We start from the raw sequence: 72,089 nt of genomic DNA on the forward strand, positions 1-72,089 counted from the left end.
TCACAGATGGAGCAAGCCCCCAGTGCATCATGTGAAGGTTAACTTCGACGGTGTTGATGAAAATACAGGTGTAGGGGGCTGGGGTTATGTGGTTCGTGATTAGGCTGGCGAATTTATCGCTGCTGGTGCGAGTAAGTCTATGAACCTGAAAAGTGCTTTGCAGTATGAATCTGTAGCCTGCCTTGCTGCCATTGATGGGGCGATCAGGATTGGGGCAAATCGAATCATCTTCAGAGTCTGATTCCTCAACCCTTGTACATGCTTTAAAGAGCAACGAATATGACAAGGCAACCATTGGTGTGTTGGTGAAGGAAGCTAGAAGCCCATGCATTCTAAACTTTGATTCCTATGCTTTTTCTTCCAGCCGGCGCACTTGTAACTCTATTGCCCATGAGCTTGCCAAGCTGGGCGTTTAGTTTGAGTCTTATGACTCCTCCTGGGAGGCCTCTGCCCCCAATTGCATTGTAAAACTGTTAGCCAGTGACATTGTTGTGCGTGAAGTTTAATGGAATTTCCATTTTCCCGTCAAAAAAATGAATACTTTCTTCTAACCATCCTGGCCTGACAAAGCTTGCATAATAAACTTTATTTATGTCAATGTATACTTTGTTCTAACCATCTTGGCCTAACAAAGCTTGCATAATACCTTGCCGCTGGTCTAGCCATGCTAAGTTTTCAGGTGAAAGAAGTGGTGGACTATCTAGGTGTTATTGATCGTAAGTGAACCAATATCTTTTTGTTATTTCGGTTTAAACGTCAAGTTCCTTATCATCAATGTTGCTCTCTAGAATGATCGAGGTTTAACCTTGGGAATGGTGGTGAGTGGTTTTTACACACATTTTTATCCTTGTTTAAATTGTAAATCTCAAATATCTAGGCGTTATTGATCGTAACTGAACCAATATCTTTTTGTTATTTCGATTTAAATGTCGAGTTCCTTATCATCAATGTTGCTCTCGAGAATGATCGAGGTTTAACCTTGGAAATGGTGATGAGTGGTTTTACACTCATTTTTTCCTTGTTCAAATTGGACATCTCAGATATCCAGGCGTTATTGATCATAAGTGAACCATTATATTTTTGTTATTTTGGTTTAAACATCGAGTTCCTTATCATCAATGTTGCTCTCGAGAACGATCAAGGTTTAACCTTGGGAATGGTGATGAATGGTTTTTACGCTCATTCTTATCCTTGTTTAAATTGGACATCTGAGATATTTTCTACGATTATCACTTCGACTTGCCCACTAATCAATAATAATTGAAATTGAAATGACATAAAAGTAGAGTATTATCCTCTGAAATTGTGATGCAAAATGCACACATCAGCTCCTCTAAGCTTAGACCTTGCTTACGATCTAGGCATTATTGATCGTAAGTGAACCAAAATCTTCTCATTATTTCGGTTTAAACGTCGAGTTCAATGTTGCTTGCTCGAGAACCATCGAGGTTTAACCTTGGGGGTGTTGATGACTGTCTTTTACACTCATTTTTTCCTTGCTTAAACCGTACATCTCAGATATTTTTGTGTGACTATCACTTCAACTTGCTTGCTGGTCACTAATAATTGAAATGGCATAAAATTAGAGTATTTATCCTCTGAAAATGTGATGCAAAATGCACGTATCAGCTCCCGCAAATTTAGACCTTGCTTGTCCTCAAGCAAAAGTGAGAGGTCGGTAATAAAATAATACGGTCATGCAACAATCATACTTTGCGAAAGTATATTACACATAATAACACAACACTCAAATAGAAGCACATGCGGAGGTCATGAGAATTTTACCAAGCACTAGATACTGTAAGTTTGGATGTTATGCAAGATGTTTGACCATACTTAGATCATGTAATGTTTTTTTTCATCTTAGTTCTTCAAGAAAGGTTTATGATAGAGCTTTAAATAAGAAGTGACATATGCTCAACTATCTTTTTATATTTTTTCAATAAGGAATATCATTCAAGTGAGTACATTTTTAGATAGCAAAATTATAGCCATGCATGAGAAGATCAAAGTTTATAGCAAATTTATTTGCTTTGGCTAATCACATGAATCTTAAGGTTTATTTCAACTTCAGTAAAGATGCTACACATATGGTCATAGTAACCATCAAGCATGGGTCTTACTCCCACAAGCAAAGCTTACCCTAAAAGAATAGGTTTCAAGGAAGGATTGAATCAACATAGAAGTAAAAAAGGCCCTTCGCGGAGGGAAGCATATGGATTGCCAAGCGCTTAATGTTGGACATTCAAGAGTTTAGTCCGTTGAAACGACGATTTCCACATTTCCCCTTGTGATGGTGCCCCCCATTAAGTTCGCGGAACATTATCATTCCTGCACAACAAAAACTCAAACAGAGAAGTTTTTAGTTGTGTGTTGCCTGTGACGATGAAAATTTGCGTGGAGTGACCTTATTCAGTCACATAGGTAGGTACAGTGAATACTTGTGGGACTGACTTGGCTCATGTTATGTATGCACAAACATAATTCATGCTTAGTACATATAGTTTTGGCTAGAAAGGCTCAATCTATGATCACATATACACGTTCACTTAGTTGTTTTCCATGCCTAACTATAATAGATAGTTCATTGAAGTTTGCAAATTGAAGATTAGTTATTGATCCAAAGATTTTGGAGATAATATATTTGCATATGCACATCCTTTCTTTTTGTACTGAGTTTCATGAATCCATTATAAGACCAGGTAAAATTTTATTCATCAAGTAAGCATCCATATTTCAATTCTTAGTGTCAGCAAAGTCTGTCCTCCCACAACATATATTCTATGAGGTGTGTGGCAATGCTAGAACGTATAATAACAAAAGCAAAAGGAAAACTTGAGCCCTCTCTTTATTACATATAACCTCGCACCACTAGATACATCAACAATCACTCTGAAGGAGCGATAGCTCACTTTGCAACCTAACTTCAAAAGATCGATAATCCACTAAAACAATAACCATAATGCATAACATAAAGTTGTGAGGTGAGATACCTGACAACCTCTCCCAAGGTTTGATAGAAGCAAGGAAGGAGGGATGCCTATTACCAATTTGTAATTCTTTGGCAGATGATGATTGTTGTCATCTGGCAAACTATACAAGGCTGACTCAACCATCTTTCTGAACATGCACTCATACTCATGAAGTTGTTTCTGCATCTCACATATCTCACTCTAGGAAAACCAAAGCAACTCCTTCAAAGATCCCACTTCCCAATGAAGTTGCAAGTTCTCTTCTCCACCTCCTCAACCATAGCCTTGATTTTTGTTGTCACAATATGATGTGCATCAAGATTTTCAAATATCACACCTTCATACTTGGCAACAGTTTCCTCCGGGGCCTCCAACCTTGCTTTGAGATCTCCCTCTTTCTTTGGGACTTCCACGTCCCTGGTATGCAGTTATCCTCCTCCATGGTAGACCTGGGTTGAGCCTATACGGAGAGGAAGTAGGGGCTGATGAGCTTCACAAGGAAATTCTCTTCCTCCTCTTACTTCTTGTCCTTGGAAGTGGCCCTCCCAGCAGAGGTTCCCGAAGAAGCCATGGTTATAGGTTGAACCATGGGAGAAACCCAAACATAATCAACTCCTGAAACGAATAGAGAAGAAACTCGTGATATGGAGATCAGAAAAATAACCAAAAAAAGTATAGTAGGTTAAGGGGTCACCTCGCCAAAAATTAGCAGGAGGGGGATTCCGAGGGGCCTAGGCGCCCCTGTAAGGCGGGTGCCTAGGGCCCATAGCCACATGTCCCTTATCTGGCCAATTTTATTGGATTTTTGTTTGAGAAACTTCAGAAATAATTTTATTGGATTTTCTAGGGAGATTTTTGCGTACCTTTCCTTACCTTTGTAATTTTGGGATTTGAAAGGTTCTGCTGTTATTTTTCAGTTAATTATTTGGGGTTGATTAGGTGCACTACATTTACCTCCACATCAACCGGATCACCAACAATATAATGGTTCAACCTTTGACCATTGACAACCCTCAGTTTCTTGCAATACTCACCTTCCAACCTGATAGCCCCTGAGTGATAAACCTCTGCTATGGCACGAGGACCAGTCCATTTGGAATTTTGGATAGGAGTTTACCTGCAAAATTTCTGAAACAAGAATTGTATAATAGTACACGACCTCCTACTTTGAACTCCCTATGTTGGATTCTCCTATCGTGTCAGAACTTAACTTTTTCTTTAAATAATTTGGTACTTTCATAAGCTTCGTTCTGCACTCATCTAAGGCATTTATATCCAAAAAACATTTCTCTCCGGCTGGCTTGAATTCATTGTTTAATTGCCCAATAAGCTTTGTGCTCTACTTACAAACAAACATGACAAGTTTTACTATAAACCATTTTATACACAAACATACCATAGGATTCTTATAAGCTGTTCTATATGCCCCAGAGTGCATCATTTAGTTTCTTTGACCAATCCTTCCTTGATCTATTAATGGTCTTTTGTAAGGTTGACTTTATTTCCATGTTAGTTAGTTCTACTTGACCACTAGACCGAGAGTGATAAGGAGAAGTAGCTCTATGGTTAACATCATATTTAGCCAAAACTTTTCTAGAAGGACCATGAATAAAGTGAGAACAACCATCTGTCATTATGTCTCTAAGGACTCCAAACCTAGGGAATATAACATCTTTAAGCATTTTAATGGAAGTTTTATGATCAACACCTTTTGTAGCATAGCTTCTTGATACGTCTCCGTCGTATCTACTTTTCCAAACACTTTTGCCCTTGTTTTGGACTCTAACTTGCATGATTTGAATGGAACTAACCAGGACTGACGCTGTTTTCAGCAGAATTGCCATGGTGTTATTTTTGTGCAGAAACAAAAGTTCCCGGAATGACCTGAAACTTCACGGAGATTATTTTTGGAAATAATAAAAAATATTGGCGAAAGAATCAAGGCCAGGGGGCCCACACCCTGTCCACGAGGGTGGGAGGCGCGCCTGCCCCCGCAGAGTGCGCCCCCTGCCTCGTGGGCCCCCTGGAGCTCCACCGACCTCAACTCCAACTCTATATATTCGTGTTCGGGGAGAAAAAAAACAGAGAGAAGGATTCATCGCGTTTTACGATACGAAGCCGCCGCCAAGCCCTAATCTCTCCCGGGAGGGCTGATCTGGAGTCCGTTCGGGGCTCCGAAGAGGGGAATCCGTCGCCATCGTCATCATCAACCATCCTCCATCACCAATTTCATGATGCTCACCGCCGTGCGTGAGTAATTCCATCGTAGGCTTGCTGGACGGTGATGGGTTGGATGAGATTTATCATGTAATCGAGTTAGTTTTGTTAGGGTTTGATCCCTAGTATCCACTATGTTCTAAGATTGATGTTGTTATGACTTTCTATGCTTAATGCTTGTCACTAGGGCCCGAGTGCCATGATTTCAGATCTGAACCTATTATGTTTTCATGAATATATGTGAGTTCTTGATCCTATCTTGCAAGTCTATAGTCACCTACTATGTGTTATGATCCGGCAACCCCGAAGTGACAATAATCGGGACCACTCCCAGTGATGACCGTAGTTTGAGGAGTTCATGTATTCACTATGTGTTAATGCTTTGGTCCGGTACTCTATTAAAAGGAGGCCTTAATATCCCTTAGTTTCCAATAGGACCCCACTGCCACGGGAGGGTAGGACAAAAGATGTCATGCAAGTTCTTTTCCATAAGCACGTATGACTATATTCGGAATACATGCCTACATTACATTGATGAATTGGAGCTAATTCTGTGTCACCCTATGTTATGATTGTTACATGATGAACCGCATCCGGCATAATTCTCCATCACCGATCCAATGCCTACGAGCTTTTCCCATATTGTTCTCCGCTTCTTTACTTTTTCGTTGCTACTGTTACCATTACTACAAAACCCAAAAATATTACTTTTGGTACTATTACCGTTACTATCATACTACTTTGCTACTAAATACTTCGCTACAGATACTAAGTTATCCAGGTGTGGTTGAATTGACAACTCAACTGCTAATACTTGAGAATATTCTTTGGCTCCCCTTGTGTTGAATCAATAAATTTGGGTTGAATACTCTACCCTCGAAAACTGTTGCGACCCCCTATACTTGTGGGTTATCAAGACTATTTTCTGGCGCCGTTGCCGGGGAGCATAGCTCTATTCTTTGAGTCACTTGGGATTTATATCTGCTGGTCACTATGAAGAACTTGAAAGACGAGAAAACAAATTTTTTTCCCTCAACTACGAGGGGAGGTAAGGAACTACCATCTAGCTCTGCACTTGATTCACCTTCTGTTTTGAGTAAGCTTGCGACACCTAAACCTGCTTCTGCTATTAATTCTGATATGTCGCATGTTATTGATGATGCCACTTCTGCTATGCATGATACTTATGATGAAACTACTTCTATGCTTGATACTACTATGCCACTTGGTGAATTTCTTGATGAACAACTTGCTAGGGCTAGAGAGAATGAACTTATTGAAACTGATAATATTGATGAAAGTGATGATGAAGATTCTCCCCTTAAATATGAATTGCCTGTTGTGCCTAAGGGTTATGTTATGGATGAAGAAACTGCTAAAGACTTTCTTGCTTGCAAGGAGTGATCTTAAGAAATTATTAGCTAAACTTAAATAAAAAAATTTGAATGCTAGAATGAAATATGATCCTGCTTATGCTACTTCACCTATCTTTGTTACTGATAAGGATTATGAATTCTCTGTTGATCCTGATATAATTACTTTGGTTGAATCTGATCCTTTTTATGGCTATGAATCTGAAACTGTTGTGGCACATCTTACTAAATTAAATGATATAGCCACCCTGTTCACTAATGATGAGAAAACTCACTACTATTATATCCTTAAGATATTTCCGTTCTCATTAAAGGGTGATGCTAAGATATGGTTTAATTCTCTTGATCCTGGTTGTGTGCGTAGTCCCCAGGATATGATTTATTACTTCTCTGCTAAATATTTCCCTGCTCATAAGAAACAAGCTGCTTTAAGGGAAATATATAATTTTGTGCAAATTGAATAAGAGAGTCTCCCACAAGCTCGGGGGAGGCTTCTCCAATTACTTAATGCTTTGCCTGATCACCCTCTCAAGAAAAATGAAATACTTGATATCTTTTATAGTGGACTAACCGATGCTTCCAGAGACCACCTGGATAGTTGTGTTGGTTGTGTTTTCAGGGAAAGAACAGTTAATCAAGCTGAAATTCTATTGAATAATATGTTGACTAATGAAAATAATTGGGTACTTCCTGAGCCAACTCCTAAGCCAACTCCAAAGAAAAGGGGTATTCTATTTCTCAGTCCCGAAGATATGCAAGAGGCAAATAAATCTATGAAAGAAAAGGGTATTAAAGCTGAAGATGTTAAGAATTTACCTCCTATTGAAGAAATATATGGTCTTAATTCATCACCTATTAAAGAAACACATGGTCTTGATAACCCGACACATGTAGTAAAGGTAAATTCTCTCTATAGATTTGATGAAGGTGATAATTTTATTGTCAAACAAGAAAACTTCAATGCTTATGTTGGTAGAAAATTGAAACACAATTCTTATATGCTTGAACACTTGAGTGATTATATGTCTAGAGTTAAAGGTGAACTTAAACTCATTAGTAAACATGCTTCTATGGTTACCACTCAAGTAGAACAAGTACTTAAAGCTCAGAATGATTTGCTCAATGAATTAAATAGTAAGAATAATGACTTTACTGTTAGACTTGCAACTAGAGGAGGTAAAGTGACTCAGTAACCTTTGTATCCTGAAGGTCACCCTAAGAGAATTGAGTAGGATTCTCAAAGAACTAATGTAGATGCACCTAGTCCTTCTAAAAAGAAGAAAAAGAAAAATGATAGGACTTTGCATGCTTCTAGTGAACCTGATGTAGACACACCTGAGAATCCCAATGATATTTCTATCTCTGATGCTGAAACACAATCTGGAAATGAACATGAACCTAGTGATAATGTTAATGATGATGTTCATGTTGATGCTCAACCTAGCAATAATAATGATGTAGAAATTGAACCTGCTGTTGATCTTGATAACCTACAATCAAAGAATCAACGTTATGATAAGAGTGACTTTGTTTCTAGGAAGCACGGTAAAGAAAGAGAGCCATGGGTTCAGAAACCCATGCCTTTTCCTCCCAAACCATCCAAGAAAAAGGATGATGAGGATTTTGAGCGCTTTGCTGAAATGATTAGACCTATCTTTTTGCGTATGCGTTTGACTGATATGCTCAAAATGAATCCTTATGCTAAGTATATGAAGGATATTGTTACAAATAAAAGAAAGATACCGGAAGCTGAAATTTCCACCATGCTTGCTAATTATACTTTTAAGGGTGGAATACCAAAGAAGTTAGGAGATCCAGGAGTACCCACTATACCATGCTCCATTAAAAGAAACTATGTTAAAACTGCTTTATGTGATCTTGGAGCCGGTGTTAGTGTTATGCCTCTCTCTTTATATCGTAGACTTGATTTGAATAAGTTGACACCTACTGAAATATCTTTGCAAATGGCTGATAAATCAACTGCTATACCTGTCGGTATTTGTGAGGATGTGCCTATTGTGGTTGTGAACGTTACTATTTTAACAGACTTTGTTATTCTTGATATTCCCGAGGACGATAGTATGTCTATTATTCTTGGAAGACCCTTTTTTAATACTGCAGGGGCTTTTATTGATTGCAACAAAGGCAATGTCACTTTTCATGTTAATGGTAATGAGCATACGGTACACTTTCCGAGGAAACAACCTCAAGTCCACAGTATCAATTCTATTGGAAAAATTCCATCGATTATTTTTGGAGGTTTTGAATTTCCTCTTCCTACTGTCAAGAAGAAATATGATATTCTTATTATTGGGGACATCCATATCCCTGTTGAGGTAACATAGTGTTATTTGAAATTTCTCCGATTTCATGCAATTCGGAATGAGTTTGTTAACAAGACCTGATCAACCTTGTTCGTGGATTCCTTTTGATGAGCATGAGATGGATGAAGTTAGAAAGCACAACCTTCTGTACCCTCCTTTTACTTTCTGTTAATTAGATTAAATAAAGCAAAAATAGTATTTTCTGTCTGCTTTCTGATTTATCCGTGCAATAAAAAAATACCTCAAAAATAAAAGTTCTCCAAATGCCCCGAAATTGAAATATAATTTTTTTCTGGAATATTTGAGAATATCTGGCACTGAGAACACAGCAGGGGGAGCAAGCACCTGGCCACGAGGGTCCAGGGCGCGCCCACCCCCGTGGGCGCGCCCCCTGCCTCGTGGGCCCATGGTGGCTCCCCTCCACTTATTCCAGCCACCACACACTCCTTCCTCCCAAAAAAATCACCAACCAGCTCAAGCACGAGTTCTAGCTCATTTTGCTGCGATTTTCGATCTCCTTGCTCAAAGCACCTCTCACAAATCTGCTTTGGGGGATTGTTCCTTGGTATGTGACTCCTCCAATGGTCCAATTAGTTTTTGTTCTAGTGCTTTATTCATTGCAAATTTGTGCTGCCTAGGTGACCCTGTTCTTGAGCTTGCATGTCAAATTTATATGGTCCCAAGTAGTTCTAATGCATGATATAGTCTCTAGGCACTTGTGGGAGTAGTTGCTATCAATTTTGTTGAGCTTGGTTCACTTTTATTTGAAGTTACTAAAAATTTCAGAAATTTTCAGAAAATAATGAAGAGATTTTTGAGGGGTTCTTCGAGCCGAAGCTCGAAGGATAAGCAAAGTGAAGAAGAAGAGAGGCCGAAGTATAATCTCCCTCGCGCCGCGGAAGTTCGGCCATGTGAATGGCCTTGTGATAATTTCTTGAGAGCAGCCGGGATTTATGATGATTTTTATGAATTGGCTCAGAATGCTGGCCTCACCGACTTCCTCCGCGACCAACACGAACAATATCTCTTACTCACTAATATCTTTGTGCAAAATTTTCATTTCCATTCTAGGAGGTCTCCACCTTCGGTGGATTTTTATTTATATGATGAGTATAAGGAGATGACCCTTCGTGAATTTTGTGAGGTTTGCAAGTTGCCTTTTCCAGGCAGCGTAGAGGAACCACATCGTGACGATGTGGATGGGTTTATTGATACAATTGCTGTACGGGAAACTAGGAAAGTTTCCGATGCAAGAATCACTAGCATACATTTTCCTGTTTTACGTTACTTTGCATTATTTGCTAGTAGATGCTTAATTGGTCGCGGAAACTGTGGCAACCTAAGTGCCCCTGATATTGTTATTCTATGCCATGCCTTGTTTCGTGATGACTCGTTCAGTATGGGCGCTATTGTTGCAAAGCGGTTAAATCTTAACCATACTAAGGGCCCCATCTTTGGAGGCATCTTTGCCTCGCGCATCGCTGCATACTTTAACATACCTATTAGGCATTATGAGAAGGAAGAAAAATTGTTGCCTACTGTTCTTCTAGATTACAAGAGTATGATTGCACATGATTTCTTTGTTAAGAATAGGAAAAAGGAGCTTAACTATAGATTTTTATTTGATAAAAATCACCCTGAGACTATTACCTTGCCTGCTCCTTCCTTGTTTGATTTAACTGCAAGCGAGTACCTTGTTCCGTTGGAGGCTATTCATGCCTACCGGAACCCCACATCAGCTACAGAACCAGATCCGGAACCACAATTTGTTCCCCCACGCCAGTCTGTTTACCAGTGGAATCCGGAGGAGGTTGCCAACCAGTGGCAACCCGAGGCTTCATCTCAGTACGACCCCAACTATAACTTTGGATATCCGCCAGGCCAGCCGTGGCAATAGACCAACTTAGGCCAAAAGCCTAAGCTTGGGGGAGTACGTATCTCTCACCGACATTGCATTCATGTTTACACACTCATTGCTAGTTGTCGGTGCTCATACTTTTTCACTGTAATATCCATGCTAGTTTATTTCCTTTTTATGCTTTCTTCTTGTGTGTTTGAAAAACCTTAAGAAAAAACAAAAAAAATTAGTTGTAGCTTTTAGCTAGTTTACTTTTCTTGCTATAGTAGTAGTAATTAAAAGAAAACCCAAAAAGATTTCCCGTTCTTCTTTTGCTTGTTGGGAGCTTTCCCGTGTAAATAGTTTTATTTCTTTTATTTTCTTTGGGGGTCGATAGGAGAAGACCATAATAAAATTGTTGGAGTGTCTCTTATATGCATTATTGTTGATTTAACCAAGAGCCCATATTGCCTTGTCTTCTCTTGTTTATTGAATGCTCGCAGATTCCAGCTTAGTCCAATGCACGCGCACTACTATTATTATTATTCACATCGTTCGGTTGTGCAAGTGAAAGGCAATAATGACGATATATGATGGACTGATTGAGATAAGAGAAGCTGGTATGAACTCGACCTCTCTTGTTTTTGTAAATATGATTAGTCCATCGTTCCTGATTCAGCCTATTATGAATAAACATATTTGCAATGACAATTAGAGATTATAGTTACTTATGCCATGCTTAATTAGCTAGGAGTTTAGAATGGTTTACCTTGCGTGCCAACATGCTATTAAAATGGTTGTGATGTGGTATGATAGGGTGGTATCCTCCTTTGAATGATTCGAGTGACTTGACTTGGCACATGTTCACGCATGTAGTTGAAACAAAATCAACATAGCCTTCATGATATTTATGTTCATGGTGGATTATATCCTACTCATGCTTGCACTCAATGTTTATTAATTTTAATGCATGTTCATGACTGTTGTCGCTCTCTAGTTGGTCGCTTGCCAGTCTTTTGCTAGCCTTCACTTGTACTAAGTGGGAATACTGCTCGTGCATCCAATCCCTTAAACCCCAAAGTTATTCCATATGAGTCCACCATACCTTCCTATATATGCGGTATCTACCTACCGTTCCAAGTAAATTTGTATGTGCCAAACTCTAAATCTTCAAATGAAATTCTGTTTTGTATGCTCGAATAGCTCATGTATCAACTAGGGTTGTCTGTATCTTCCATGCTAGGCGGGTTATTATCAAGAGGAGTGGACTCCGCTCCTCACTCACGAGAAAATGGCTGGTCACCGGGATGCCCAGTCCCATGCTTTATGCAAACCAAATCAAAATAATTGCAAACAAAACTCCCCCGGGACTCTTGTTAGTTGGAGGCACTCGTTGTTTCGAGCAAGCCATGGATTGATGCTTGTTGGTGGAGGGGGAGTATAAAATTTACCATTCTGTTTGGGAACCGCCTATAATGTGTGTAGCATGGAAGATATCGCCATCTCTCGGTTGTTATGTTGACAATGAAAGTATGCCGCTCAAAATATTATTTATCTCTATTTCAAAATCGAGCTCTGGCACCTCTACAAATCCCTGCTTCCCTCTGCAAAGGGCCTATCTATTTACTTTTATGTTGAGTCATCACCCTCTTATTAAAAAGCACCAGCTGGAGAGCACCGCTGTCATTTGCATCCATTACTATTAGTTTATATTGGGTATCACTATGATTGGATCTCTTTTACCATGAATTACAATGTTTAGTCAGTCCTTGATCTTTAAAGGTGCTCTGCATTTATGTTTTGCGGTCTCAGAAAGGGCTGGCGAGATACCATCTTGTTATATCATATCATGATTGTTTTGAGAAAGTGTTGTCATCCGAGATTTATTATTATTGCTCGCTAGTTGATTATGCCATTGACATGAGTAAACATGAGACCTAAATGTTATTGTGAATATGGTTAGTTCATAATCTTTGCTGAAAACTTGAATGCTGGCTTTACATATTTACAACAACAAGAGCAAACAGAGTTTGTAAAAGTTTTTCTTTATCACTTTCAGTTTATCAACTGAATTGCTTGAGGACAAGCAAAGGTTTAAGCTTGGGGAGTTGATACGTCTCCGTCGTATCTACTTTTCCAAACACTTTTGCCCTTGTTTTGGACTCTAACTTGCATGATTTGAATGGAACTAACCCGGACTGACGCTGTTTTCAGCAGAATTGCCATGGTGTTATCTTTGTGTAGAAACAAAAGTTCTCGGAATGACCTGAAACTTCACGGAGGTTATTTTTGGAAATAATAAAAAATATTGGTGAAAGAATCAAGGCCAGGGGCCCCACTCCCTGTCCACGAGGGTGGCAGGCGCGCCCCCCTGCCTCGTGGGCCCCCTGGAGCTCCACCGACCTCAACTCCAACTCTATATATTCGTGTTCGGGGAGAAAAAAATCAGAGAGAAGGATTCATCGTGTTTTACGATACGAAGCCGCCGCCAAGCCCTAATCTCTCTCGTGAGGGCTGATCTGGAGTCCGTTCGGGGCTCCGAAGAGGGGAATCCGTCGCCATCGTCATCATCAACCATCCTCCATCACCAATTTCATGATGCTCACCGCCGTGCGTGAGTAATTCCATCGTAGGCTTGCTGGACGGTGATGGGTTGGATGAGATTTATCATGTAATCGAGTTAGTTTTGTTAGGGTTTGATCCCTAGTATCCACTATGTTCTGAGATTGATGTTGTTATGACTTTCTATGCTTAATGCTTGTCACTAGGGCCCGAGTGCCATGATTTCAGATCTGAACCTATTATGTTTTCATGCATATATGTGAGTTCTTGATCCTATCTTGCAAGTCTATAGTCACCTACTATGTGTTATGATCCGGCAACCCCGAAGTGACAATAATCGGGACCACTCCCGGTGATGACCGTAGTTTGAGGAGTTCATGTATTCACTATGTGTTAATGCTTTGGTCCAGTACTCTATTAAAAGGAGGCCTTAATATCCCTTAGTTTCCAATATGACCCCACTGCCACGGGAGGGTAGGACAAAAGCTGTCATGCAAGTTCTTTTCCATAAGCACGTATGAATATATTCGGAATACATGCCTATATTACATTCATGAATTGGAGCTAGTTCTGTGTCACCCTATGTTATGATTGTTACATGATGAACCGCATCCGGCATAATTCTCCATCACCGATCCAATGCCTACGAGCTTTTCCCATATTGTTCTCCACTTCTTTACTTTTCCGTTGCTACTGTTACCATTACTACAAAACCCAAAAATATTACTTTTGCTACTATTACCGTTACTATCATACTACTTTGCTACTAAATACTTTGCTGCAGATACTAAGTTATCCAGGTGTGGTTGAATTGACAACTCAACTTCTAATACTTGAGAATATTCTTTGGCTCCCCTTGTGTCGAATCAATAAATTTGGGTTGAATACTCTACCCTCAAAAACTGTTGCGATCCCCTATACTTGTGGGTTATCACTTCTACCCACTTAGTCACATAATCAACAACCATCAAAATATGAGTGTGCCCATGAGAAATAGGAAAAGGTCACATATAATAAAAAACCCAAACATCAAATGGTTCCACTACAAAAGAGTATCATAGACATTTCTTGACGTCTACCAATACTGCATACCCACTAACATTCATCACAAGATAGAATAAACTTTCGTGCATCTTTAAATAAAGTGGGCCAGTAAAAACGAGATTGTAGTACCTTATGTGTAGTTCTGTCTCCAGCATGGTGTCCTCCATATTGACTGGAGTGACACTTCCTCAATATACTCTCGTATTCACTTTCAGGTATACAACTCCTAACAATACTGTCTAGTCCATCCCAAAAATATTGTCTCAAGTCATAAAATAATTATGTTTTGTTGATAGCTAGAGTTAGGAGGAATATACATTGCAATAATGTAATTAGCATAATAAAAAAACCAAGGTTAACAACATAAGTTTTAATTGCAGCAAGTTGCTCATCCAAAAAACTATCATTGATAGGGGTGTGTGTGTGTGTGAGAGAGAGAGAGGGAGATAGAGATAGAAGGGAAAGACAGTAGTGTGAGAGAGAAGAGAGTATTTGCTTGGCTCCCAGCCCATCCTCTATGATCATGTTATGTAAGATCACACACGTTGTCATAATGTGCCACAAATCCTTTTGGTGTGAGAATCATGCAGGAACACGAACAATGTCAAAGCGAGCTTGTAAAACCCCAAATGCCCGCTCGACATCCTTTCTACATGCTTCTTACGCCTCACAAAGTGAACATTCTTGTTACCCTGGGGGTTTGGTATTGTCTTCACAAAAGTAGAATATGCCGGATATATGCCATCAACAAGATAATATCCCATGTTGTATGGACACCCACTGACTTCGGGATTCACCGGTGGTGCATCTCCAATAGAAAGCCTTGAAAACAGATGATATCTTTGCAAAGAATTTAGGTCATCGTGAGATCTGATAACCCACAAGTATAGGGGATCGCAACAGTTTTCGAGGGTAGAGTATTCAACCCAAATTTATTGATTCGACACAAGGGGAGCCAAAGAATATTCTCAAGTATTAGCAGTTGAGTTGTCAATTCAACCACACCTGGATAACTTAGTATCTGCAGCAAAGTGTTTAGTAGCAAAGTAGTATGGAAGCAACGGTAACAGTAGCAAAAGTAATATTTTTGGGTTTTGTAGTGATTGTAACAGTAGCAACGGAAAAGTAAATAAGCGAAGAACAATATGTGAAAAGCTCGTAGGCATTGGATCGGTGATGGAGAATTATGCCGGATGCGGTTCATCATGTAACAATCATAACATAGGGTGACACAGAACTAGCTCCAATTCATCAATGTAATGTAGGCATGTATTCCGAATATAGTCATACGTGCTTATGGAAAAGAACTTGCATGACATCTTTTGTCCTACCCTCCCGTGGCAGCGGGGTCCTAATGGAAACTAAGGGATATTAAGGCCTCCTTTTAATAGAGTACCGGACCAAAGCATTAACACATAGTGAATACATGAACTCCTCAAACTACGGTCATCACCAGGAGTGGTCCCGATTATTGTCACTTCGGGGTTGCCAGATCATAACACATAGTAGGTGACTATAGACTTGCAAGATAGGATCAAGAACTCACATATATTCATGAAAACATAATAGGTTCAGATCTGAAATCATGGCACTTGGGCCCTAGTGACAAGCATTAAGCATAGCAAAGTCATAGCAACATCAATCTCAGAACACAGTGGATACTAGGGATCAAACCCTAACAAAACTAACTCGATTACATGATAAATCTTATCCAACCCATCACCGTCCAGCAAGCCTACAATGGAATTACTCACGCACGGTGGTGAGCATCATGAAATTGGTGATGGAGGATGGTTGATGATGACGACGGCGACGGATTCCCCTCTCCGGAGCCCCGAACGGACTCCAGATCAGCCCTCCCGAGAGGTTTTAGGGCTTCTTCTAAACCTTTGGTATAGGTTCAAATCCTATTGGACGCAATCCTGAAAAGTCGGAAGCGATAATGGTTTTGTGAAATCTGGCGGCTCCATATCGTAAAACGCGATGAATCCTTCTCTCTGATTTTTTTCTCCCCGAAAGTGAATATATGGAGTTGGAGTTGAGGTCGGTGGAGCGTCAGGGGGCCCACGAGGCAGGGGGCGCGCCCGGGGGGGCAGGCGCGCCCGCCACCCTCGTGGACAGGGTGTGGGCCCCCTGACATGGATTCTTTGTCCAGTATTTTTAATATTTTCCAAAAATATGTTCCGTGGAGTTTCAGGTCATTCCGAGAACTTTTGTTTCTGCACATAAATAACACCATGGAAAGTCTGCTGAAAACAGGTCAGTCCGGGTTAGTTCCATTCAAACCATGCAAGTTAGAGTCCAAAACAAGGGCAAAAGTGTTTGGAAAAGTAGATACGATGGAGACGTATCAACTCCCCCAAGCTTAAACCTTTGCTTGTCCTCAAGCAATTCAGTTGATAAACTGAAAGTGATAAAGAAAAACTTTTACAAACTCTGTTTGCTCTTGTTGTTGTAAATATGTAAAGCCAGCATTCAAGTTTTCAGCAATGATTATGACTAACCACATTCACAATAACTCTTAGTTCTCATGTTTACTCATGTCAATTGCATAATCAACTAGCGAGCGCTAATAATAAATCTCGGATGACAACACTTTCTCAAAACAATCATGATATGATATAATAAGATGGTACCTCGCTAGCCCTTTCTGAGACCGCAAAACATAAATGCAGAGCACCTTTAAAGATCAAGGACTGACTAGACATTGTAATTCATGGTAAAAGAGATCCAGTCATAGTCATACCCAATATAAATTAATAGTAATGGATGCAAATGACAGCAGTGCTCTCCAGCTGGTGCTTTTAATAAGAGGGTGATGACTCGACATAAAAGTAAATAGATAGGCCCTTCGCAGAGGGAAGCAGGGATTTGCAGAGGTGCCAGAGCTCGATTTTGAAATAGAGATAAATAATATTTTGAGCGGCATACTTTCATTGTCAACATAACAACCAAGAGATGGCAATATCTTCCATTCTACACACATTATAGGCGGTTCCCAAACAGAATGGTAAAGTTTATACTCCCCCTCCACCAACAACATCAATCCATGGCTTGCTCGAAACAACGAGTGCCTCCAACTAGCAACAGTCCCAGGGGGAGTTTTGTTTGCAATTATTTTTGATTTAGTTTGCATAAAGCATGGGACTGGGCATCCCGGTGACCAGCCATTTTCTCGTGAGTGAGGAGCGGAGTCCACTCCTCTTGAGAATAACCTGCCTAGCATGGAAGATACGGACAACCCTAGTTGATACATGAGCTATTCGAGCATATAAAACAGAATTTCATTTGAAGGTTTAGAGTTTGGCACATACAAATTTACTTGGAACGACAGGTAGATACCGCATATAGGAAGGTATGGTGGACTCATATGGAATAACTTTGGGGTTTAAGGGATTGGATGCACAAGCAGTATTCCCGCTTAGTACAAGTGAAGGCTAGCAAAAGACTGGGAAGCGACCAACTAGAGAGCGACAACAGTCATGAACATGCATTAAAATTAATGAACATTGAGTGCAAGCATGAGTAGGATATAATCCACCAAGAACATAAATATCGTGAAGGCTATGTTGATTTGTTTCAACTACACGTGTGAACATGTGCCAAGTCGAGTCACTTAAATCATTCAAAGGAGGATACCACCCCACTATACCACATCACAACCATTTTAATAGCATGTTGGCACGCAAGGTAAACCATTATAACTCATAGCGAATCAAGCATGGCATAAGCAACTATGATCTCTAATTGTCATTGCAAACATGTTTATTCATAATAGGCTGAATCAAGAACGATGAACTAATCATATTCACAAAAACAAGAGTGGCTGAGTTCATACCAGCTTCTCTCATCTCAGCCAGTCCATCATATATCGTCATAATTGCCTTTCACTTGCACGACCGAACGATGCAAAATAATAAGAGTGCACGTGCATTGGACTAAGCTGGAATCTGCGAGCATTCAATAAACATGAGAAGACAAGGCAATATGGACTCTTGGTTAAATCAACAATAATGCATATAAGAGCCACCTCAACAATTTAATCATGGTCTTCTCCTATCGACCCCCCAAAGAAAAGAAAAGAAATAAAACTATTTACATGGGAAAGCTCCCAACAAGCAAAAGAAGAAAGGGAAATATTTTTGGGTTTTCTTTTTAATTATTACTACTACAACAAGAAAAGTAAACTAGCTAAAAGCTACACTAATTTTTTGGTTTTTCTTAAGGTTTATTAAACACACAAGAAGAAAGCAAGAAAAAAAGGAAAATAAACTAGCATGGATATTACAGAGAAAGAGTATGAGCACCGACATCTAGCAATGAGTGTGTGTGAACATAAATGTAATGTCGGTGAGAAATACGTACTCCCCCAAGCTTAGGCTTTTGGCCTAAGTTGGTTTATTGCCATGGATGGCCTGGCAGATATCCATAGTTGTAGCCGGGGTCGTATTGCGATGCTGCAGTTATTGCCTCCTGGGCTGCAGCGTGGCGGCGAGCTGCCTCTGCCCTCCTCTCTGGTAATAAAATGTCTTCCTTTTGCCTGATAATCAAAGAAGGCAGGAGCAGGGAGAGTAATACGGACAACACGACGTCTGTCAAAGATTAGTCGGTACTGGAGAGGTTGTTCGTTTCTCTCATAAACTGATGACGAACCATAGCCTCATAATCTAAATAAGCGGGAGGCAACTCAATATCATCCTCACGTATGTCTACACCAAGAAAATTAGCTAAACGAGTTGCATAAATTCCACCAAAGAAATCTCCATTAAATCTATTATGATGCAACCTACGTGCAACAATGGCTCCCAAATTATAAGATTTGTCTCCTAACACAGCACTCCTAAGAATACTGAGGTCAGGGACACACATGTGTCATGCTTCATCCTTACCATTTATGCACCTACCTGTGAAGAGAGCAAAATAATGTATAGCAGGAAAATGAATGCTCCCTATGGTAGCTTGTGTTATGTCTCTAGATTCCCCCACAGTTATACTAGCAAGATTCTCTAAATTCAGATTTGCGGGGTTCACTAGTACTACCCCATTGTGGAAGTTTGCAAGCAGTGGTAAAATCCTCTAGGTCCATAGTGTAAGATTTTTCATAGAGATCAAACATGACAGTTTGAGAATTGCGTGAAGATGAAAATTCAAACCTCCTCACAAAGGAACTAGTGAGATAGTGGTACTGGCTGCACTTTTCTCCCTCGAAGCTCACAAGATCAGCGTTACGCAAATACGCGTTAAATTCTTCCTGGATTCCCGCTCGATCCATAAAGCCTTCTGAAGGCCATTTACAAGGCTGCACTGGAGCGTTCCTTGGTGGCTCATCATCGGCATCGTGCATTCCGAGCCTGGGTCCTTGCTTCCTTGAAGGACCACCTTGGTAAATTTTCCTAAGCATATTTCTTCCTCTGAAAAATTTCTGAAATTTTTAGCAACTTCAAATAAAAGTGAACCAAGCTCAACAAAATTGATAGCAACTACTCCTACAAGTGCCTAGAGACTATATCATGCATTAGAACTACTTGGAACCATATAAATTTGACATGCAAGCTCAAGAACATGGTCACCTAGGCAGCACAATTTTGCAATGAATAAGGCACTAGAACAAAAACTAATTGGACCAATGGAGGAGTCACATACCAAGGAACAATCTCCCCAAGAAATTTTGAGAGAGGTGCTTTGAGCAAGGAGATCGAAAATCGCAGCAAAATGAGCTAAAACTCGTGCTTGAGCTGGATGGTGATTTTTTTGGGAGGAAGAAGAAGTGTGTGGGTGCAGGATTAAGTGGAGGGGAGCCACCATGGGCCCACGAGGCAGGGGGCGCGCCCTGGACCCTCGTGGCCAGGTGCTTGCTCCCCCTGCTGTGTTCTCAGTGCCAGATACTCTCAAATATTCCAGAAAAAATCATATTCCATTTTCAGGGCATTTGGAGAACTTTTATTTTCGGGGTATTTTTATATTGCACGGATAAATCAGAAAACAGACAGAAAAAATACTATTTTTACTTTATTTCAACTAAAAAAACAGAAAGTAAAAGGAGGGTACAGAAGGTTGTGCTTCTAGTTTCATCCATCTCATGCTCATCAAAAGGAATACACTAACAAGGTTGATCAAGTCTTGTTAACAAACTCATTCCGACTAACATGGAACCGGAGAAATTTCGAATAACACTATGTTACCTCAACGGGGATATGCACATCCCCTATAATAAGAATATCATATTTCTTCTTGACAGTAGGAAGAGGAAATTCAAAACCTCCAAAAATAATCGATGGAATTTTTCCAATAGAGTTGATACTATGAACTTGAGGTTGTTTCCTCGGAAAGTGTACCGTATGCTCATTACCATTAACATGAAAGGTGACATTGCCTTTGTTGCAATCAATAATAGCCCCTGCAGTATTCAAAAAAGGTCTTCCAAGAATAATAGACATACTATCGTCCTCGGGAATATCAAGAATAACAAAGTCCGTTAAAATAGTAACGTTTGCAACTACAACAGGCACATCCTCACAAATACCGACAGGTATAGCAGTTGATTTATCAGCCATTTGCAAAGATATTTCAGTAGGTGTCAACTTATTCAAATCAGGTCTACGATATAAAGAGAGAGGCATAACACTAACACCGGCTCCAAGATCACATAAAGCAGTTTTAACATAATTTCTTTTAATGGAGCATGGTATAGTGGGTACTCCTGGATCTCCAAGTTTCTTTGGTATTCCACCCTTAAAAGTATAATTAGCAAGCATGGTGGAAATTTCAGCTTCCGGTTGGTATTCCACCCTTAAAAGTATAATTAGCAAGCATGGTGGAAATTTCAGCTTCCGGTATCTTTCTTTTATTTGTGATAATATCCTTCATATACTTAGCATAAGGATTTTGAGCATATCAGTTAATCGCATACGTAAAAAGATAGGTCTAATCATTTCAGCAAAGCGCTCAAATCCTCATCATCCTTTTTCTTGGATGGTTTGGGAGGAAAATGCATGGGTTTCTGAACCCATGGTTCTCTTTCTTTACCGTGTTTCCTAGCAACAAAGTCTCTCTTATCATAACGTTGATTCTTTGATTGTGGGTTATCAAGATCAACAACAGGTTCTATTTCTATATCATTGTCATTACTAGGTTGAGCATCATCATCTACATTATCATTAACATTATCACTAGGTTCATGTTCATTACCAGATTGTGTTTCAGCATCATAAATAGAAATATCATTTGGATTCTCAAGTGTTTCAGCAATAGGTTCACTAGAAGCATGCAAAGTCCTATCATTTTTCTTTTTCTTCTTTTTAGAAGGACTAGGTGCATCTATATTATTTCTCTGAGAATCTTGCTCAATTCTCTTAGGATGGCCTTCAGGATACAGAGGTTCCTGAGTCATTTTACCAGTTCTAGTAGCCACTCTAACAGCATAATCATTATTCTTACTATTCAATTCATTGAGCAAATCATTTTGATCTTTAAGTACTTGTTCTACTTGAGTGGTAACCATAGAAGCATGTTTAGTAATGAGTTTAAGTTCACCTTTAACTCTAGACATATAATCACCCAAGTGTTCAAGCGTATCGGAATTGTATTTCAATTGTCTACCAAAATAAGCATTGAAGTTTTCTTGTTTGACAATAAAATTATCAAACTCTTCTACGCATTGTCTAGCAGACTTATAGTGAGGAATATCACCTTCATCAAATCTATAGAGAGAATTTACCTTTACTACCTGTGTCGAGTTATCAAGACCATGAGTTTCTTCAATAGGTGGAGGATTAAGATCATATTTTTCTTCAACAGGCGGTAAATTAAGACCATGTATTTCTTCAATAGGAGGTAAATTCTTAACATCTTCAGCTTTAATACCCTTTTCTTTCATAGATTTCTTTGCCTCTTGCATATCTTCGGGACTGAGAAATAGAACACCTCTTTTCTTCGGAGTTGGTTTAGGAATAGGCTCAGGAACTGGCTCAGGAAGTGTCCAATTATTTTCATTGGTCAACATGTTATTCAATAGAATTTCAGCTTCATCCGGTGTTCTTTCCCTGAAAACAGAACCAGCACAACTATCCAGGTAATCTCTGAAAGCATCGGTTAGTCCATTATAAAAGATATCAAGTATTTCATTTTTCTTAAGAGGATGATCAGGCAAAGCATTAAGTAATTGGAGAAGCCTCCCCCAAGCTTGTGGGAGACTCTCTTCTTCAATTTGCACAAAATTATATATATCCCTTAAAGCAGCTTGTTTCTTATGAGCGGGGAAATATTTAGCAGAGAAGTAATAAATCATATCCTGGGGACTACGCACACAACCAGGATCAAGAGAATTAAACCATATCTTAGCATCACCCTTTCATGAGAATGGAAATATTTTAAGGATATAAAGGTAGCGGGTTCTCTCGTCATTAGTGAACAGGGTGGCTATATCATTTAATTTAGTAAGATGTGCCACAACAGTTTCAGATTCATAGCCATAGAAAGGATCAGATTCAACCAAAGTAATTATATCAGGATCAACAGGGAATTCATAATCCTTATCAGTAACACAGATAGGTGAAGTGGCAAAAGCAGGGTCAGGTTTCATTCTAGCATTAAGAGATTGCTGCTTCCATTTAGCTGATAATTTCTTAAGATCACTTCTATCATTGCAAGCAAGAATGGCTCTAGCAGATTCTTCATCCAAAACATAACCCTCAGGCACAACAGGCAATTCATATTTATTAGGGGGAGAGTCTTCATCATCACTATCTTCAATATTATCAGTTTCAATAATTTCATTCTCTCTAGCCCTAGCAAGTTGTTCATCAAGAAATTCACCAAGTGGCACAGTAGTATCAAGCATAGAAGTAGTTTCATCATAAGTATCATGCATAGCAGAGGTGGCATCATCAATAACATGCGACATATCAGAATGAATAGCAGAAGCAGGTTTAGGTGTCGCAAGCTTACTCAAAACAGAGGGTGAATCAAGTGCAGAGCTAGATGTCAGTTCCCTACCTCCCCTCGTAGTTGAGGGATAAATTTTTGTTTTCGCGTCTTTCAGGTCCTTCATAGTGACCAGCAGATATAAATCCCAAGTGACTCAAAGAATAGACCTATGCTCCCCGGCAACGGCGCTAGAAAATAGTCTTGATAACCCACAAGTATAGGGGATCGCAACAGTTTTCGAGGGTAGAGTATTCAACCCAAATTTATTGATTCGACACAAGGGGAGCCAAAGAATATTCTCAAGTATTAGCAGTTGAGTTGTCAATTCAACCACACCTAGAGAACTCTGTATCTGCTGCAAAGTGTTTAGTAGCAAAGTAGTATGGAAGCAACGGTAACAGTAGCAAAAGTAATATTTTTGGGTTTTGTAGTGATTGTAACAGTAGCAACGGAAAAGTAAATAAGCGAAGAACAATATGTGAAAAGCTCGTAGGCATTGGATTGGTGATGGAGAATTATGCCGGATGCGGTTCATCATGTAACAATCATAACATAGGGTGACACAGAACTAGCTCCAATTCATCAATGTAATGTAGGCATGTATTCCGAATATAGTCATACGTGCTTATGGAAAAGAACTTGCATGACATCTTTTGTCCTACCCTCCCGTGGCAGCGGGGTCCTAATGGAAACTAAGGGATATTAAGGCCTCCTTTTAATAGAGTACCGGACCAAACCATTAACACATAGTGAATACATGAACTCCTCAAACTACGGTCATCACCGAGAGTGGTCCTGATTATTGTCACTTCGGGGTTGCCGGATCTTAACACATAGTAGGTGACTATAGACTTGCAAGATAGGATCAAGAACTCACATATATTCATGAAAACATAATAGGTTCAGATCTGAAATCATGGCACTCGGGCCGTAGTGACAAGCATTAAGCATAGCAAAGTCATAACAACATCAATCTCAGAACATAGTGGAGACTAGGGATCAAACCCTAACAAAACTAACTCGATTACATGATAAATCTCATCCAACCCATCACCGTCGAGCAAGCCTACGATGGAATTACTCAAGCACCGCGGTGAGCATCATGAAATTGGTGATGGAGGATGGTTGATGATGACGATGGCGACAGATTCCCCTCTCCGGAGCCCCGAACGGACTCCAGATCAGCCCTTCCGAGAGGTTTTAGGGCTTGGCGGTGGCTCCGTATCGTAAAACGCGATGAATCCTTCTCTCTGATTTTTTCCTCCCCGAAAGTGAATATATGGAGTTGGAGTTGAGGTGGTGGAGCGTCAGGGGGCCCACGAGGCAGGGGGCGCGCCCAGGGGGGGCAGGCACGCCCCCACCCTCGTGGACAGGGTGTGGCCCCCCTGACGTGGATTCTTCTTCTAGTATTTTTAATATTTTCCAATAATATGTTCCGTGGAGTTTCAGGTCATTCCGAGAACTTTTGTTTCTGCACATAAATAACACCATGGAAAGTCTGCTGAAAACAGCGTCAGTCCGGGTTAGTTCCATTCAAACCATGCAAGTTAGAGTCCAAAACAAGGGCAAAAGTATTTGGAAAAGTAGATACGACGGAGACATATCAAGATCCTGGCAATCCAAAATATGAATGCCAAATCCAAAGGTCATTTGATGCCACGACTTCTAGTATTATGGTTGCATATTTACTTTTCCCTTTGAATTGTCCATGCAATGGTGTAAGACAATTCTTCCACTTCTATAACATGCAATCGATGCTTCCAAGCATACTGGGAAAGCCTTTTAATGCACACATCCGAAGAAGTCATGCAGTGTCCTCTTCATTTGGAGTTTGGAAACATTCTTCTTCGAATGTCTCAATGATAGACTTCACAAAATTTGTTAGAGCTCTTAATGCAAGTGTTGTCTGCCATTCCAATCCAATCATCAATAAAATCAGTTGGACAACCATGTGCAAGCATGCACACCGCCGCTCAAACCTTCTTCAAAGAACTGTGACCTTGTTGACCAACTGCATTTCTTCTCTGCACAAGTACGAGCAATGATATTCCACAACATGAGCATTGCACAGAACAAATCCTTTGCCATTGGGAACCTTCTCCTGATTTTTTTAAACCGTACACTGGATTCTCTCCAAAATAGTCATCCATTAGCTTGTCATGACTAGCTTGCTTGTTTTGAAAGAGTATGATATGCTGAACCTCCCCGCCCCGGCTTCTTGTTTGATATTGTGTCCACATATAAAGCAATCACCATTCCAAGTTCGCCATCCTTGTTCAAGGATGAGTCCTAAAAAACAACTCAACAAGAGAGTTCATCTGTAATGCAAGTGACGACATACAATACGAGCACACTGTTGGCGAAAAAACAGAACTGCCGCCGGCCGGCGTTCGCTGGAGACGAGGTGGAAGAGATGGAGATGGGCATAGGAGGTTTTATCGGGCGCTCGAACACCCGCCGCCGCACGTATGGCGTCGTTATGTATTTCCTGAGCACGAACTCAAACACAACCCCGGCAATACACAGAGGGTCAGCGAGCTGTTTATACACGCGCATGCACACAACGCCCACGACGCTCCCACTCGCCCATGCCCCGCATCCCACGGCCTACCTGGCTCGCGCTCCCGTCGCGCCCGTACACGGACGACGCGACCACGAACTGCCCAGGCGATGCGGTCACACCTCGGGCTCCATCGCCAACAAACCCATGCACGGGCACATACACGTGCTGATACACACACACACACACCGCCACTAGCCTGACGACGGACCGGACCATGCACGCCATGTCTGGCACATGCACGCATGCGTGCCCTGGCTGAAGCCGGCAAGCCGTGGCTTATTCGTCTAACATTCACCCCCCTAAGGCGCAGCCTAGAAGAGCCTGGAGTCCTCAACACCTATGTCCGCCACTAGAGCTTGCTTCGCCGCCTCCGTCTTCCGTGGCTTCGGACAGTCGCACTTGAAGTGGCCTCGCTGCCCACACTTGTAGCAACGCCCGTGCCTCTTGCACCGGCCGCCTGATGCCGTGCTTGCCGCGCCGTCGTCGTCGTTGTAGCCGCCACCGCCCTGACGTCGCTGCTGCGCCTACCACTGTGCCACCGTGTACATCAGCTGACCATCCGCCCGCTCGCCGCCCGCTTGTCCGCGCCATCGCAGCCTCTCGTCGAACGCCTTTAGCCGCTCGAGATCTTCCTCAAACGACATGGAGTTCACGTCGCAGAACTGCTCCATTCCGGCGACAGCGGCGTACAAGCGATCCGGGGCAGTGTCCAGGAGCTTCTTCACCATCGTCGGATCGTCCAGCGTCGACCCTAGCCCGGCATAGAGAGACGCCATGCCACTGATCTTGCCGGCGAAGGCGTCTAGCGTCTCGCCGCTCTCCATCCGCAGCAGCTCGAAGTCGCTGCGGAGCATGGCTAGCCGCATCGCCCTAACGCGATCAGCTACGACAAACCGCGCCTTGAGGCTGCTCCACACCTCCGTCGCCATCTTATTGGACGCGACCTGTAGCAGGAGATCCTCGGCTAGCATGCCGAGCAAGTATGCCCGCACCGGCTTGTCCTTCTTGGAGATCACCGCCGCCACCGCGTCCTCCGCCGGCACCACCGCCTCCCACAACCCGGCCGTGTCCAGGTTGGCCTCCACCTTGATCGCCCATGGAGTGTAGTTTTCACCAGTGAGCATGGGAACGGGCGTCGGCAGCGAGCTCCCTGACCCGCCGGCGTACGGCACGAGGGACTTCGCTGGCGAGCACGTCCCCGCAACGAGGCTCTGATGCCAAATGTTGGCAAAAAAAGGAACAGCCGCCGGCTGGCGATTGCTGGAGACGAGGTGGAAGAGATGGAGATGGGCACAGGTTGTTTTACCTGGCACTCGAACACCCGCCGCCGCACATACGACGTCGTTATGTATTTATTGAGCACGAATTCAAACACAACCCCGACAATACACAGAGGGCCAGCGAGCTGTTTATACGCACGCACGCCCACACGCAACGCCCACGGCGCTCCCACTCGCCCACGCCCCGTGTCCCACGGCCTACCTGGCTCATGCTCCCGTCGCGCCCGTACGCGGACGACGCGCCACTAACTGCCCGGGCGACGCGGTCACACCTCCGGCTCCACCGCCAACAAACCCATGCACGCGCACATACACGTGCTGACACACACACACACACACACACACACACACACTGCCACTAGCTTGACGACGGACCGGAGCATGCACGCCATGTCTGGCACAAGCACACACGCGTGCCCGACGTGCCCTGGCCGTAGCCGACAAGCCGCGGCTTATTCATCTAACATTCACCCCCTAAGCCGCAGCCTAGAAGAGCCCGGAATCCTCAACGCCGATGTCCGCCACCAGAGCTTGCTTCGCCGCCTCCGTCTTTCATGGCTTCGGACAGTCGCGCTTGAAGTGGCCTCGCTGCCCACACTTGTTGCAACGCCCGCGCCTCATGCACCCGCCGCCCGATGCCGTGCTCGCCGCGCCGCCATCATCGTCGTCGTAGCCGCCACCGTCCTGACGTCACTGTCGCGCATGCCACTGTGCCGCCGTGTACATCAGCTGACCATCCGCCCGCTCGCCGCCCGCTTGTCCACGCTATCGCAGCCTCTCCTCGAACGCCTTTAGCCACCCGAGAGCTTCCTCGAACGGCATGGAGTTCACGTCACAGAACTGCTCCATTCCGGCCACGGCGATGTACAAGCGATCCGGGACAGAGTCCGGGAGCTTCTTCACCATCGCCGGATTGTCCAGCGTTGACCTCAGCCCGGCATAGTGAGCTGCCATGCCGCTGATCTTGCCGGCGAAGGCGTCCAGCGTCTCGCCGCTCTCCATCCGCAGCAGCTCGAAGTCGCTGCGGAGCGTTGCCAGCCGCGCCGCCCTGACACGATCAGCTCTGACAAACCGCGCCTTGAGGCTGCTCCACACCTCCACCGCCATCTTCTTGGACGCGACCTGTAGCAGGAGATCCTCGGCTAGCGTGCCAAACAAGTACGGCTGCGCCGGCTTGTCCTTCTTGGCGATCACCGCCGCCGCCGCGTCCTCCGCCAGCACCACCGCCTCCCACAGCCCGGCCGCGTCCAGGTTGGCCTCCACCTTGATCACCCACGTGGTGTAGTTGTCACCAGTGTGCATGGGAACGGGCGTCGGCAGCGAGCTCCCCGACCTGCCGGCGTACGACACGAGCGACATCACCGATGATCACCTCCCCGCAACGAGGCTCTGATGCCAAATGTTGGCGAAAAAAGGGAATAGCCACCGACCGGCGATCGACGGAGATGAGGTGGAAGAGATGGAGATGGGCACAGGAGGTTTTACCGGGCGCTCGAACACCCGCCGCCACACGTACGGCGTCGTTATGTATTTCCTGAGCACGAACTCAAACACAACCCCGGCAATACACAGAGGGTCAACGAGTTGTTTATATGCACGCATGCAGCACCCACGACGCTCACACTCGCCCACGCCCCGCGTCCCACGGCCTACCTAGCTCGTGCTCCCGTCGCGCCCGTACGTGGACGAAGCGGCCACTAACTGCCCGGGCGACGCGGTCACACCTCCGGCTCCGTCGCCAACAAACCCACGCACGCGCACATACACGTGCTGACACACACACACACACACGCACACACCGCCACTAGCCTGACGATGGACCGGACCATGCACGCCATGTCTGACACACGCACGCATGCGTGCCCGACGTCCCCTGGCCGAAGCCGACAAGCCGCGGCTTATTCATCTAACATTCACCCCCTAAGCCGCAACCTAGAAGAGCCTGGAGTCCTCAACACCGACGTCCGCCACCAGAGCTTGCTTCACCGCCTCCGTCTTCCGTGGCTTCGGACAGTCGCGCTTGAATTGGCCTCGCTGCCCACACTTGTAGCAACGCTCGCGCCACTTGCACCAGCCGCCCGATGCCGTGCTTGCCGTGCCGTCGTCGTTGTCTTCATAGCCGCAACTGCCCTGACGTTTCTATCGCAACCTCTCCTCGAACGCCTTTAGCCGCCTGAGAGCTTCCTCGAACGACATGGAGTTCACGTCGTAGAACTGCTCCATTCCGGCAACGGCGACGTCCAAGCGATCCGGGACAGAGTCCAGGAGCTTCTTCATCATCGCCGGATCGTCTAGCATCGACCCCAGCCCGGCATAGCGAGCTGCCATGCCGTTGATCTTGCCAGCAAAGGCGTCCAGCGTCTCGCCGCTCTCCATCCGCAGCAGCTCGAAGTCGCTGTGGAGCGTTGCCAGCCGCACCGCCCTGACGCGATCAGCTCCGACAAACCGCGCCTTGAGGCTGCTCCACACCTCCGTTGTCATTTTCTTGGACTCGACCTGTAGTAGGAGATCCTCGGCCAGTGCGCCGAGCAAGTACGCCCGTGCCTGCTTGTCCTTCTTGGTGATCACCGCCGCCGCCGCGTCCTCCGCCGGCACCACCGCCTCCCACAGCCCGGCCGCGTCCAGGTTGGCCTCCACCTTGATCGCCCACGTGGTGTAGTTGTCACCAGTGAGCATGGGAACGGGCGTCGGCAGCGAGCTCCCCGACCCACCGGCGTACGGCATGAGCGACATCAGCGGCGATCACCACCCCGCAACGAGGCTCTGATGCCAAATGTTGGCGAAAAATGGAACAGCCGCCAAGCCGGCCATGTTGCAGTTGATACATTGAATTGGTCTCACCGGTTGACGACTCACCATCTGAGTAGATGGCCGTCTCATCACCAGACACAGATCCTTCCTCAAATTCCGCCCCATGGATAAAACCAACAAAGGCATGCTTCATGGCGGGTTGAACCTGGGCGGGTCGTGCGCGCTGAGCCGTCTCGATGATGTCGGTGCAGGTGTCCGGCTCAGGGCCCGGTTCGCCGATCTTGCCAATGAAGACGTGGATTCTGCCGAAGGGGACCGAGTACCCGTACTCAATTGAGCCGGCCTCGGGGCCCCAGCCCGCGTCGTTGATGTAGAGCTTGCCGCGACGACTCTTGGTCATCCGGCCCACAACATATCCCTTGATCCCTTCGAAGCTGCCCTTCAAGAACTCAAAACCACCGTGCGCTGGCCCCACGGTGGGCGCCAACTATCATGGACTTAACACGGCAGATGTCCTAGCGCAAGGACTTAGTCATGGAGCCATCGCAACTAGGTTAGCTTAAAGGGGTTAACTGGGACAAAGGACATAGAGGGTTTATACTAGTTCGACCCCTCGCGGTGGAGGTAAAGGCTTACTCCAGTCCGGGATTGTATTGCTTGGGTCTCGATTACCAGGGAGCGAATACGCTTGACCTAGTTCTTGATCTCTTGTTTCTTGCCCTTAACTCACCGCCGGGTCACCCCTTTATATACACAGGTTGATGCCCGACGGCTTACAGAGTCCCGTCCGGCTCATACACAACGTGTCCGGCTAGGTGACTAACTAAAATTGCCTTACAATACAAGTCATACATATGGCGGTTCATCCTCTTGGGCCTTAAGTCGCCTCTGGGTCTCGGGCCGTCAATAGGCTTACTATGACCCACCATCTTCATTGATAAATCGCCAGTGGTATGACCCAGCCCCTCCTGGGTGATTCATACCCAATAGTTATATCCCCAACAGTCTCCAAGTTAGATCCTTTTTCTTGACTAAGATTGCAGGAGAAGAATAAGGACTGCTACTTAATTTAATTATTCCTTTCTGAATGAGGTCTTTATGATTTGCTCCATTGCATCCTTCTGATGAGGTGGCATTCTATAACATCTTTGATTTATGACAAGAGCCCCAGGCTCTAAGTTGATTGCATGATCACAAGGTCTCTTAGGAGGCAGGCCTGCAGGCTCTTAGAAAACAACCTGAAAATCAGTGAGCAGTTTAGATATTTCAGATGTATGTTCTCCTATTAGTTCACTATCCATTGTGATAGGTTGCATCCACAGTAGAGCTCCAGATAACATGTCATCTAGGAGGTGGTCCATCTCTTGTAGAGTGGGAGAACAGGGTTTTGTGGGCAAACTTTCATCAATGGAAGTGGTTAACTATCCCTTGTCATCTTTGATTGTCAGAGTCATATTTGGGAGATCAAAAGTGACAGGGCTGTGCTTATACATCCAATCAGCTCCTAATATTATATCATTTCCAGCGAGCTTAAGCACTCTGAAATCAGAACAGAAGGATTTTCCTTGGATGTTAAACTTTTCCTAGATGCATGAAAAATCACTGAGCAGTGTTCCTCCATTTGCCACAGTGACCTTTACTTGTTTTGCTGGTGTCAGCTCACACCCAACTCTTAAAGCTAGTAAAGTAGATAGAAAAGTAGTTGTACTTACACTGTCAACAAGTGCTAGGGCTGTAGTTGATCCAATCTGGACTTGTAGAGTGAAGGTATGTTTGGGTTGTTCCTCAGGTGTACCATTTGCAGCATGCATGGATATTTTCAGTTGCTGTGAGTCTGTGTTGTCCTCTTCAGTGTTAGACTGTTCTTCCTCTGCGTTAACAATGTATATGCCATCAGGGTTTACTGGGTTTTGTTCTTGTAGTGCTTGCATCTGAGCTTTCTGTGACATTTTGCATACTTTTTTGTGTCCAAGAAAGCATGGTTCTCTGCACTTGTAGCAAATTCCCTTTTCTCTAGCTTGTTGGATAATAGTAGCTGCTGGGGTTACAAGAGGAGCTGGTGGTTTACTAATTTCAGCAGTGCTCTATCTCTTGTAATAGGTTGTGGAATTCTTGTAGTTGGTAGGGGTGGGACATGATTTCTCTATCCTCCTTGCAAGCCACATTGGTCTTTGCATATTATCAGGTTGGTGACATTCCAGGTGACTCTGAATGTAGGGGTTTAGCCCTGAGATAAAACCGTGCATGTAGTAGCTGTCTGGTACTGCAGGATTGTCTCTTCTCATGAGGTTCATGTTTTGCTCAAAAGCAGAAATATATTGTGCCACAGTGCTGGTTTGAGTAAGGCTGTGAAAAGCTTTAACATTTTCACATACAGAATTTACTGCAAACCGGTCTGTCATGTGGGAACAAAACCTGTGCCAAGGCATGTTTGCTACCAGAAAACCAGTCCCTCTCGACCACTGTATTGCTTCTCCAATCAGGTAAGATACAACAATTTCAGTTCTTTTCTCCAAAGGAGTTCTGGAGGCTTCAAAGAATTGCTCTATGTTTTGTATCCAAGAGTCTGCATCAGTGCCTTCAAATTCAGAGATGTTGATTTTGGTAGGTTTGACACTTCAGATATTTCTTCGCACATCATTATGCAAGTGTCGTGCTCTTTGTGTCTCCCGACGATGGCTTTCCTCCTAGATCTCTTCTACTGCTTGAACTGCTCCCTGATTTGCTCCCATATTACTCTGAGGTGTGAGCATTTCCACTTTGTTTGCTGTGTGATTTGGATGTCTGTAAGGCCCTTTAGGTGTGCCATCCAAATTCAGTTCTTTTCCTGTTGCTTTGTCAGTGAGAACCGCAGATCCAGCTACTGTCACTCCTGTTCGTTCATCCTGGTTTGAAGCTGACATTTGCTTGGGGCGGCCAGGAGGTATAGTGCTCCCATGGCCTGACTGAGGACTTGGATCTTCTTCCTCTTCCTCTGTTTTATCCTCTTCTGTTATTTTTTGCAGGCTCGCCTGTATCTTCTTGAAGTTCCTGCTGATGTTGGCAAAATTTCTGTTGACCGTTTCAGTAAAGTCATAAAATGCCTTCTTATCGTCTACTCTGTTTTGCCTCAGGGTCTTGATGTCTAGGTGCAGAGACTCTAGTTCCATAGATGCAGTGTCCAGTGCCTCGTCCTCCTTCGCCATTGGATCCAGGGGTGGGTTGATCATTCAGGAGTTGAGTATCTGGCCGAAGCTGCTACTAGGGTGTGGAGGGAGGGATTTTACTCCGGTTTCCAGAAACCTGACCTCGAGCCCCGAATTCTCTCGTCGCTGCTGCCTCGAACATAGTCTGCCCCCGGAGAAAAGAAGCACTCGAAGGGAGGGTTGGGTGGGATTTGACACTGAAGAAAGGTTCTTTCGAAACCACTAACCGGTCCGATCCTGCTTCCAAACTGTCTACCGCCGCCGTCTCCTCCCTGCTTTGCACCGCCGCCCAGCCTTCTCCAGATCCGATCTGGAGTCCGCTAAATGCCACCACCGAGGATTAAACCTTGCTCTGTATACCAATTGACAGGACCTAGCTATGGACTGTCGTTTAAATTCAGAAGAACAGACAGAAATCACTCAATTTGGTGGAAATTTGGAAATCGGTTGCTGGTGGATCTGAGCCACAAGAACTAGGGTTCGCCAGCCGGAACACGACGGCTTTAAGGCCCAAGCCCAGATACATCCAGGATGCCCTCTCCACAAGCCGGAGGAGGGTTTAAAAAGGGTTTGAGCAGGTGAAAAGTGAGATAGCGATAGGTTCAGTCATTACAGAGCTGTGGTAAAGTTCAAAAAGACGTTAAAACCACTGGAGCCGTTCATCTTGAGATCTACGGGTGAGTGCGAGTGTCTTGAGCGCGAAATGTTATGCCCGCCGGCGCCGTAGGATCGCGGATCGACGGTTGATATGCTCTTTGGCAAACGAAACAGTACTTTTATGATTCTAACTGTTGTCGCTAGTTTCCTGTCCTGACAATTCCCCCCCTGTCGAGAGCAGACTTGCCCTCAAGGCCGGAAATCTGGAAAAACTTTTTGGATAAAAGCAACGTCTTCCCAAGTAGCTTTGTCTGCTGATAGATTGGTCCATTTGACCAGCCACTGTACCACTGGTATGCTTATGTCTCCTTGAACTCTGGGTATCAGTTTCCTTTGCAGAAGAGCTTCCGGTTGGATGAGAATATGGACCTCTTCATCCAAAAGTGGTAGTTTTGGGTTGGGTACTGCAAGGGCCAAGATGTTTCTTGAGCTGACTAATGTGGAAAGTGGGGTGCAGTTTGCAATCAGTAGGAAGAAGGAGCCTGTATGCCACTGATTCAACCTTCTCCAGGACCTTGAAAGGACCATAATATTTGGAGTCTAATTTCAAATGCCTATGTATGCTTAAGCTGGTGTGTCTCTAAGGCTGCAACTTGACATACACCATGTCACCAACTTCCAGTTGTTTGTGAGATATTTTCCTGTCAGCAAAGAATTTCATTCTTTCTTGGGCCTTCAACAAGTTTTCTTTGATCTACTGATCAATTGCATCCCTGTCCCATTCAGCTTGTGTGTCCTCACTTTCAGGTGGGGGTAGCATGAGTTCAGCAATTAGTGGGGGTGTTTGGCATACAGTGCCTGGAAAGGTGTCATGTTGCGGGAGGTGTGGAAGCTGGTGTTATACCACCACTCATCCATTGATAGCCACTTATGCCACTTCCTGGGATGTGCAAAAGCCATGCATCTCAGATAATTTTCCAGGCATTGGTTCACTCTTTCTGTTTGGCCGTCAGTTTGAGGATGATAGGATGTGCTCAGGTGTAGTTTCACTCCCATTTTTGTGAACAACCTCTGCCAGAGCTGGCTTGTGAAAATCCGGTCTCTGTCAGTGACAATGATAGTAGGAAGGCCATGCAGTTTGAAAATGTTGTCAGTGAATGCCTGTGCTACAACCTTCACAGTGATAGGGTGCTTGAGAGCAATGAAATGGGCATACTTGGTGAACCTATCCACCACCACCAGGACGATATCTTTGTTGTCAGACACTGGCAGGCCTTCCACAAAATCCATGGATATATGTGTCCAGGAAAAATCAGGAACATGTAAGGGTTGTAATAAGGCAGGTGAAGGGGAGTGGCGAGCTTTGATGATTTGACACACATGGCACTACTGCACAAAAGATTTCACTGCTTGCCTCATGCCAGGCCAGGTGAAAAGAATTGTCAGTCTGTGGTAGGTAGCTCTCTCCCCTGAGTGTCCTCCCAATTCAGAAGTGTGGAAAGCTTGCAACAGTGAGGCCCTCAATTCAGAGTTGTTGCCAATGAGGATTTTTCCTTTGTACCTTAACACCCCACTGGTGAGTGTGTAGGGTGGGCGTCCCTTAGGAGCAACAACTAGTTCAGCAGGTAGTTCAGAACACTTTTTGTCATTGTTGTAGCTGTTTACCACTTCTTTTATCCAAACTGGTACAACAGCAGTAGTGGATAAAGTATGCAGTGCATATTTGACTCTGGACAAAGCATCTGCTACTTTGTTTTGTTTACCTTTCTTATATTCCACTATGAACTTGTAGCCCAAGAGTTTAATGAGCAATTTATGCTGAATACCTTCAGTAATTTTTTGTTCTTGGATGTGTTTAAGGCTCTGCCGATCAGTTCTTATTATGATGGAAGAAGTAGCAAAGTAATGTTTCCATTGTTTAAGTGCTTCAATGATGGCCAGAGCTTCCTTGTCATAAGTGGACCATCCTGCTGCTTTGGGACCTAGGGATTTGCTCAGGAAAGCCATAGGTTGCCCTTGTTGCATTAAAACGGCTCCAATTCCATAACCAAAAGCATCTACTTCTAGAACAAAAGGAGATGAGTAGTCAGGTAATGCTAGGACTGGGGCTTGTGTCATGCTTGTTTTGAGGGTTTGGAAAGCTTGAGCTTGTTGCTCAGACCAAGTGAAAGCATCTTTCTTTAATGCATCAAACAGTGGTTTACAGATAATTCCAAAGCTCTCGATAAACCTTCTGTAGTAACCAGCCAGTCCCAAGAAACTTTTGAGCTGAGTAACATTTTCTGGTGTGGGCCATTGGGTGATTGCCTCCACTTTAGCAGGATCTGTGGCAACTCCTTCAGCAGAAATGACAAATCCCAGATATTCTACTTTCTTTTGTGCAAAGGTGCATTTAGACATCTTGGCATATAGCTGGTGTTCTCTGAGTGCTTGGAACACCAAAGCCAAATGTTTCAGATGTTCCCTGTAGGACTTGCTGAACACCAGGATGTCATCAAAGAAAACTAAAACACATTCTCTGAGAAATGGTCCCAATACTGAGTGCATTAGTTGGTGGAAAGATGGAGGTCCATTAGTTACTCCAAAAGGCATCACAAGAAATTCATATAGGCCCAGGTGTGTGCTGAAGCAATTTTCTCAATGTCTTCTACCTTCATTCTGATTTGATTATATCCACTCATGAGGTCAATCTTGGTGAATATTGTTGCTCCATGTAGTTCATCAAGGAGATCCTCAATCATAGGAATGGGATATTTGTTTTTTTAGTATAAGAATTCAGTTTCCTGTAATCCACACACAGTCTCTGTCGTGGACTTAACACGGCAAATGTCCTAGTGCAAGGACTTAGTCATGGAGCCATCGCAACTAGGTTAGCTTAAAGGGGTTAACTGGGACAAAGGACATAGAGGGTTTATACTGGTTCGGCCCCTCGCGGTGGAGGTAAAGGCTTACTCCAGTTTGGGATTGTATTGCTTGGGTCTCGATTACCAGGGAGCGAATACGCTTGACCTAGTTCTCGATCTCTTGTTTCTTGCCCTTAACTCGCCGCCGGGTCACCCCTTTATATACGCAGGTTGATGCCCGACAGCTTACAGAGTCCCGGCCAGCTCATACACAACGTGTCCGGCTCGGTGACTAACTAAAATTGCCTTACAATACAAGTCATACATATGGCGGTTCATCCTCTTGGGCCTTAAGTCGCCTTTGGGTCTTGGGCCGTCAATAGGCTTACTATGACCCGCCATCTTCATCGATAAATCGCCAGTGGTATGACCCGGCCCCTCCTGGGCGGTTCATACCCAATAGTTATATCTCCAACATTAGGCCCCAGGTTGATTTGAACTTGTTCATATCAATCTTCAATACCTGACTTGTCAAAATCTTGCATCGCTTGTTTGATAAACCTTAATGTAACCCGCCATGACGTCAGCTCACAGAATTTTCTTAAACCGCCATGACGTCATTTCACATTAATTTCGCACGAGGCTCAGAATATCTTTAACTGATCCTTATTTTAATGACCATCCTGAAAATCGAGGCGTCCACATAACCAAATGATAATTTCGGCCTCCTTGATTCCCGCGCATGCCTTGTATCCTTCCTATTATAAATAGGGACGAGGGTCTTTTTCATTTCCCCCCTTGCCTCATTGCCTTTGTCTTCCTCTTGCATATCCTCTGCTGCTTGAGCTCCGCCGCCGCGACCTCCGACCGCTGCACCAACTCAGGTCGCTGCATTGACCTGACCATACCAGAGAACTCCGGCGCGCCACCGCTGTTCCTCATCACCTGTAAGTGCACCTCTCTTTTTATCTCAGATCTGCATTAGGGTTTCCTCTGTTCATCAGTGTTCTTCACCGTTCTTCATTGTTTCCTTCAACTCAAGCAGCTTTTAATCTGAATAGGTCATGAACCTTGTGCGGTAGTAGTTTAGCATTCATTTTTATCGTCAGAATGAGATCTCTCCTTAAAGATCTCATCGGAGCACCCAAACTTTTCTGCTGCCGCCACCTTAGGTTTCAGAATTTATTGCCTTTTCTGAACTGCTGTAGATCCAAAACCATATCTTCAATATGTGAAATCTGTTTGTCCATCACTTAGCAAAATTTTCACTCATAGATTCGAAGTACCATAACTTGCCATGGCGGCTTATACTGTAAACTGTGATCCATCATATAACACTAGGCTTTGTTTAAACCGCCATCATATGGTTCATAACTTGCATGACCCGGCAATACTTCTTTGGTTTAACCATGCTTTCGTATTCATCCTCATAATCTGGTTCTGCATAATACACTTGACTTTTAAACTCTGTCCGGCTTAACAGCAGAATCCTTAACCCGGTGGGTACAATTAGTCCCCTTTTAAGCCGCCAATATGAATATCTGCGTACTTCAATGTTCTTCCTCCGGCTTAATCTGTTAGCCGTTTATAGCATTTTACCTTTGAATCAATGGTCCAGTTTAGTATCATAATCTTAAGCCGGAAACATTTTCTTTCTTTTAGGCTTTTTTCCCTCAAAAATGGTCAAAACTATCATTGCCTGCAATTGGGTCGTCTCCCGGGTCATCGAGGAAGATTTGAACGAATATGTTCAGACGGGTGTCTTGGCCAAAAAGGATGTCATCCATTGGAGGGTCCCAGGTACTGAAACTCGTCCTGAGCCCAAAGATGGTGAAGTAGTTGTCTTTACTGATCACATAAACCGGATCTTCAGCCCTCCCAGCTCAAAATTCTTTCACGATGTGCTGCATTATTTCAAGCTCCATCCACAAGATATCGGACCAAACTCCGTTTCAAACATTTGCAACTTCCAAGTATTCTGCGAGGTATACCTTCAACAGGAGCCCACCGTAGAACTATTCAGAGAGTTCTATTACTTAAATCGGCGGAACGAGTTCACAGACAGGCCCAGCCTAGAGCTAGGAGGCATTTCCATACAACGCCCGAAATAAGCCACCTTCACAGCTGCCACTCTTCCCAGTCATCCCGAAGACTGAAACCAAACTTGGTTTTATTGCAAAGATACTTCTCCAGAAGGGGAAAATCCATTGTCGGGTTATCACGCCAGCCAGCTTAGTAACTGACATCATCTTCCAGACTTTATTAGCACAGCAGAGCGGACGAAATACATGCCGATTTTTTCAAAGATCCGGGCCTTGATGGCCAACGGCTTGACCGGAATTGATCTAGTTCGATGCTGGGTCGCCTGGAGAGTCTTGCCTCTAAGCCGCCGGCCCGGCTTAATGTGCGAGTACACCGGCGAGTTAAAAGATCCTCAATGCCACTGTCAGATTGGAATGACTGATGAAGACATCAATAATATGACCAAAACTTTGTTGAATGAGAGCTTGGAAGATTGCAGTCAAGTCGGATTAAATCCTTTCTGCGTTCTGAATAAGCCGCCAGCTATAAGCTTTGAATCAAGTTCATACTTGAATCATGTTTTCATTTGTACCGCCTGTTCATACTCATTCAATTTTTACAGGCCAATTCACCTTTTTGGACAAAGAAGCTACACGATAAATCGGCCAAGAAAACCCGGACGAAGAGCAAGGCTATCAAAAAGCCTGCTAAGAAGAAGACCAATCCTGCCGAATTATTCAATTTGGATGATAAAGATGATGATGACGAGTCGGAGGTAGAACTTGATTCCCTTGGCTCATTTTTGTATATCTTATTGACAATGACTATTATCAGGATGATGCGGAGGCCAGTCGTGCAGATGATGAAGAGGTAATTACTCTTTCCTCCGGCTCAGAACCTCTGCCAACACAGAAAACTCGACAAGCAAGCCGGAAAGTAAGATTTTCTCACCCTTTAGCTTACTTGGATCCCAACTTTCTTTTGAAGAAGCAGCAACATGAAGTTCGCCGCACAACCCGGAACAACTGCAGTGGAATTTTATCCTCCGGCTTACCGCACACCCCAGCACCTCGCAAACGTCGACCGGAGGTTTCAAATATTTCTGATTTATCTTATCCAAAGGTGGGTCTTTTTTGACAACCTCTTAACTTGTCCGATTCAAACTATCAGGGAACATCTCATTCCTCCTTCGGCGACTCAACGGGAACTCAAATCCCAGCCTTCAAGACCGTGCCTGGTAAGGGTGTATTCCATCATTCGAAACTTCATGCCTGATTGATATGCTGACATCTTTGTATTTCTTATTTTCAGTGGCATGGCCAAGCCCAGCAAGAAGTCGAAATTGAACAAGCTGGCTGAAGATTCCAACCCTTCTGAGCCGGAAAAGCAATTGCCACAGTCCTCTCATCAAACCGCTGAGGCTACCATTGATGACCCGCCAGCAGAAGAGCACGATGTCACCATAGATCATATGGACGTTGAGCCGGTCATCCCTAAGCCGCCAAGTCCCGTCAAGCTTGCAGAAGAGAAAGCCGATGATGTCATCATTACCGGTCTTGGTTATACAGCACCGGGTAACCCTACTGCCTTATCAGGCACAACGCCAAGGTAGAATTTTATGCTGCTGATAAAGGCAAGTGGAAGGTAGACTTGGAAAGCTACACCCGGTTCAACGCCCAAGAGATTCACTCTGGTTATTTAAACCGTCTATATACCAGCCATGATTTCGAAGCCGGCTTGGTCAATTTGATGAAAGAGTGCTTTGAGGTAATCCAAAAAAATCCTCCTCATAAATATATCTCTATCAGCCGCCAAGTCTATAGAATATGATAGAATTGAATGTACTATAGACTTTTAGAGAGCCATAAACATATGAAGATAAAACTCGTAGCCCCCAAGGGCCGGCTTAAACGATCACGTTAAGCCGGGACTTCAATTAGTTATGATCAACTTTGCACCTGTAGCCCCCAAGGGCCGGCTTAATCAACATGAATAAGCCGGAACTTATCACCATAGCTGAAAAAATTTAAGTATGTAGCCTAAACCGGATCATATCAGTGTGCCCGAGTCATTATATAAACTTGTCTTGAAAAGTGCAGTCGGCATTAGCCCCCAAGTGTCAAGGAAAATACTTGTATTGTGCTTGGGACTTCGAAAATAATCATGATCATAATACCTTCCATGTTGTTCATGGCGCAGGCCGAACTAAATGAAAAGGAACCCCAAGTCCAAGATCTGAGGGCCAATATTCAAACTCAGCAATCTGAGACTTCAAAATCCAAATCAGAGCTGAAGACTGCATTGGAAAACATTGAGCAGTTGAAACAGAGCTTCGACACTGATAGAACCGGCTGGGAGACCGAGAAGGCGGTTCTATTAAAGAGAGGAGAGGACGCCAAGGCGGCCCTTAAACCGGTGACTGACGAGTTGTCCGGTTTAAAGCATCAGATCAATAGCATGAAATCAGCCATCTTCCGTAAGTAGTAAAATTGACTCCTTTACACCAGCAGGCATATCATAATCATCTGCCGCTTTATCAATAATTTTACTGATACAGGCTCCCGAAGCGTCAAGTTGGACTCAGACATGCGCATCAAACTTAAGGTTGTCTATACTCTTGTAGAAGCTATACACTGGTGCTCAACGAACCATTGCCGCTACTATTCATAAGAAACATCTGCCCACCCTCATCAAAGAAACATTGGGAAGTTATCGGTGCTGACCCAAAGGATCGATGATTTAAAACGAGCAACTGCCAGAGCCGGCGCCATGACTACCTTAAGCCGGGCCAAGGCGTGGCAAGCAGATCTCGACCCAGAAGACTTGGCCAATGGTTGCCCGAGTGTAAAAGAAGACGGGTCTCCCTTCAACGCCGATGACTTTGCAGAAATAGCAAGAGCAATGCGTCCGTTAGCAAGCAAACTGGCTGAAGAGACCAATCTATCCCAGTACCAAGCGGCTTATGATGCGGAGAACAAGAAGATGAAGGCGCCGGTTCATCAAGAAGTGGATCTCATCCCACCGACGCGTAAGCACACCTTCGCTCCTGATTGATCCATCCAACCTTATTGACGATGAAGTTGTGTTTAGAGCTTTGACCAGTATCAACTGGTCTACGCCTGACTTCCAGCCAATGGATAATCAAGGAGCTGAAGGAGAAGAAACGCAGGATGATCCGGAGGCTTCAACCCGCCAAGAGTAGAAGTCTTAACTCATCAGCCGGTTTACAAGCCATAACATACGGATGCTATGTCTTCAAAAACACTTGTCCTTTTGGGTCGTCAGATGCCTTGTAATAGGCTAGTTAAACAATTCTGATCTGTCACGCCTTCGTGCATGTTTGTGTGCATAACACTGCCGATCCATCATTTAAAGACCCGACACTTATGCCTTATAATATTATCAATTATGGAAGTCAGATTTATCATTTTTCCTGCATATAAAAAGATAACAAGTGCCCTGGCGGTTTACCCCAGGGCGGGTCACAATACCCCATATAAAAACCACTGATGACTAAATAGTCCATAACCAGGGCCGTTTTTACCAAAACCTCATATAACCATAACAAACGGAATATCATACCTGTGATATTTGTTCACACTGCCGGCTTATCATGCATCGTGCAGTAAGGGTCATAGTCCAAAGATGAGAGCACAACACCCTCTTCAATTTATTCATACCGCCGGCTTAGCACGCCATATGCAACAAGGGGTAACATCCAAGGCTTAGAGCCAGAACTCCAAAGCACAAAATCATCATATACTGGCGACTTAAAGTCCAAAGCCAGTCCGGGTTAACAAAACTCTAGATAGATTCGTATATGAACCATAAGGCAGCATGTCCCTAATCAGTTTTCAACCATATATCACCATGGCACAAAAGATGAACCTCAAAAAATCTTCAAACCAAAAATAAAGTAGAAAAACAAAAAACAATGCATTCATAGGCTGCCAAGCCTTCATGTCAATTGTTATTCAAGGGCCGTGTAGCCGCTGAGTTAAACCTTAATTCAAAACTTGTAAGCCAGACCTCACATGACCAATCGCCGTTTTAACTTTGACAAATTCAGGGTCTTTAAAAGATTGATTGTCAAGAGTACGACGAGTCATTCCAGGATTACCTGGTCGGAGTGGCAGGCAAACAAAGGCAGGATAACCCGGATTTTTTGGTGAATACACCTGGCGTCCAAGCCTATTACAAGGGTCAACAAAGCTCTATTCATTAACAAGAAGCCCCCAAATATTTCTTTCCATGCCTATAAGCCGGATCAGTAGGGTAGTCATAGCTATGCTCAATGAGCAGGAAGCCCCCAAGTATTTTGTAATCATGGCATACTAGCCGGATCAAGAGGGTAGTCATAGCTATGATTAATAAGCAGAAAGCCCCCAAATGATTGTATGAAGTGACAATAAAGACTCATATTCTCAGAAATGAAACGATAGAGGCCCTGAATTATCAGGGATGCCGGCTTTATTATATTCATCATAATATATTCAATGATATAAGTATGTACATCACAAGAGCTGGTGGCTCAAGTGTAATAAGGCCGAAGATGAGCAATATTCCATGGCCGTCGGGTCTCCTCCTCCGACGTGCGTGAGTCCTTGTGGTCTTGAACATTGATAAGGTAGTATGACCCGTTGTTCAGATTTTTGCTGACCACAAAGGGCCCTTCCCAAGGTGGGGATAGCTTCTGCATATCAGTTCGATCCTGGATAAGCCGGAGCACCAAATTGCCTTCTTGAAAGGTCCTGGTTTTAACCCGGGGGCTATGATAACGACGCAGATCTTGCTGGTAAATCGCCGAACAAGCCGCCGCAAGGTCACGCTCCTCATCCAACAGGTCAATAGCATCCTGACGTGCTTTTTCATTATCAGCTTCAACATAAGCCGCCACACGGGGCGAGTCGTGACAGATGTGTTGGGGAACGTAGTAATTTCAAAAAATTTCTACGCACACGCAAGATCATGGTGATGCATAGCAACGAGAGGGGAGAGTGTTGTCCACGTACCCTCGTAGACCGAAAGCGGAAGCGTTAGCACAACGCGGTTGATGTAGTCGTACGTCTTCACGATCCGACCGATCAAGTACCGAACGTACGGCACCTCCGAGTTCAGCACACGTTCAGCTCGATGACGTCCCTCGAACTCCGATCCTGCCGAGTGTTGAGGGAGAGTTTCGTCAGCACGACGGCGTGGTGACAATGATGATGTTCTACCGACGCAGGGCTTCGCCTAAGCACCGCTACGATATTATCGAGGTGTAATATGGTGGAGGGGGGCACCGCACACGGCTAAGAGATCAATGATCAATTGTGTGTCTAGAGGTGCCCCCCTGCCCCCGTATATAAAGGAGCAAGGGGGGGGGGGGTTCAGCCGGCCAAGGGGAGAGGCGCGCCAGGAGGAGTCCTACTCCTACCGGGAGTAGGACTCCCCCCTTTTCCATGTTGGACTAGGAGAGAGAGGGGAAAGAGGTGTAGGGGAGGAAGGAAAGGGGGGGGGGGGCGCCGCCCCCCTCTCCTTGTCCTATTCGGACTGGGGGGGGAGGGGCGTGCGGCCCTGCCCTGGCCTCCTCTCCTCTCTTCCACCTAGGCCCACTAAGGCCCATTAAGTTACCAGGGGGTTCCGGTAACCTCCCGGTACTCCGGAAAAATCCCGATTTCACCCGGAACACTTCCGATGTCCAAACATAGGCTTCCAATATATCGATCTTTATGTCTCGACCATTTCGAGACTCCTCGTCATGTCCGTGATCACATCCGGGACTCCGAACAACCTTCGGTACATCAAAACATATAAACTCATAATATAACTGTCATCGTAACGTTAAGCGTGCGGACCCTACGGGTTCGAGAACTATGTAGACATGACCGAGACACCTCTCCGGTCAATAACCAATAGCGGAACCTGGATGCTCATATTGGTTCCCACATATTCTACGAAGATCTTTATCGGTCAGACCGCATAACAACATACGTTGTTCCCTTTGTCATCGGTATGTTACTTGCCCGAGATTCGATCGTCGGTATCTTGATACCTAGTTCAATCTCGTTACCGGCAAGTCTCTTTACTCGTTCCGTAATACATCATCCCGCAACTAACTCATTAGTCACAATGCTTTCAAGGCTTATAGTGATGTGTATTACTGAGTGGGCCCAGAGATACCTCTCCGACAATCGGAGTGACAAATCCTAATCTCGAAATATGCCAACCCAACAAGTACCTTTGGAGACACCTGTAGAGCACCTTTATAATCACCCAGTTACGTTGTGATGTTTGGTAGCACACAAAGTGTTCCTCCGGTAAATGGGAGTTGCATAATCTCATAGTCATAGGAACATGTATAAGTCATGAAGAAAGCAATAGCAACATACTAAACGATCGAGTGCTAAGCTAACGGAATGGGTCAAGTCAATCACATCATTCTCCTAATGATGTGATCCCGTTAATCAAATGACAACTCATGTCTATGGCTAGGAAACATAACCATCTTTGATCAATGAGCTAGTCAAGTAGAGGCATACTAGTGACACTCTGTTTGTCTATGTATTCACACATGTATTATGTTTCCGGTTAATACAATTCTAGCATGAATAATAAACATTTATCATGATATAAGGAAATAAATAATAACTTTATTATTGCCTCTAGGGCATATTTCCTTCAGTCTCCCACTTGCACTAGAGTCAATAATCTAGATTACACAGTAATGATTCTTACACCCATGGAGTCTTGGTGCTGATCATGTTTTGCTCGTGGAAGAGGCTTAGTCAACGGGTCTGCAACATTCAGATCCGCATGTATCTTGCAAATTTCTATGTCTCCCACCTGGACTAAATCCCGGATGGAATTGAAGCGTCTTTTGATGTGCTTGGTTCTCTTGTGAAATCTGGATTCCTTTGCTAAGGCAATTGCACCAGTATTGTCACAAAAGATTTTCATTGGTCCCCATGCACTAGGTATGACACCTAGATCGGATATGAACTCCTTCATCCAGACTCCTTCATTTGCTGCTTCCGAAGCAGCTATGTACTCCGCTTCACACGTAGATCCCGCCACGACACTTTGCTTAGAACTGGACCAACTGACAGCTCCACCGTTCAATGTAAACACGTATCCGGTTTGCGTTTTAGAATCGTCCGGATCAGTGTCAAAGCTTGCATCAACATAACCATTTACGATGAGCTCTTTGTCACCTCCATTAACGAGAAACATATCCTTAGTCCTTTTCAGGTATTTCAGGATGTTCTTGACCGCTGTCCAGTGATCCACTCCTGGATTACTTTGGTACCTCCCTGCTCAACTTATAGCAAGGCACACATCAGGTCTGGTACACAGCATTGCATACATGATAGAGCCTATGGCTGAAGCATAGGGAACATCTTTCATCTTCTCTCTATCTTCTGCAGTGGTCGGGCATTGAGTCTTACTCAATCTCACACCTTGTAGTACAGGCAAGAACCCTTTCTTTGCTTGATCCATTTTGAACTTCTTCAAAACTTTGTCAAGGTATGTGCTTTGTGAAAGTCCAATTAAGCGTCTTGATCTATCTCTATAGATCTTGATGCCTAATATATATGCAGCTTCACCGAGGTCTTTCATTGAAAAACTCTTATTCAAGTAGCCCTTTATGCTATCCAGAAATTCTATATCATTTCCAATTAGCAATATGTCATCCACATATAATATCAGAAATGCTACTGAGCTCCCACTCACTTTCTTGTAAATACAGGCTTCTCCAAAAGTCTGTATAAAACCAAATGCTTTGATCACACTATCAAAGCGTTTATTCCAACTCCGAGAGGCTTGCACCAGTCCATAAATGGATCGCTGGAGCTTGCACACTTTGTTAGCTCCCTTTGGATCAACAAAACCTTCCGGTTGCATCATATACAACTCTTCTTCCAGAAATCCATTCAGGAATGCAGTTTTGACATCCATTTGCCAAATTTCATAATCATAAAATGCAGCAATTGCTAACATGATTCGGACAGACTTGAGCATCGCTACGGGTCAGAAGGTCTCATCGTAGTCAATCCCTTGAACTTGTCGAAAACCTTTCGCAACAAGTCGAGCTTTATAGACAGTAACATTACCGTCAGCGTCAGTCTTCTTCTTGAAGATCCATTTATTTTCAATGGCTTGCCGATCATCGGGCAAGTCAACCAAAGTCCATACTTTGTTCTCATACATGGATCCCATCTCGGATTTCATGGCCTCAAGCCATTTTGTGGAATCTGGGCTCACCATCGCTTCTTCATAGTTCGTAGGTTCGTCATGGTCTAATAACATAACCTCCAGAACAGGATTACCGTACCACTCTGGTGCGGATCTTAATCTGGTTGACCTACGAGGTTCAGTAATAACTTGATCTGAAGTTTCATGATCATTATCATTAACTTCCTCACTAATTGGTGTAGGTTTCGCAGAAACTGGTTTCTGTGATGATCTACTTTCCAATAAGGGAGCAGGTACAGTTACCTCATCAAGTTCTACTTTCCTCCCACTCACTTCTTTCGAGAGAAACTCCTTCTCTAGAAAGGATCCATTCTTAGCAACGAATGTCTTGCCTTCGGATCTGTGATAGAAGGTGTACCCAACAGTCTCCTTTGGGTATCCTATGAAGACACATTTCTCCGATTTAGGTTCGAGCTTATCAGGTTGAAGTTTCTTCACATAAGCATCGCAACCCCAAACTTTAAGAAACGACAACTTTGGTTTCTTGCAAAACCATAGTTCATAAGGCGTCATCTCAACGGATTTTGATGATGCCCTATTTAGAGTGAATGCAGCCATCTCTAAAGCATAACCCCAAAACGATAGCGGTAAATCAGTAAGAGACATCATAGATCGCACCATATCTAGTAAAGTACGATTACGACGTTCGGACACACCATTACGCTCTGGTGTTCCGGGTGGCGTGAGTTGCGAAACTATTCCGCATTGTTTCAAATGTAGGCCAAACTCGTAACTCAAATATTCTCCTCCACGATCTGATCATAGAAACTTTATTTTCTTGTTACGATAATTTTCAACTTTGCTCTGAAATTCTTTGAACTTTTCAAATGTTTCAGACTTATGTTTCATTAAGTAGATATACCCATATCTGCTCAAATCATCTGTGAAGGTGAGAAAATAACGATATCCGCCACGAGCCTCAATATTCATCGGACCACATACATCTGTATGTATGATTTCCAACAAATCAGTTGCTCCGTCCATAGTTCCGGAGAACGGTGTTTTAGTCATCTTGCCCATGAGACATGGTTCGCAAGTACCAAGTGATTCATAATCAAGTGATTCCAAAAGTCCATCATTATGGAGTTTCTTCATGCGCTTTACACCGATATGACCTAAACGGCAGTGCCACAAATAAGTTGCACTATCATTATCAACTCTTTATCTTTTGGACGTTAAGCGTGCGGACCCTACGGGTTCAAGAACTATGTAGACATGACCAAGACACATCTCCTGTCAATAACCAATAGCGGAACCTGGATGCTCATATTGGTTCCTACATATTCTACGAAGATCTTTATCGGTCAAACCGCTATGTCACTCCCTTTGTCATCGGTATGTTACTTGCCCGAGATTCGATCATCGGTATCATCATACCTAGTTCAATCTCGTTTACTGGCAAGTCTCTTTACTCGTTCCGTAATACATCATCCCGTGACTAACTCATTAGTCACATTGCTTGCAAGTCTTATAGTGATGTGCATTACCGAGAGGGCCCAAAGATACCTCTCCGATACTCGGAGTGACAAATCCTAATCTTGATCTATGCCAACCCAACAAACACCTTCGGAGACACCTGTAGAGCATCTTTATAATCACCCAGTTACGTTGTGACGTTTGATAGCACACAAGGTGTTCCTGCGGAATTTGGGAGTTGCATAATCTCATAGTTAGAGGAATATGTATAAGTCATGAAGAAAGCAATAGCAATAAAACTTAACGATCATTATGCTAAGCTAACGGATGGGTCTTGTCCATCACATCATTCTCCTAATGATGTGATCCCGTTCATCAAATGACATCACATGTCTATGGTTAGGAAACTTAACCATCTTTGATTAACGAGCTAGTCTAGTAGAGGCATACTAGGGCCAGAGTGTTTTGTCTATGTATCCACATATGTATCAAGTTTCCGGTTAATACAATTATAGCATGAATAATAAAAATTTATCATGATATAAGGAAATAAAATAATAACTTTATTATTGCCTCTAGGGCATATTTCCTTCAGTCTCCCACTTGCACTAGAGTCAATAATTTAGTTCACATCGCCATGTGATTTAACACCAATAATTCACATCACCATGTGATTAACACCCATAGTTCACATCGCCATGTGACCAACACCCAAAGGGTTTACTAGAGTCAGTAATCTAGTTCACATCGCCATGTGATTAACACCCAAAGAGTACTAAGGTGTGATCATGTTCTGCTTGTGAGAGAGGTTTAGTCTACGGGTCTGCCACATTCAGAGCCGTATGTATTTTGCAAATTTTCTATGTCTAGAATGCTCTGCATAGAGCTACTCTAGCTAATTGCTCCCACTTTCAATATGTATCCAGATTGAGACTTAAAGTCATCTGGATCGGTGTCAAAGTTTGCATCGACGTAACTCTTTACGGTGAACTCTTTGTCACCTCCATAATTGAGAAATATTTTCCTTAGTCCTCTAAGGATGATTTTGACCGCTGTCTAGTGATCTACTCCTAGATCACTATTGTGCTCCCTTGCCAAACTCAGGGCTGGGTATACAATAGGTCTGGTACACAGCATGGCATACTTTATAGAACCTATGGCTGAGGCATAGGGAATGACTTTCATTCTCTCTCTATCTTCTGCGTGGTCGGGCTTTGAGTCTTACTCAACTTCACACCTTGCAACACAGGAAAGAACTCCTTCTTTGATTGTTCCATTTTGAACTACTTCAAAAACTTGTCAAGGTATGTACTCATTGAAAAAACTTATCAAGCATCTTGATCTATCTTTATAGATCTTGATGCTCAATATGTAAGCAGCTTTCACCGAGGTCTTTCTTTGAAAAAACTCCTTTCAAACACTCCTTTATGCTTTCTAGAAAATTCTACATCATTTCCGATCAACAATATGTCATTCACATATACATATCAGAAAGGCTGTAGTGCTCCCACTCACTTTCTTGTAAATACAGGCTTTACCGCAAGCTGTATAAAACTATATACTTTGATCAACTCATCAAAGCATATATTCCAACTCTGAGATGCTTGCACCAGTCCATAGATGGATCGCTGGAGCTTTGCACACTTTGTTAGCACCTTTAGGAATGACAAAACCTTCTGGTTGCATCATATACAACTCTTCTTTAAGAAATCCATTAAGGAATGCAGGTTTGACATCCATTTGCCAAATTTCATAAAATGCGGCAATTGCTAACATGATTCGGAAAGACTTTTAAGCATCGATACAAGTGAGAAAATCTCATCGTAGTCAACACCTTGAACTTTGTCGAAAACATTTTTTTTGATAATTCGAGCTTTGTAGATAGTAATACTGCCATCATCGTCCGTGTTCCTCTTGAAGATCCATTTATTCTCAATGGCTCACCGATCATCGGGCAAGTCAATCAAAGTCCATACTTTGTTCTCATACATGGATCCTATCTCAGATTTCATGGCCTTAAGCCATTTCGCGGAATCTGGGCTCATCATCGCTTCTTCATAGTTCGTAGGTTCGTCATGGTCTAGTAACATGACTTCCAGAACAGGATTACTGTACCACTCTGGTGCGGAACATGCTCTGGTTGACCTACAAGGTTTGGTAGTAACTTGATCTGAAGTTTCATGATCATTATCATTAGCTTCCTCACTAGTTGGTGTAGGCATCACGTGAACGGTTTTCTGTGATGAGCTACTTTCCAATTCAAGAGAAGGTACAACTACCTCATCAAGTTCTACTTTCCTCCCACTCACTTCTTTCGAGAGAAACTCCTTCTCTAGAAAGGATCCATTCTTAGCAACAAAGATCTTGCCTTCAGATCTGTGATAGAAGCTGTACCCAACAGTTTCTTTTGGGTATTCTATGCAGACGCACTTCTCCGATTTAGGTTTGAGCTTATTAGGCTGAAACTTTTTCACATAAGCATCGCAACCCCAAACTTCAAGAAAGGGCAGCTTAGGTTTCTTGCTAAACCACAATTCATACTGCGTCGTCTCAACAGATTTAGACGGTGCCCTATTTAACGTGAATGCAGCTGTCTCTAATGCATAACCCCAAAATGATAGTGGTAAATCGGTATGAGACAACATAGATCGCACCATATCTAATAAAGTACGGTTACGACGTTCTAACACACCATTATGTTGTGGTGTTCGAGGTGGCATGAGTTTGTGAAACTATTCCACATTGTTTTAATTGAAGGCCAAACTCATAACTCCAATATTCGCCTCCGCGATCAGATCCTAGAAACTTTATTTTCTTGTTACGATGATTCTCCACTTTACTCTGAAATTCTTTGAACTTCTCAAATGTTTCATACTTGTGTTTCATCAAGTAGATATACCCATATCTACTTAAATCATTTGTGAAGGTTAGAAAATAATGATACTTGCGACGAGCCTCAACACTCATCGGACCGCATACATCGGTATGTATTATTTCTAATAAGTCAGTGGCTTGCTCCATTGTTCCAGAGAACGAAATCTTAGTCATCTTGCCCATGAGGCATGGTTCGCAAGCATCAAATGATTCATAATCAAGTGATTCCAAAAGTCCGTCCGCATGGAGTTTCTTCATGCGCTTTACACCAATATGACCTAAACGGCAGTGCCACAAGTATGTTGCACTATCATTATCAACTTTGCATCTTTTGGCATCAATATTATGAATATGTGTATCACTATGATTGAGATTCAATAAACCATTTATATTAAGTGTATGACCATAGAAGGTTTTATTCATGTAAACAGAACAACAATTATTCTTTGACTTAAATGAATAACCGTATTGCAATAAACATGATCCAATCATATTCATGCTCAACGCAAACACCAAATAATATTTATTTTAGGTCAATACTAATCCCGAAGGTAAAAGGAGTGTGCGATGGTGATCTTATCAACCTTGGAATCATTTCCAACATACATCGTCACCTTGCCCTTAACTAGTCTCTGTTCATTTTGCAACTCCTGTTTCAAGTTACTAATCTTAGCAACTGAACCGGTATCAAGTACCCTGGGGTTACTATGAACACTAGTAAAGTACACATGAATAACATGTATATCAAATATACTTTTGTTCACTTTGCCATCCTTCTTATCCGCCAAGTATTTGGGGTAGTTCTACTTCCAGTGACCATTCCCTTTGCAGTAGAAGCACTCAGTTTCAGGCTTAGGTCTAGCTTTGGGCTTCTTCACGGGTGTGGCAACTTGCTTGCCATTCTTCTTGAAGTTCCCTTTCTTTCCCTTGCCCTTTTACTTGAAACTAGTGGTCTTCTCGCCCATCAACACTTGATGCTTTTTCTTGATTTCTACCTTCGCCGATTTCAGCATCGTGAAGAGCTTGGGAATCGTTTCCGTTATCCCTTGAATATTATAGTTCATCACGAAGTTCTAGTAACTTGGTGATAGTGACTAGAGAACTCTATCAATCACTATCTTATCTCGAAGATTAACTCCCACTTGATTTAAGTGATTGTAGTACTCAGACATTCTGAGCACATGCTCACTGGTTGAGCTATTCTCCTCCATCTTGTAGGCAAAGTACTTGTCAGAGGTCTCATACCTCCTAACACGGGCATGAGTCTGAAATACCAATTTCAGCTCTTGGAACATCTCATATGCTCTGTGGCGTTAAAAATGTTTTTGAAGTCCCGGTTCTAAGCCGTAAAGCATGGTGCACTAAGCTATCAAGTAGTCATCATACCGAGCATTGTAAAACATTCATAACATCTGCATCTGCTCCTGCAATAGGTCTGTCACCTAGCAGTGCATCAAGGACATAATTCTTCTGTGCAGCAATGAGGATAATCCTCAGAACACGGACCCAGTCCGCATCATTGCTACTATCAACTTTCAACTTAGTTTTCTCTATGAACATATCAAAAATAAAACGGGGAACTACATCGCGAGCTATTGATCTACAAAATAATTTGCAAATACTATCAGGTACTAAGTTCATGATAAATTAAAGTTCAATTAATCATATTACTTAAGAACTCCCACTTAGATAGACATCCCTCTAGTCATCTAAATGATCACGTGATCCATATCAACTAAACCATGTCCGATCATCACGTGAGATGTGCTACCTCTTGAGCATGCGTTGGTTTTCCCTTGAAGAGGAAAGGGTGATGCAGCAAAGTAGCGTAAGTATTTCCCTCAGCTTTTGAGAACCAAGGTATCAATCCAGTAGGAGACTACAAGCAAGTCCCTCGTACCTGCACAAACAAATAAGAACCTTGCAACCAACGCGATAAAGGGGTTGTCAATCCCTTCACGGCCACTTGCAAAAGTGAGATCTGATAGAGATAATAAGATAAATATTTTTGGTATTTTTATGATATAGATTGAAAGTAAAGATTGCAAAGTAAAATAGATTGGAAACTTATATGATGGAAAATAGACCCGGGGGCCATAGGTTTCACTAGTGGCTTCTCTCAAGATAGCATCTACGGTGGGTGAACAAATTACCGTCGAGCAATTGATAGAAAAGCGCATAGTTATGAGAATATCTAGGCATGATCATGTATATATGCATCACGTCCGTGACAAGTAGACCGAAACGATTCTGCATCTACTACTATTACTCCACACATCGACCGCTATCCAGCATGCATCTAGAGTATTAAGTTCATAAGAACAGAGTAACGCATTAGGCAAGATGACATGATGTAGAGGGATAAACTCAAGCAATATGATATAAAACCCATCTTTTTATCCTTGATGGCAACAATACAATACGTGTCGTTTCCCTTTCTGTCACTGGGATCAAGCAACGCAAGATTGAACCCAAAGCTAAGCACTTCTCCTATTGCAAGAAAGATCAATCTAGTAGGCCAAACCAAACTAATAATTCGAAGAGACTTGCAAAGATATCAAATCATACATAAAAGAATTCAGAGGAGATTCAAATATTGTTCATAGATAATCTTGATCATAAACCCATAATTCATCGGATCTCGACAAACACACCGCAAAAAGAATTACATCGAATATATCTCCAAGAGAATCAAGGAGAACTTTGTATTGAGATCCAAAGAGAGAGAAGAAGCCATCTAGCTAATAACTATGGACCCGAAGGTTTGTGGTAAACCACTCACACATCATCGGAGAGGCTATGGTGTTGATGTAGAAGCCCTCCGTGATCGATTCTCCCTCCGGCGGAGCGCCGGAAAAGGCCCCAAGATGGGATCTCACGGGTACAGAAGGTTGCGGCGGTGGAAATAGGGTTTCCTGGTGCTCCTGGATGTTTTCGGGGTATATGAGTATATATAGGCGAAAGAAGTCGGACAGGGGAGCCACGAGGGGCCCACGAGGGTGGGGGGCGCGCCTTCCTACCTCGTGGCCACCTTGTCGCTTCCTTGACGTCCACTCCAAGTCTCCTGGATTGCATTTGTTCCAAAAATCACTCTCCCGAAGGTTTCATTTAGTTTGGATTCTGTTTGATATTCCTTTTCTGCGAAACACTGAAACAGGCAAAAAAACAGGAATTTGCACTGGGCCTTTGGTTAGTAGGCTAGTCCCAAAAATAATATAAAGCGTATAATAAAGCCCATTAAACATCCAAAACAGATATGTCAGTGTTCTGGGAACGGGGGTCCCCAGACTTGCCTGCCTGCGGCCCACGGCGTGGCTGAGCAAGCAGGCCGTACGGCCCATCTTCATCAACAAGGCATCCAATACCCTCGCGAGGCAGACGACGCAAGACCTCCTCTGGATTAGCCTAGCCAGGCAGGCTCACGAGGAGCGAAGATATCAAGGCGGGGAAAACCTCACGAGGCTCTCGTGATGTGAGCCATGACAAACGGCACCAGGCAGGCGCCAGCGCGCGCAGCATCCTTATTTCCTGTTTGGTGCTAAGGAGGCCAGTGCAGGCGAAGAGTACCGAGGCATCAGGCAAAGGTTTCTATATTGGTGCAACGAGACCAAGACCAGGAGGACGGCGAGACAGAGGTCATCGTGGAGCCCAAGACGGCGTCACCACCAGAGCTTTTCGCAGGCGAAGACCTCTTTTGTCAGGATAGCTTGTACTAGCTGTCCCCCTTCAAATTTGCCCGCCATTGTTGGCTCCCTTCCCGCTCAATATTTGGGAAGAGGACAAGGGCCTCTATAAATAGGACTAGCCACCACAGTAGGAGGCGACTGGTCTCGAACTGATTCAGATCAACCTCAACTACACAAGCACAAGAACACCTCAACCTCAGGAGGCTGTTCTTCCCTTGTACCGTTCATCATCAGCCCAAGAGGCAATCCACCACCACCACACTGGAGTAGGGTATTACACCACAACGGTGGCCCAAACCAGTATAAATCTCATGTCTTTCTGTGTTGCGAGTTCGTCGAGTTCGTCCGCGAGATCTTAGCGAGCTAGGGCGTAGATCGGTAGGAGGGAAATACTTTGCGCGCTCCCCAGTGTTTGAACCTTAAGGGTTTGCCGGAACCCCACATCCGACATTTGGCGCGTTAGGTAGGGGTGCGCCGTAGCTTCCCTTCCATCAGTTCGTCGCCCCATCGTTCCGTCGTCTCCATGGCGGACGCTCTCCATGCTCGAGCTGAGCATCGGGCTGCCCTCACCGCCCGCGTCGCTCAGACGGCTCCCGTTGGCGGGCCACCTTGTCGTTCTCCGTCTCCCGCCGCCAACGCTGCCACCGGCCCGGCGGGGAATGAGCAGCAGGCGTCCTCGCTCCATCCTTCGGTGCGGCAGGACGGCCGCACCGCTACTCCATCACTGACCCCTGCCGGTTCTTCGTCTCACGCGCACCGCGCTCCCATGGAGGCACGGGCCACGCTCCTCATGGCGAACGAGCTCCTGCGCTACCGCCCCGTCGACGACCTCTACGAGGAGTGGCTCGACCGCGTCGCCGAGCTCGTCCGCGCCGCAGGGGGCTCTCCGGCGCCGTCCCACTCTTTGCCTCCCCCTCAACCAGCCGCGGGCGACAGGGCTCATGGCGTGCCTCCACCACCTCAGCCCCAAGACGGCGCCTTGGCGCCAAGGCGCGCGGCTCCGCGGCGTGACCCACCACGCCCGGCGCCCGCGCGCGAAGAGAGAAGCTGCCAAGAAATTCCGCGGCCGCGAGAAGCTGCACCTGCGCTCCCCGCGCCACCTTGCCAAGACCGCGCACCGCCCGTAGCGGCGCAGCGCAGACCTCGTCAAGACCAAGCTCCACCTCCGAAGCGGGCCCCGGCAGCCACGGCTGGCTGCCGCGCCTTCACCCCCGAGCTGCGTAGCGTCGCCTGGCCAGGCAAGTTCAAGCCGGACCTGCCTCCTCGCTACGATGGCACTGGAAACCCCGCGGAGTTCCTGCAGCTCTATGAGCTGAGCATCGAAGCGGCCAACGGCGACGAGAAAGTCATGGCGAACTGGTTTCCCATGGCTCTCAAGGATGGAGCTCACTCCTGGCTCCTGAACCTGCAGCACGGCTCGATCTCCTCTTGGGACGAGATGCACGACCGCTTCGTCGCCAACTTCCAAGGCACTCGCGACCGCCCACCGGCCGCGGGAGATCTACGCCGCATCAAGCAGCAACTAGGAGAGACCCTACAGAACTACATCCAGCGCTTCAACAACACCCGCCTCAAGATCCCCAAGGTCATGGACGAAGCCATCATCTCCGCATTCTCTGACGGCGTCCGCGACGTCAAGATGAAGGAAGAGCTCCCTATCCACGAGGAGCTCTGCACGTCTCAGGAGCTGTTCAACCTGGCAACCAAGTGCGCAAGAGCTGAGGAGGGGCGCCTTTCTCTCCTCGAGTTGCCAGCCGCAGGAGCGGAAGAGAAGAAGGCCAAGGCCAAGGACGTGAAGCGCAAGGAGGCGGTGGTGCTCGTAGCGGAGCCCGACACCAAGCGGGGCAGAGATCAGCCCGAGTCATGCAAGAACGGCCGACCGTTCTGCGCCTTCCACAACCTGAACACCCACAACACCAGCGACTGTCAAGAGCTCAGAGCCATACGGGAAGGATGCTACGGTCGACGCCCCGAGCGCAATGACCGGGGCTACGGCCGTGGAGGAGGACGAGGAGGCGGACGCTGGGACGACCGTGACCCGCGCCAGGGGTGGCGCGACCGGCCTCGTGAGGACCGCTGGCAGGGCCAACCTCGCGAGGGCGCCTGGAGGGACCCGCCTCGTGAGGATCGCCCCCACGGCAACACCGGTCTTCCCCCACTGCCGCCACCAAGAAGGAACGACGACCACCACCAGGACGAGGGGGCTGGGGGCTTCCAGGAGCCGCGTGCAATCGCCTGCATTTTGGGCGGTGCCCAGGCCCCAGCGTCTCAGCGCATCTTCAAACAGTTTGCTCGCGAGGTGAACGCGGTGCTCCCCAAGCTCGAGGCCATGCGCCCGCTCAGGTGGTCCCAATGCGCCATCACTTTCAACTCGGCGGATCAGCTCAAGTGCGCAGCCACCTCTGGCGCCCTCCCTATGTTGTGTTCCCCAGTCATCAGCAATGTGCAGGTCACCAAGACCCTCATCGACGGCGGCGCAGAGCTTAACGTCCTGTCCGTCGACACGTTCGACAACCTCCAAGTGCCGTATGAACAGCTCCAGCCCACCAAGCCTTTCTCGGGAGTGATCGACGGTTCCACCACACCGATAGGGCAGGTCCGCCTGCCTGTCACCTTCGGGGAGCGCAAGAACTAGCGCACCGAGCTCATCGACTTTGACGTCGCGCACATCCGCCTGCCGTACAATGCCATCCTCGGGTATCCAGCCTTGGCCAAGTTCATGGTAGTCACTCATCACGGCTACAACGTTCTCAAGATGCCAGGAAGCGGAGGAATCATCACGGTCCCATGTGAAGAGAGGGATGCGGTGTGCTTCCTCGAGCGCGCCTTCCAAGCCGCAGCAATCAACGACCCCGACAGCAGAAATGAAGGCCCTCCGGAGGCCATCCCCAAGAAGAAGAAGCCGCACCGTGCAGGACCTCAGGAGGATGGCGTCGAGGCAGGAGCCTCGTCAGGATCAGCGCCCGCTCCAGGGGCGCCTCCCTCCATTGCATAGGAAGGCGCACCCGGCGCCCTCCTCAGGCAGGGTTTGGGGGCTCTCTTCTGGAGGGCCTCTGACCTTGCCAACCTCACGAGGGAGGTGCTTGGGCACCACTTGGAAGCGTGCTTCGCGACACATGTTCCTCGGGAGAGCACGGGGCAAGGAGTGCCCACCACTCAGGAGTTCATCACCAAGACCACTCAGGAACTGCAAGAGGCAAGAGCCATGCGCGGCGACAGCCGCTCACGAGGCGCAGCTCCGCATCCTGGCGAGGATGCTGGGCTGCGTGTCTGCATCGACGTCCCCGGGCTCAACAGGGCCACATCTCAGGAGCGCTTCTGGCCATCGTGTGTGGGCCACTGCGAGGGCCCACCACACAGCTACGTTCGCACGCCCTTTGGCTTGCCGAGTGTGGCCTCAGCCTATCAACGCGACTTGCGGCGTGTCCTGGCGGCTTAGGAGGCCAGGTACCACGCCGTCCTGGAGGAGATGGAGACGGTCTTCAGGGAACCTCCCGAACCCCCAGAGGCTCCCGAGGCTCAGGGTCCCGGTGGCTCATGAGGAGTCGTTTCTTCAACGCACGCCTTCAGCTGCACCAACTCTACTTCGTCTACAGAACCAGGTGACATCTTCCAAGCTCGTTTAGCTGGGAGCGCCCCTCGGGCTGCATTATTCCCAGGCCACATGGGTCCGTCCCTGTGGCATGTATCCCTCGTGAAGAACAACTTTTTTATCGCGAGGAAGAAGCTTCTTGGACTTTGGTTAGGTCTGGATCACGCCCATGATCCGCCGCCGGTAGTTTTTCCGGCGATCATCCACGGCAGTCGGTTTTTGCTCGGTTAGCGAAGTTTCCGACCGTCAGCAGTAAATGTGGCCTCGGACAATAATGTGCACTCATTGCCCATTATTCACGCTTCGGGCGAGGATCTCGCTGCGGGTTCGTCGGGCGGGAATCTGGCTCGCTCAAATTCCTCTTTTCAGTGCTACGCATGTGGCAAGTTGGGCCATTTTGCTAAGGAGTGCAATGCCTTTCGCCTACCTGGGCTCTTTCCTTACCTCCGGTTTGACACTTTCCCCAGCCCATCGCCTGAGGCCTGGGACCTAGATGCGGTCCATGACTGGTTCCAGTCAGTTGGCCCAGCCCGCGAGCCTCCGCTCGTTTCCTCTTTTAGTGAGCTTTGTTTGGGATCTTTTCCTAATTTCCAGCCTCGTCGCCCCCTTGCCTCCTCAACTTCTCCGCTCTGTTCCTCTGCCTCACCTCTGTGCACAAGCTCGGCTTCTAGTGCTTTGCGCCTCCCTTCGCCGGTGATCTCGCATTCTTCGGCGACGCCGATGGCCAACATTCCGATCGACCCACGCCCCTTTGTGCCACAAGGCTTCAACATTCAGTAGGTTCCTGGGCGCAATGGTGTGGCTCGGGTGGTGCTTCCGCAGCGCCCTCGTCGTCATGAGGACTGGGCGATTGCGACTATCCACCCTCTCCCTGCAGATGCTCCGTTCCCCAATGTAAGAGATGTTCTTGAGGATTTTATTGTTGAACATAGACAGCTGGGACTGCGAGATATCCAGCGATGTCCGTTCGGTGAGGCATATGTTCGCCTCGCGCGGGTTAGGGATAGGGACAAGTTGGTCCTTGATAGCCCCCACGAGTTTGGAGATGTGTTCATTAGCTTTGCGAGGCATGATGAGGGAAGGAATCACAGGAGGGTTCATCTTAACAGAGTGGTGTGGTTGCTACTGACGGGAGTCCCTTTTGATTTCCGCACCACTGAAGATCTTGCTTGTGCTGTTAGTAAGTTTGGCCGCATGATTTCCTGGGACAAGGAGGATGACCACATGGGTCGCATTGTGGTCAAGGCAAGAGTTCTGAACTTGGATACCATCCCTAAAAGTTTGTGTTGGTCTGAAGGGGATGAATTTGAGGGAGACGGCTGGTCTTCCTCCATCGAAGTGCTGGCCAGTGAGCTCCTTGGTGGAGGACCTGCAGATGAGGATCCTTTGCCTCCTGCTAATGAGGACCCACACTCTTTACCCGAGAATGCTGTAACTGCTGAGGGTTTGCATGTTGTTGCCGCCATAAATAATGAGATGGATGTTCAGGTTGCTGAAAACTGGGATAATTGGGACGATAACCATCAGCACATGCATAATGCTGAGTTGGAAGATCTTTTGGATGCTGTACAGCAGGAGGAAATGGCCTGGGCAGATGGTGAGGAGCTGCTTCCAGCCCCCAGTAATAGCAGTTTCTCTTCAGACATGTGTTTTTCTGAAGGAGACAATTCTCATATGTGTTTACCTTCAGTTACTGTGGGAGCCTCTCATGCTAGGGCTGATATTCCTGCAATTGCCCAACCTGATGCTGTTGTGATGGCTACTGGACTGCAGAACATAATGCAAGCTTACCAGTCAGATGATGAGGAGCCTCCTGTATTGCAGGAGCAAAACCAGGAAATGGCTGCTTTGCATGATCAGCCTCCTGCAAACCCACTGCAACATGTTGCCCCTCTTGCAGCACAGACTGCTCCTGATGTTTCTCCTCCTTTGGAGGTAGCTTCTGACCAACCTGCACTTCTGGAAGCAGCCTTGGAGCCTGTCATGTTTTCTGATCTTCCTATGACAACTGCTGGATCTTCAGCTCAAGTCTTGAAAGACAATGTTGAACATGTTATTACTGCTAGAGGAAGTTTACAGCCTGTGGAGAATATAGAGGACCTCCAGTCAGGTCTCCAAGGTAACTGGGTTAATCAACTCAATGATCACTTTAACATGGCACCTTCCCTCCTTGGTCTGAAAAGTATTCAGATGGCTGCCACTGCTAACACTGAACTATCTGTTTCTGAAGAAGGCCTGTTACTGTGGAAGCAACACTTTAAAGAGCAAGCATTGGACAATAGGAGCTCTTTCTCTACCAACATTCCTGTAAGTTGGTTTAATTTTATTGTCCACTTGCTCCTGTCCCCGGATAAGTTTTCCTGGACTGTCAATATGTTAAAATCTGGAATGTGGGTTCTGTTCACTGCTGTGGAAAATATGGACCAAGCTTTTCTGTTCCATATACCTGACAAATGTCCTACCTCTCATGCACCAATCTGTCAGGTCATGGAGGAAGGTGTTCAGGACAAGGGTAAAGAGAATATTGGGGTAGCTGCAAATTTGCATGATGTGGAGTCACAGGCCTTGCTGCAACCTTTTGGCCAGGAAAACTTAAGGAAGAGGAGAAGTGGAAAAACTCCACTTGTGGAAACAGAGGTAAGAAGAAGTGACAGAATTAAGAAAGACAATGCTGGTTACAAGAGAAATTCTTGCCCCAATAATAATTGCTTACCTTGCAATGCTGTCCCTCCCATCATCAAAAAATCAGTTGTTAAAAATCTCACTGCCTCTTTCTGTAAGGTTTCTGAGGGGGAACTGGAGGACATGCTGTCCAAGAAGCCCAAGAGAATGGAAGAGGAGGTTCTGGACAAGGTGCCCTTGGCCAAAGGAGAAGACATGCTACCACCTCTTCTTAATGTTTAGGGACCCTTCTTGGAGTGTTGTGTGGTGGGATTGTGTCTGTAGTCCCACACCTCTTAGTTTGTTGCTGCTTTTGCCAACTGTAAGACTTGGGTCTTGGTGCTTTCTGAACCTTGTATGCCTGTGGCTGTACTTTCCTGCTAGTCTTCTCATGTGTCCTCTTTGGTTGCACTGCTGGAATTATGTTATGTTGTGGATCAGGGCAGTATGCCAGCTTCTTTACTTCTTGGATGATGATCAAGTGGTGGTGCTTGCTCTCTGGTACAAAATCTTTTTTTTTCCATGAATAACAACAACAGAAACTGGAATATTTTAAATTGGAACATTAGAGGTATGAATTCTGAGGACGGATGCTTGGCTTTAAGACAGAAGATTGATGAGAGTGATTGTAATATTGTGTGCCTTCAAGAAACCAAAAGAGAGACCTTTGACACTGCCTACTTAAAAAAATTCTGCCCCTCTAGAATTAATAATTTTGCCTTCCTCCCCTCTGTTGGAGCTTCTGGGGGGCTTCTAGTGGCCTGGAATGGCTCACAATTCTCTGGGGAAATCATTGCTCAAAACAGGTTCTCACTTTCCATGCAGTTCACCAGTTTGCTTTCCAATCAGTCTTGGATTCTTTCAAATATCTATGGCCCATGTGACCCTCAAGACAAAATGGAGTTCATTCACTGGTTTCAAAATATTCATATGCCTGATGATGTTGACTGGATATTAATGGGTGATTTCAACCTTATGAGGGCTCCATCAGATAGGAACAGACCTGGGGGAGATGTTAATGATATGCTTATGTTCAATGAGGCCATTAGTAACCAAGGTTTGGTTGAATTACCTTTGCATGGTAGAAAGTTCAGTTGGAGTAACATGCAGCATGATCCTTTGTTGGTCAAACTTGACTGGTTCTTCACCTCTGCCTCCTGGATGACTTCTTTCCCTAATACAATTGTACTACCACTTGCAAAACCTATATCTGATCATTTGCCCTGTGTAATTAAAATTGGCACTTCTATCCCAAAGGCAAGAGTATTTAGGTTTGAGAACTATTGGCTGCATCATTCTGATTTCAAACAAGTTGTTGCCTCTGCTTGGAGCATCCCAGTTGGAAACCTTGATTCTGTTAAGTCTTTGAATGCCAAGTTCAAGATTTTAGGAAGAGCTTTGAAACTGTGGGCTAAATCTCTGTCTTGTTTGAAATCTACAATTGCAAAGTTAAATGAACTACTCTTCATGTGGGATTTCTTTGAGGAATTTAGAGAACTGGATACTCATGAATGGAGCTGCAGAGCTATTCTTAAAGAACAACTGCTTATTTTACTGAGGAACCAACAGATTTATTGGAAGCAGAGAGGGAAAATCAAGGGGGTGAAGTTTGGAGATGAAAACACAAATTTTTTTCACACAAAAGCTTCCATCAATTACAGGCATAACCATATTGCTATTCTTCACAATGAGGACCAAATGGAGATCTCAGATCATGCTGGTAAAGCTGCTATTCTCTTGGATGCTTTCAAGAAAAGAATGGGCACATCCCATGAAACCACAATGCACTTTGATCTGGTTTCTTTGTATGGGCAGAGACAACATTCAGATATTTTTGCTAATCTAGAATTACCTTTTACTGTTGAAGAAATTGAAGCTGTTGTCCATGCTCTCCCAAATGACAAGTCTCCTGGCCCTGATGGTTTTAACAATGAATTCCTCAAGTCTTGTTGGGATATTATTAAAGAAGATGTGCTCAATTTCATTTATTATTTTCATGCAGGACACATCTCCCTTGAGAGTTTGAACACTTCTTTTATAACTCTCATTCCAAAGGGTAACTCTCCATTGACTGCAAATGATTTTAGGCCTATCTCTTTACTGAACAGCTGTTTGAAAATTGTTACTAAGCTATTGGCAAATAGACTGCAAAAGGTGATTCTGCAATTGGTACACATCAACCAATATGGATTCCTTAAAGAAAGATCTATTCATGACTGTTTGGGGTGGGCTTATGAGTATTTGCACCAATGTCATAAGTCAAAAGAGGAAATCATTGTTCTGAAATTGGATTTTGAAAAGGCTTTTGACACCATTGAACATCAGGCTATGCTGGATATTTTAAAAGCAAAGGGCTTTGGGGATAGATGGCTTACTTGGATCAAATTATTGTTTACTTCTGCATCTTCTGCTATATTACTAAATGGTGTTCCTGGAAAAAAAATTATTGCCTTAGAGGTGTAAGGCAGGGGGATCCTCTGTCCCCTCTTCTCTTTGTGCTGACTGCTGATCTACTTCAGACAATTCTCAATAAGGCAATGCACCTGGGTTTGGTAACTTCTCCCTTGCAAGTAGAGTCATGCCCTGATTTTCCAATTGTTCAGTATGCTGATGACACCTTGGTTATTCTGCAAGCAGATGCAAAGCAATTACATTGCCTCAAAGCCCTTCTCAATACTTTTGCTGATGCCACAGGCCTGAAAGTAAACTACAATAAATCAAGTATGATTCCAATAAATGTGCCAGAAGAGAAGATGGAGATTTTAATAAATACTTTTCATTGCAAGAAGGAATCTTTTCCAATCAAGTATTTGGGAGTACCCCTAGGCCTCCATAAGCCTACTGTTGAACAATGTTTTCCCCTTGTCACAAGACTGCATAAGAAGATTGTGGGTTTGTCCACTTTTATGACTTTGGCTGGGAGATTATTGCTTGTGAAATCTGTCCTCAACTCTTTATTGATATATCTCATGGGATGCCTTGATGTGCCTGTTACCATCAAAACCCAAGCCATAAAGTACTTGAGACATTGTCTTTGGGGAGGCCCTGATTTGGAGGACCATAGACCTGCCATGGTGGCATGGAGTACTGTGTGTAGACCTAAAAATCAAGGTGGATTAGGAGTGATTGATATTTTTGTCCAGAATAAAGCATTGCTTCTCAAGAACCTGCATAAGTTCTACAACAGACACAATATTCCCTGGGTCAATCTGATTTGGGAATCTTACTACAGCAATGATTCTCTACCTGGTAATAGCTGGCTGGGATCTTTTTGGTGGAAGGCAAACCTTAAGCTGATTGATAACTATAAATCCTTGGCCAGATGCAACATAGGTGATGGAAAGAGTGCTTATTTCTGGACTGATCTTTGGCACTCACACTGCTTGCAAGACATGTTCCCCCACCTATTCTCATTTGTGAAAAACAAGGATGCTACTGTTCACACCTTTCTCCAGACTGAATACTTAGAGGACCTATTTCATCTGCCTCTGACTGTGCAAGCTTTCCAGGAATTTGAGGCTATAGAGGACATCTGCATTACTTTAAGGGCCTCTGATACTTTGGATTGCACAGATACATGGAGCTACATATGGGGAACTGAGCAATTCTCTGTGGCTAAGGCATACAAAGTGCTGATGGGAGTTAAAGTTGTGCCACAACAGTTCAATTGGATCTGGAGCAGTTCTTGTCAGCCAAAACATAAGGTGTTCTTTTGGAGACTACTTCATGACAGGCTCAATACTAGAAATCTTCTGAGAAGGAAATCATTTCAGCTGGGCAACTATAACTGTGCTGTCAACAATTGCCCACAGGAAGAGACTCTCCAGCACCTTTTCTGGACTTGCCCTTTTGCTGCACAGTGTTGGGATCTAGTCTGCCCTTCAAGACAGGCAAATGTTTCAATCATGGAAGCTTTTCTTGATCTCAAGCAGAAACTTCATGTACCTTTCTTCATGGAGATAGTCATCCTTGCCTCTTGGGCTATTTGGATCTCCAGGAACAACATGATTTTCCAAGCAATTCAACCAAGCATTCAAAGGTGGAAAGCCATCTTCATGGAGGAGCTCTCTCTTCTCAGATTCAGAATTAAAAAGAGCTATGCTGGAGCATACTGTTTTTGGCTGGATAATCTTGTGCTGTAATCCTTGTTTTCTTAGTTGTTCAGTAGTTTTTTTCCTTCTTCTTTTGTCTTCCTTCTTGGCTTATCTCAAGCCTTTTGTACTTTGGTTCCTTTCTGGGACTTTACCTTTTTTAGATTAATATAAACAAAAAAAATTGCAGTGGGGTTTTTGCCCTACTGTGTACAGTGAAAAAAAATGTATCCCTTTTGCTTATGTCTTTAGCTTACCTTGCTGGGGGCGCCCCTCGGGCTACATCATCCCCAAGCCGCTCGGGCCGGACCCGGTGGCATGTATCTTCCTGCATTTATCCAAGTTGATCTGCTCTCCATGCTTAACCTGCCAACGGTTATCGCCTGCTCGATTGCCGCCCACCACGGGTCTATTCATCCTATGCAATTCGCTTGCACGTTAAAAGGGGGGCTCCTGAGCATCGCGACTCAGGAGCTCTTACTGGCTCTCCAGCCCTCACCCCCTGGCCTTGACCACGGCATCGCGACCTGGCATACCAGCGGCGGCTGAGCTCACTCGAGGGCCGGGACCTGAGGACATAGAGTGCTTGCATCTAACCGCCTTGCAGGGACATACAGTCACCAAGACTCAAGACCAGGCGCAACCCGCCTTGAGGTAGGGCCTCGTGAGTCCCGCGCTGGCTCACGAGTGCCCAGATACACCTCGCAGCCGTGCCGTGCCCTCGCAGCCCTGCTGTCAGGGCGGGGCTGTACACGCCCCAGGGACTCCTCCCGGAGGGGGGCCCCCATCCCACGCCCAAGTGGAAGCACCATGCTCCGCACTGGCTGTCGACACTGCCGAGGAGCAGCTATGCCCGTGCACAAGCGGAAGCACTATGCTCCACGCTGGTGATAAACAACTGAGGGCGGCCCCACGGTCGTACCAACCTCAGGGAACCCAGAGCTCAGCGTCCAGCCTCACCGCAATGCCTCCCCTCGGGAGAGCCGCGCGAGGGGGCTGGGCACGGGGGCTGCGCTCGGGTCACGCCCGAGCACACGCCACCCAACCAGGTCTCCCGGACCTGGGCGTCGCACGCCCCTCCCGAGGCCTCGGCGAGGGCAGGTATGGAAATTGTTTGCACGTCAAGGGGGACTCCTGAGCATCGCGACTCAGGAGCCTAACTGGTCACGTAGCCCCTCACTCCTTGGTCCGTCCTGGTCTCTGGTCGGCCCAATGGCGGTTGAGGTATGCGCGGGGCCGGGCTCTGCCGACGTAGAACATTAATCTATCCCCACTAACTCTCCCTATATGTTGTTTGCGCGTCAAGGGGGACTCCTGAGCATCGCGACTCAGGAGCCTAACTGGTCACGTAGCCCCTCACTCCTTGGTTCGTCCTGATCTTTGGTCGGCCCAATGGCGGTTGAGGTATGCGCGGGGCCGGGCTCTGCCGACGCAGAACGCAAAGCAAATAGGAAGGAAATCGCAAAATCTCGAAGCAAATATTACAAGCATATTGTCCTCACAATACCAAATGAAAAGTCTAAACGCCTCCACGAGGCCTGATACATGTCGCAGGAACGGAACGGGAAGAATGGCCGCAGGTCACCTCTAGACGTCGCCGTCGCCTGCGGAAGGTGCTCCCCCGTGAGCAATTTTGTCTTCACCTTCACCACCAGTTGCAAGGTCGACGACATCGCCGGACAGAGGAGCGGAGACAAAGCCGCGAAACTTCCTCAGCAAGGCCCCCACCTGATCTTGCACGGCCGCAGCAGCCGCCTCGCATTGATCTTCAGCTACAAGCTCCAGCAGCTCGTCAAGGCAAGCGTTGGGGTCGCGAAGGTGCAGGTGGCTAAAGACGCGAGTCAGCGTGGCTGAAGACAGGATGCGAGCTTCTGCCTCCGCCATGGGACTGAGACCATCAATGACCTCCTCAAGCGCCTTCACCACGAGAGGAAGCAGCTGGGCGGGGCCGTCCTCGTCGGTGTCCAGAGGCTTCTCCAGGCCATGCTCGTAGAGCGTCTTCAGCGCCTTGCGAGATCTCTTCTCGAGATCGGCGAAGGCCACGCGGTCTTTGGCCAGGACTCGTGCCTTGGCAACAAGATCGGCCTCCCTTGTCCCCATCTTCCGCTCCAACTCTTCCAACCGGTTGCGCTCGGTAGACTGTTTCTTCCCTAGCTCCGCCAGCTCAACATCACGGTTCTTGACGGGTTCCTCCCGGGCCTTCATCTCCACCTCCTTCGCTTGGCGGCAGCGTACCTCTTCGGCGTGCTTGTCGCGCAGGCTCTGCAACTCGCCGTCCAGTACTTGGCAGCGGTCACGGGCGGCCTTGGCGTCCTTCAGCGCCGCCTCACGATCGGTTGAAGCGCTGGCGGCTCCTTGCCTCTCCTTCTCGGAAGCCGCAGCAGCCTGGCCCAGCGCTGCGCGAACCGCCAGGTCGGAGTGAAGCCAGCCAGAGGCCAACTCCAGACGCCCGGCCACCAGGCACGGGTCCGCGCTCAGGAGATCCGCCTGCAGCTGGGTCATCTCCGAAAGGGCACGCTCCAAGACAGCAGCAGGAGCAGAAGAACCAGGGAGTGGAGGTGCAGCAGTAGGAGGAAGCGACATCGCCACCAGGGCTTGGGAGACCGCGGACCCCGGAGCAGCTGGGACCTCGTCAGCCGCGCCAAGCGCCGGCACCTCCGGAGCCAACGGGGCCATGGGGGCTGATTCCACGCGGCGATGTTCCTCTTGGCCCCGCGAGGACAACCGGGCTGGGGAGATGTGGGTGCTGCTGCCTCCTTTCTCTGCGGAGGGCGGCACGGCCGCCGTATCCTTCTTTCTCTTCTTCGCCGAAGATGTCGGCCTGATCAACCAAGGGCGAGCGTCAGGAAATAGCAAGTACCAGCAGGCTTAAAGCGAAGCTCGAGACACCTACCGGTCCACCGTGAAGTACTCCACCTTCGCTTGGGAAGCTTGAAGCCTGACAGCATCGGGACCTGAGGGGCAGGCGTTCGGGTCCCGGCAGCAGCAGGCGGTGCAGAAGCAGAGCCGGATCCAGCCCTAGGAGGTGCTGGGGTGGAGGCGGCACCACGGGCCACCAGCGACGACCTACCTTTCGTCGGGATGAGGGGTTGCTCCCTCTCCCCTTGGTAGGCGTCAGCCTCGGCATCATCAGGAAGGGCGCGGAGAATCTCGGCCTTGCTCAGAGGGGAAGTCTCCCCCACCTCTTCCAGGGTCTTCTTCGAGTCCACCTCCTCTTCCCCCTCTCCGCGGGACTCGCCAGAAGACACCTCCACCGGTTTCTGCGCCGTAGGCGCTCCCAGAAGCGCCGGCGGCGACGAATTCCTCCCGCCCCTGCGTTGGAATAGGGGAACGAAGGCGCTAGGCGGGTACTCCTGGTTGTCCCCGACTATGAGGCACAGGACGGCGTCCAATTCATCGCCAGGCAGGTCCTCTTGCCTCAGGCGGGTCTTGTTCTCCTCTTCTTCAAGCTCCCAGAGGGGGCACACGCGCGCCTGGATTGGGGCAACCCGCAGCATCAAGAACTCCCTCAGGAGCATCGCCCCCGTTATCTTGGCCGCCCTCGCGTTGCCCGGCTTCAGGTCGGTCATCATCTGCCCCAGCACTGACGATGCCCGCCCGTTGACAAGCTCCGCCTTGGGCCACCCCTTGCGCTGCCGGGGCGCCTCCGTCGGCAACGCCAGGCGCGGATCGGCGCGCTGGGCATCCATCATGACCCATTTGGATCGGATGTGGTCGGCCCTCTTCCCGGTGCTTGAGATCGAGTTGGCCTTGCCGCATGCGACGAAGTTAGCGCATCCGGAGATGTGACCCTCGCTGACACGAAGGAAGAAATGGCGAAGCAACGCCACAGACGGCATCACGCCCAGGTACGCCTCACAGTAGTAGGCGAAGATGGACAGGAGGAGGACAGAGTTGGGATGGAGATGCAACGCCTGCAGACCGTAGTGGTCGAGGACTTCATAAAAGAAATCAGAGAAGGGAGGAACCAACTCGACGGCAACACTGCTCGAGAAGAAGGGGAAGAAGGTGCTTCCCTCGGGCTCCGGCACGTCGGAGGCAAGCCGGAGGCGAGGCTTTTCTCCGTGATGGTGGGCGCCTCAAGGGCCAGCTCATACCAAGCCGGTGCTGAGGAAGTCTTGACTTTGCGCGGCGCCATGGATTGCGGGTGCAGGATGAGATTGGAGCGGATCTGGAGGTAGTGGTAGCGAGGAGCAAGAAAGGGGATCTGGAGTGAGGCAAGGAAGAAGCAATGAAGGCAAGTGCTACCTGCGCGAGCCTTTTGTCAGGTCAAGCAGTTACCGAGGCAGCATGGGGAAACGGAGACGCCCACGTCCAATCAACTGCCACGCGTCAACCGAGGCCGCAGGCTTTTGGGGACCGCGGTGCTCCAAACTTGACCCTTGGCTTCGCTGCGAAGCCAAGCCCGAGCACACCTTGGGCCTGGGGGCTACTGTCGGCGTTCTGGGAACGGGGGTCCCCAGACTTGCCTACCTGCGGCCCACAGCATGGCTGAGCAAGCAGGCCGTACGGACCATCTTCATCAACAAGGCATCCAAGACCCTCGCGAGGGTCCAAGCCTCGCGAGGCGGATGACGCTAGACCTCCTCCGGAGTAGCCTAGCCAGGCAGGCTCACGAGGAGCGGAGATATCAAGGCGGGGCAAACCTCACGAGGCTCTCGTGACGTGAGCCATGACGAACGACACCAGGCGGGCGCCAGCGCACGCAACGTCCTTATTTCCTCTTTGGTGCTAAGGAGGCCAGCACAGGCGAAGAGTACCGAGGCATCAGGCAAAGGTTGCTATATTGGTGCAACGAGACCAAGACCAGGAGGACGGCGAGATGGAGGTCATCGTGGGGCCCAAGACGACGTCACCACCAGAGCTTTTCGCAGGCGAAGACCGCTTTTGTCAGGATAGCCTGTACTAGCTGTCCCCCTTCAAATTTGCCCGCCGTTGTTGGCTCCCTTCCCGCTCAATATTTGGGAAGAGGACCAGGGCCTCTATAAATAGGACTAGCCACCACAGTAGGAGCTGACTGGTCTCGAACTGATTCAGATCAACCTCAACTACACAAGCACAAGAACACCTCAACCTTAGGAGGCTGTTCTTCCCTTGTACTGTTCATCATCAGCCCAAGAGGCAATCCACCACCACCACACTGGAGTAGGGTATTACACCACAACAGTGGCCCGAACCAGTATAAATCTCGTGTCTTTCTGTGTTGCGAGTTCGTCGAGTTCGCCCGCGAGATCTTAGCGAGCTAGGGCGTAGATCGGTAGGAGGGAAAGACTTCGCGCGCACCCCAGTGTTCGAACCTTAAGGGTTTGCCGGAACCCCACATCCGACAAGATAATATAATAGCATGGAACAATCAAAAATTATAGATACGTTGGAGACGTATCAAGCATCCCCAAGCTTAATTCCTGCTCGTCCTCGAGTAGGTAAATGATAAAAACAGAATTTTTGATGTGGAATGCTACCTAGCATATTTTTTAATGTAATTTTTTTTATTGTGGCATGAATGTTCAGATCCGAAAGATTCAGGATAAAAGTTTAATGTTGACATAAAAATAATAATACTTTAAGCATACTAACTAAGCAATCATGTCTTCTCAAAATAACATGGCCAAAGAAAGTTCATCCCTACAAAATCATATAGTTTGGTCATGCTCCATTTTCGTCACACAAGAATGCTCTCATCATGCACAACCCCGATGACAAGCCAAGTAATTGTTTCATACTTTAGTAATCTCAAACTTTTTTCAACTTTCACGCAATACATGAGCGTGAGCCATGGATATAGCACTATGGGTGGAATAGAATATAATGGTGGGGGTTATGTGGAGAAGACAAAAAATGGAGAAAGTATCACATTGACGCGGCTAATCAATGGGCTAGGGAGATGCCCATCAATTGTTGTCAATGCAAGGAGTAGGGATTGCCATGCAACGGATGCACCAGAGCTATAAATGTATGAAAGCTCAACAAAAGAAACTAAGTGGGTGTGCATCCTACTTGCTTTCTCACGAAGACCTAGGGCATTTGAGGAAGCCCATTGTTGCAATATACAAGCCAAGTTCTATAATGAAAAATTCCCACTAGTATATGGAAGTGAAAAAATAAGAGACTCTCTATCATAAAAATCATGGTGCTACTTTGAAGCACAAGTGCGGAAAAGGATAGTAACATTGTCCCCTTTTTCCTTTTTATATTTTTATTTGGGACAATGCTCTAATAATGATGACCATCACACTTCTATTTATTTACAACTCAAAGATTACAACTCGATACTTAGAACAAAATATGACTCTACATGGATGCCTCCGGTGGTGTACCGGGATGGGCAATGAATCAAGAGTGACATGTATGATGAATTATGCATGGTGGCTTTGCCACAAATACGATGTCAACTACATGATCATGCAAGGCAATATGACAATGATGAAGTGTGTCATAATAATGAAACGGTGGAACGTTGTATGGCAATATATCTCGGAATGGCTATGAAAATGCCATAATAGGTAGGTATGGTGGCTGTTTTGAGGAAGATATAAGGAGGTTTATGTGTGATAGAGCGTATCATATCACGGGGTTTGGATGCACCGGTGAAATTTGCACCAAGTCTCAAAGTGAGAAATGGCAATGCATGGTACCGAAGAGGCTAGCAATGATGGAAGGGTAAGAGTGCGTATAATCCATGGATTCAACATTATTCATAAAGAACTCACATACTTATTACAAAAATCTAGAAGTCATCAAAAACCAAGCACTACGCGCATGCTCCTAGGGGGCTAGATTGGTAGGAAAAGACCATCGCTCGTCCCCGACCACCACTCATAAGGATGACAATCAAAGAACACCTCATGTTTCAAATTTGTTACACAACGGTTACCATACGTGCATGCTACGGGACTTGCAAACTTCAACACAAGTATTTATCAAATTCACAATCACTCAACTAGCACAACTTTAATATCACTATCTTCATATCTCAAAACAATCATCAAGTATCAAACTTCTCATAGTATTCAATGCACTTTATATGAAAGTTTTT

General features: G+C 45.7%; 4 protein-coding genes across 4 annotated transcripts in view; 1 reads left to right on the forward strand and 3 right to left on the reverse strand.

Annotated features, from left to right (window-relative positions):
- LOC109753947 (uncharacterized) overlaps positions 1-103 on the forward strand; it is a 783-nt gene extending 680 nt beyond the window's left edge. The window contains exon 1 of the mRNA XM_020312873.1: positions 1-103. This exon is cut by the window's left edge and continues 680 nt beyond it. Within this exon, the coding sequence (XP_020168462.1) occupies positions 1-103 (103 nt within the window).
- Positions 104-26,341: 26,238 nt separating this feature from the next.
- On the reverse strand, positions 26,342-26,941 carry LOC141021631 (uncharacterized). The gene has a single exon (XM_073497477.1). It carries the CDS (start codon positions 26,939-26,941, stop codon positions 26,342-26,344), a length of 600 nt encoding a protein of 199 aa, XP_073353578.1.
- Positions 26,942-27,862: 921 nt separating this feature from the next.
- LOC141021632 (uncharacterized) lies at positions 27,863-28,456 on the reverse strand. Its single transcript, XM_073497478.1, has one exon. It carries the CDS (start codon positions 28,454-28,456, stop codon positions 27,863-27,865), a length of 594 nt encoding a protein of 197 aa, XP_073353579.1.
- Positions 28,457-29,236: 780 nt separating this feature from the next.
- On the reverse strand, positions 29,237-29,830 carry LOC141021633 (uncharacterized). Its single transcript, XM_073497479.1, has one exon. The coding sequence runs from the start codon at positions 29,828-29,830 to the stop codon at positions 29,237-29,239; it is 594 nt and encodes a 197-aa protein (XP_073353580.1).
- Positions 29,831-72,089: the final 42,259 nt, after the last annotated feature.

Source organism: Aegilops tauschii, chromosome 4 (assembly GCF_002575655.3).
Source record: "Aegilops tauschii subsp. strangulata cultivar AL8/78 chromosome 4, Aet v6.0, whole genome shotgun sequence".
Lineage (NCBI taxonomy): Eukaryota > Viridiplantae > Streptophyta > Magnoliopsida > Poales > Poaceae > Aegilops > Aegilops tauschii.

Excerpts from the sequence above, each read along its gene's own strand:
- LOC141021631 (XM_073497477.1), bottom strand. The coding sequence starts at position 26,941 with ATGCTCACTGGTGAAAACTACACTCCATGGGCGATCAAGGTGGAGGCC.
- LOC141021632 (XM_073497478.1), bottom strand. The coding sequence starts at position 28,456 with ATGTCGCTCGTGTCGTACGCCGGCAGGTCGGGGAGCTCGCTGCCGACG.
- LOC141021633 (XM_073497479.1), bottom strand. The coding sequence starts at position 29,830 with ATGTCGCTCATGCCGTACGCCGGTGGGTCGGGGAGCTCGCTGCCGACG.